The sequence below is a fragment of the Heptranchias perlo genome, chromosome 4 (genome assembly GCF_035084215.1).
Source record: "Heptranchias perlo isolate sHepPer1 chromosome 4, sHepPer1.hap1, whole genome shotgun sequence".
Taxonomy (NCBI): domain Eukaryota; kingdom Metazoa; phylum Chordata; class Chondrichthyes; order Hexanchiformes; family Hexanchidae; genus Heptranchias; species Heptranchias perlo.
Genome location: NC_090328.1, coordinates 12,094,046 through 12,166,134, shown reverse-complemented (window position 1 = coordinate 12,166,134; position 72,089 = coordinate 12,094,046).

The window sequence follows — 72,089 nt, the reverse complement described above, 5'->3', positions numbered from 1 at the left end:
CTGTCTCTCTGTCTGATTGCCTTGACAACGGGCAGTTGGAAAGATTATCTGTAATCACCAGGCATTGTTCTCTGACTATATATGCAGTAACCTTCAAGGAATTCCACACTCACCTGACGAAGGAGAAAGCCTCCGAAAGCTTGTGATTTTCAAATAAAACTGTTGGACTATAACCTGGTGTTGTAAGATTCCTTACATTGTTTTACAGTGGCATAAGTTAGATCGGCAGATACTAGGGTGAAAATGGAATTTAGGATTGATCATGTCATCTTAGCCTAAGTGCATCATTTGCACCTTAGCTAGGATAGGCACATCTTACACTCTGTCAGAATGATTTGACTTGACTCCAAATGGATAGAGTGATATTTTATTAACTTCGCACAAGGATCAACACATGCAAGTGTCTAAGCAGTGGTTAACAGTACAGAACACGAGTTATATTACCGTTCCGTTCTGGGTAGAAGTTGTGTCTGCTTCTCGCTCCTCTTCTTCCACATTTAGAAAGCCTCAGCCCACCGCCCAGTTATATCCCAAAAGAACAGAACTGCAACAAAATACATTCAATCAGGTATTTTCCCAAATACTCCCCTTAATTTACCCAATCATATGGACAACATGTACTTGTTCAGAAGAGACATTGCCTTGTGGCCCCCCTTATCTCTCCTTATCCTTAGCACAATGTTTCTCAGTCCCTGCAGTTGATGAATCACCCTATAGGCCTTGAAGATAACGAGAGTTCTAGCTAGCTTCATCATTTCAGTATGTCTGAAGGAGTGGAGAAAATGTTGCAATTCCTCCCTTAGTTTGCAATAACAGGATGCTCATGGCTGTTAGTCATCCTGCAGCTTTAGTAAGTCAATTTAAAAGCAGTCTATTTAGTGACACAGCAATTTCAGCTAAAGCCTTGACTATTTCACCCTTTCGAGCCTGGTGCCCCTAAATACCTTCTAAACCTATAGATCCTTACAACTCCCCTTACTTCCAGTAGAATTTCAGTAGACACACCTTCTCCTCCCTAAGTTCTGACCCTCCCGCAGGTAGATTCACTAGGGTTATGCCCTACTAAACCATCAGAATTTCGAGGTCAAGGACAAAATTTAAATTTGAGGTGTTGGGGACCAGGAGCCAATATGGTCAGCAAGAACTGGAGAAATGGCCAAGTGGGACTTGAAAGAAAGAAAGAAAGAAAGACTTGCATTCATATAGTGCCTTTCAGGACGTCCCAAAGCGCTTTACAACCAATGTTTGCCAGTGCTGGTGGGGAGGGTTTAAACTAATGTGGCAGGGGGATGGGAACCGATGCAGGAAGTCAGTGGGAAATAAAATGGTGACAGAAACAAAAGGCAGTAAGGGAGAGTGTACAGAACATGACCGGACAGATGGTCTGAGAAAGCAGGGCAAAGACCAAGGGAAGTCTAGATTAAACTGCATTTATTTCAATGCAAGAAGTCTGATGGGCAAGGCAGATGAACTCAGGGCATGGATGGGTACATGGGACTGGGATGTTATAGCTATTACTGAAACATGGCTAAGGGAGGGGCAGGACTGGCAGCTCAATGTTCCAGGGTACAGATGCTATAGGAAAGATAGAGCAGGAGGTAAGAGAGGAGGGGGAGTTGCGTTCTTGATTAGGGAGAACATCACGGCAGTAGTGAGAGGGGATATATCCGAGGGTTCGCCCACTGAGTCTATATGGGTAGAACTGAAAAATAAGAAGGGAGAGATCACTTTGATAGGATTGTACTACAGACCCCCAAATAGTCAACGGGAAATTGAGGAGCAAATATGTAAGGAGATTACAGACAGCTGCAAGAAAAATAGGGTGGTAATAGTAGGGGACTTTAACTTTCCCAACATTGACTGGGACAGCCATAGCATTAGGGGCTTGGATGGAGAGAAATTTGTTGAGTGTATTCAGGAGGAATTTCTCATTCAGTATGTGGATGGCCCGACTAGAGAGGGGGCAAAACTTGACCTCCTCTTGGGAAATAAGGAAGGGCAGGTGACAGAAGTGTTGGTGAGGGATCACTTTGGGACAAGTGATCATAATTCCATTAGTTTTAAGATAGCTATGGAGAAGGATAGGTCTGGCCCAAAAGTTAAAATTCTAAATTGGGGAAAGGCCAATTTTGATGGTATTAGACAGGAACTTTCAGAAGTTGATTGGGAGAGTCTGTTGGCAGGCAAAGGGACGTCTGGTAAGTGGGAGGCTTTCAAAAGTGTGTTAACCAGGGTTCAGGGTAAGCACATTCCTTATAAAGTGAAGGGCAAGGCTGGTAGAAGTAGGGAACCTTGGATGACTCGGGAGATTGAGGCACTAGTCAAAAAGAAGAAGGAGGCATATGACATGCATAGGCAGCTGGGATCAAGTGGATCCCTTGAAGAGTATAGAGATTGCCGGAGTAGAGTTAAGAGAGAAATCAGGAGGGCAAAAAGAGGATATGAGATTGCTTTGGCAGATCAGGCAAAGGTGAATCCAAAGAGCTTCTACAAATACATAAAGGGCAAAAGGGTAACTAGGGAGAGAGTAGGGCCTCTTAAGGATCAACAAGGTCATCTATGTGCGGAACCACAAGAAATGGGTGAGATCCTGAATGAATATTTCACATCGGTATTTACGGTTGAGAAAGGCATGGATGTTAGGGAACTTGGGGAAATAAATAGTGATGTCTTGAGGAGTGTACATATTACAGAGAGGGAGGTGCTGGAAGTCTTAACGCGCATCAAGGTAGATAAATCTCCGGGACCTGATGAAATGTATCCCAGGACGTTATGGGAGGTTAGGGAGGAAATTGCGGGTCCCCTAGCAGAGATATTTGAATCATCCACCGCTACAGTTGAGGTGCCTGAAGATTGGAGGGTAGCAAATGTTGTGCCTTTGTTTAAGAAGGGCGGCAGGGAAAAGCCTGGGAACTACAGACCGGTGAGCCTGACATCTGTAGTGGGTAAGTTGTTAGAGGGTATTCTGAGGGACAGGATCTACAGGCATTTGGAGAGGCAGGGACTAATTAGGAACAGTCAGCATGGTTTTGTGAGAGGAAAATCATGTCTCACGAATTTGATTGAGTTTTTTGAAGGGGTAACCAAGAAGATAGATGAGGGCTGTGCAGTAGACGTGGTCTACATGGACTTCAGCAAAGCATTTGACAAGGTACCGCATGGTAGGTTGTTACATAAGGTTAAATCTCACGGGATCCAAGGTGAGGTAGCCAATTGGATACAAAATTGGCTTGACGACAGAAGACAGAGGGTGGTTGTAGAGGGTTGTTTTTCAAACTGGATGCCTGTGTCCAGCGGTGTGCCTCAGGGATCGGTGCTGGGTTCGCTGTTATTTGTTATTTATATTAATGATTTGGATGAGAATTTAGGAGGCATGGTTAGTAAGTTTGCAGATGACACCAAGATTGGTGGCATTGTCGACAGTGAAGAAGGTTAACTGGGATTGCAACGGGATCTTGATCAATTGGGCCAGTGGGCCGATGAATGGCAGATGGAGTTTAATTTAGATAAATGTGAGGTGATGCATTTTGGTAGATCGAATCGGGCCAGGACCTACTCCGTTAATGGTAGGGCGTTGGGGAGAGTTATAGAACAAAGAGATCTAGGAGTACAGATTCATAGCTCCTTGAAAGTGGAGTCACAGGTGGATAGGGTGGTGAAGAAGGCATTCAGCATGCTTGGTTTCATTGGTCAGAACATTGAATGCAGGAGTTGGGATGTCTTGTTGAAGTTGTACAGGGCATTGGTGAGGCCACACTTGGAGTACTGTGTACAGTTCTGGTCACCCTATTATAGAAAGGATATTATTAAACTAGAAAGAGTGCAGAAAAGATTTACTAGGATGCTACCGGGACTTGATGGTTTGACTTACAGGGAGAGGTTAGACAGACTGGGACTTTTTTCCCTGGAGAGTAGGAGGTTAAGGGGTGATCTTATAGAAGTCTATAAAATAATGAGGGGCATAGATAAGGTCAATAGTCAAAATCTTTTCCCAAAGGTAGGGGAGTCTATAACGAGGGGGCATAGATTTAAGGTGAGAGGGGAGAGATACAAAAGGGTCCAGAGGGGCAATTTTTTCACTCAAAGGGTGGTGAGTGTCTGGAACGAGCTGCCAGATGCAGTAGTAGAGGCGGGTACAATTTTGTCTTTTAAAAAGCATTTGGACAGTTACATGGGTAAGATGGGTATAGAGGGATATGGGCCAAGTGCAGGCAATTGGGACTAGCTTAGTGGTATAAACTGGGCGACATGGACATGTTGGGCCGAAGGGCCTGTTTCCATGTTGTAACTTCTATGATTCTATGATTCTATATAAGTGCTTTTGAAGTGTAGTCATTGTTGTAATGTAGGACTTGGTGCAGGATAGGGTACGGGCAGCAGAATTTTGGATGAGGTGAATCCATGGAGGCTGGAGGATCGGGACTGGTCAGGACAGCATTGGAGGTGATGACGGTATGGGTGAGTGTTTCAGCAGCTAAGATAGGAATGGAGGCAGGGGATGTTACGGAGATGGTCTTTGTAATGGAGAGCATTTGGGAATGGAAGCTCAGCTCAGGTGTCAAACAGGTTGCTAAGCCCGGCTCATCCTGAGCCAGTGGCTGGGGAGGGGGGTAGAATCAGTGGCAAGAGAGCGGAGTTGGTGGCAGAGGTGGCAGATGCTGGGATCTGATAGACAGGCCCTGAAATTCCATGGGAGTTCTCCCGTTCACCCACCATAACCTCAGCAGGAGACCAGCAGAAGCCCTCCTGGAGAAATGGTGTAAATGGTCGTTTTAAGCCCTTTACACCATTTCTCTACGGTTTGCCCTGATCTCTCACCAAAGTTATGCCAGTTGGTCCGTGGATCCCTTGTGGAAGTTTAGGGCCTGCATATCAGATCCCAGCATCCTAGCCAGAACCAGAGCCTGACGGGTTGTCTCTCTATCCATACAAATTAAAAACTAAACATGATCAATTTTACCTTAAGATTTTGGCCGAGAGGAATTTAATTGGGTGCTTTGCAAGACTGTTTATCAGCTGCAAAACTTCTTTTTAATTATTATTGTGGATAGCTTTATATCCTGCCACATATTTCAAATCATTTATGATGTCCTTTCACAATGCTGTGCTGTTCATCTCAGCTAATGCAAAGGGGAGGGAGGAAGTATCAATGAGATCAAGGAAAAGTGGAAGAGAGTGAACTCCTAGTTTATCATAGGAAGCATAGCAACAGGAGTAGGCCATTCAGCCCAGGGAAACTGTTCTGTGTGAAAATGTAATAAACTGAGAGTTTCTTTCCTCATGAATTTTGAGGCCGACTAATTATCTCATTTATGCTTTGTTGACAATTTAAAAAAAAGATAAATGCTTATGCCTATGCAAGGATGATCCTAATTGTTAACACCTGTAAGGCAGAGAGAGAGACACAGAGACAGACAACGGGCAGTGGTCTGCTTCAACCTCCTCAACCTGTCACCCTCCTCCCCTCTGCCTCTTGGTCTTTCTTCCTATCCACAGAGAGTCTTTCCTCATTCTAGTTTGATTACTTTTTTTTAAAAAAAACAAGTAAGTTGACTTTTGAAAGCAAATATTGCCTCTTTAAAGGAAACAGGAAGGAAGAGTAAAAGGTGAGGGGAGGAGTAAAACAGGTTGAGGATAAGGGGACCTCATGCCTCACATTACCTGCCCTTGAGAGTGGGGTGCGAGGGCGAGTGGATGTAGGGTTATGGATAAGGTGAATAATGCTCGAGCATGGTGGGGGAGAGGGTGTGGGGGAAGCTGATGCAGGGGTTGAATGGGTAATTTGAAAGGGAAGAGGTAAGATGAGTGTTGCGAGTGAGAGTGTGGTGGGAAATCAATGGGAAGATGAAGCGATTGGAGTTGCGGATAGGACCGTGGTAGCAGAAAAAGCATGAGTGATTGGGAGGGGGCCAATGTTGAGGACCAACTTTTCCTCGCAATCCTCACCCCAAATGCAGCCTGCAGACACTGTTGGCTCTTTTCCCTGTCACACCACGTCATAACCCCCACCACATCACCTGACACCCAATAGGAAAGAAGAAAAACAGATTGAGAGCGAAGGGGAAAAAGAAGTCGGAGAGACAGAAGCAGAAGAATGATATCGGGGCTAAAAGGGTTAAATTATGAGGACAGGTTGCATAGACTAGGCTTATATTCCCTTGAATGTAAGAGTTTAAGGAGTGATCTAATTGGGGTGTTTAAGATGATTAAAGGATTTGATAGTGTAGATAGAGAGAAACTATGTTCTCTGATGGGGAGAGTCCAGAACAAGGGGGCATAACCTTAAAATTAGAGCGAGGCCATTCAGGGGTGATGTTGGGAAGCACTTCTTCACACAAAGGGTAGTGGAAATCTGGAACTCTCTCCCCCAAAAAGCTGTTGAGGCTGGGGGTCAATTGAACATTTCAAAACTGAGATTGATAGACTTTTATTAGCAAGGGTATTAAGGGTTACAGAACCAAGGAGGGTAAATGGAGTTAAAATACAGAAAAACTGCGATCTAATTGAATGGCGGAACAGGCTCAGAGGGGCTGAATGGCCTACTCCTGTTCCAATATTCCTAAGATCAGAGAAACAGCAACGCAAAACCAACAGAGGCAGGTAAGAGAGACCATATTCTCTGTGCGACACCATGAGAGATGATTAGTATGCCTCTGGAACCTATCACAAGTGCTACAATAATTTGGAATTTTTCTCTTGAACCCATGTTGTAAACACACTGGCTCTAAAATTCTGTGGTGATTCTCCCACTGTAACTCTGGGGGGAGACCATCGAAACCCCTCACAAAAAGATGGCAGACACCTGGCACGACTGGGTTCTGTCAACCGTCTTCCTTTTCTTTCTAAGATTCTGCCGGTCTCCCAATGGGAAACCAGGAGAATCTCTGTGGAATTTCAGGGCCACAATAATAAATATTTACTCCTGCACAGATCTTTATTTTCTTGTTGGTTCGGCCCCATGAAAATCCAAGCGGACACCATTGCAATCCAAATGCACAATGGAAATACCTGATTCCAAGCACGAAGCAAACTTCAACAAAACCAAGAACTTGACCCTTAGTAGAGTTGATGCTGCGATATAAGCACACTTTATTACATAGGATTACATAGTCTTTACAGCCATTCGACCCAACTGGTGTTTATGCTCCACACGAACCTCCTCCCTCCCGACTTCATCGAACCCTATCAGCATATTCTTCTGTTCCTTTCTCCCTCGTGTACTTATCTGGCTTCCCCTTAAATGAATCTACGCTATTCACCTCAACTACTGCTTGTGATAGCAAATTTCACATTCTAACCACTCTCTGGGGAAAGAAGTTTCTCCTGAATTCCTTATTGGATTTATTAGTGACTATGTTATATTTATGGCCGCTAGTTTTGGATTTCCACACAAGCAGAAACATTATTCAGCTTGTCTATGTTGATCAGACTGCACACATGGGAAGGTGCATTACAAATGACTACCAAATCCATCACTGGGACTTCCTAACATAGATGATGTTATTACGTAACATTGATAATGCTAAAACTTCACTTCGGAGGAGAATTGCAGCCCCCATGGACAGGAATTCTACAATCCAATTAATTAATCGGGCAGAACAAGCAATTATAAAGGCCTTTCCTGAAGAATTCATAACAGGATTGAAGACTGATGCTGAAGTGAGCTACATAAATTAAAGCGCCCTTAAGTAAACATGAGACGTTTGTAGTTGACTATATTTATTATTCATGTTGTTTCATTATGTATGTATTGTGCTGGGAACCTAGTCAGCTGTTAATTCATCTCATACTGCCCGAGTCTCTGATAAATAGGGAATTAAAAAGTATATATATCTATTATTCATTCTTGAGTGAGCATTGCTGGCAAAGCCACATTTATTGCCTGTCCCTAATTGCCCTGAGAAGGTAAGCCTGCCTCTTGAGCTGTTGCAGTCTGTGCGGTGAAGGTGCTCTCGCGATGGTGTTAGGTAGGGAATTCCAGGATTTTGACCCAGCGATGATGAGGGAAAAGGCGAAATATGTCCATGTCCCGGTAATGCGTGACTTGGAAGGGAACTTGGAGGTGATGGTGTTTCCACATCTTTGATGCTCTTGTCCTTCTCAGGGCTAGAGGTCTCAGGGGCTGAAAGGTTGCTGCCAAAATAAGTTTGGTAAGCTGCTGGCCCTGCGCTCTTCCTGGTTTATCATCCTCTTCCTCTGATATTTGAACACTTAATATGGCTGACAAGTCAGTGTAGTATTTACATAGAATTGCATAGAATTTACAGCACAGAAACAGGTCATTCAACTCAACAGGTCCATGCCGGTGTTTATGCTCCACATGAGCCTCCTCCTACTCCTCTTCATCTAATCCTATCAGTATAATCTTCTATTCCATTCTCCCTCGTGTACTTATCTAGCTTCCCCTAAAATGCATCTAAGCTATTCTTTTTTAAAAATTTGTTCATGGGATGTGGGCGTCGCTGGCGAGGCCGGCATTTATTGCCCATCCCTAATTGCCCTTGAGAAGGTGGTGGTGAGCCGCCTTCTTGAACCGCTGCAGTCTGTGTGGTGAAGGTTCTCCCACAGTGCTGTTAGGCAGGGAGTTCCAGGATTTTGACCCAGTGACGATGAAGGAACGGCGATATATTTCCAAGTCGGGATGGTGTGTGACTTGGAGGGGAACGTGCAGGTGGTGTTGTTCCCATGCGCCTGTTGCCCTTGTCCTTCTAGGTGGTAGAGGTCGAGGGTTTGGGAGGTGCTATCGTCTCAACTACTCCTTGTGGTAGTAAGTTCCACATTCTAACCGTTTTCTGGGTAAAGGAGTTTCTCCTGAATTCCTTATTGGATTTATTAGTGACTATCTTATATTTATGACCCTCTAGTTTTGGACTCCCCCACAAGTGAAAGCATCTGTACTGAGAAATGCTGCATTGTCAGAGGTGCTGTCTTTTGGATGAGAAATTAAACTAAAGCCCTGTCTACCTGTTCAAGTGGAAGTGAAACACCTTAAGGCACTGGTGTCCTGACCAACATTCATCCCTCAAATAACAGCACCAAAAAACCAGACGAACCTGTCATTCATTTTATTTGTTGTTTGTGGGGCCTTGCTATGTGCAAATTGGCTGTCACGTTTACCTACATGACAAGATGTGTGTATTTCAAAAGTAATCAGTTGGCTGGATAACATTTTGGGACATTCTGAGGATTTGATTAAATGTTATTTAAATGCAAGTTCTTTCTTTCTGTTTTTCCTCCTTAACTGAATTGATGAAATATGCTGAACCCAAAGCTTTGACATATTCATCTAAAAGACAAAAGCAAAGGTTTCTTATGTGCGCTGTTTCTAGCAAAACTGTAAAAACCATCCATAAAGATCAAGGTACAAACAGTGCCCGAAGGAAATCTTCCCTCCTCCACTGAGAAACACTCAAGAGAATGAAAACCCATGAATGCTAGGAATTTAAAATAAGTACAGGAAATGTCCAATGTTCATGGTATCTCCTGTTTTCATGTCAGAAACACTAATAGGCTCTTCTACTACATCACAGGCAAAAAGTGATCCCACTACCATTACCCTCAGACCTCTGTACCAATCTCTGGTATGTTACTAATACAAATGCCTGTCTTAACACTGAGTTGGTAATAATACAAACATTGTGGCAGCTGCCTATCGTCTCAATGTTGGTCTATTATATAGTTACAGTATTCAGAGAATCTTCTTGTTTTTTGGTTACAGAACGCATTGACAATGTCACAGAGATGTGTAAAAGCCACTATGAATGCAGTCCATAGTCATTACTGTGCTGGGCATTCGATTGATTGCGTGAGAACTCACCACAAACTCCGTTCCCTAGCCCATTGACTCCATCCCTCTCCCTGGGCACTGTCGGAGGCTGAAATAGTTTGCAGCCTTGGCCCTGAGATGAGCTTCTGACTCCATATCCTCTCCACCACCAAGATCTCCTATTTCCACCTCCTTAACATCGCCTGTCTCCCCCCCCGCCTCAGCTCATTTGCTACTGAAACCCTCATCCATGTCTTTGTTACCTCTAACTCGACTATTTCAATGCTCTCCTGGCCGGCCTCCCATCTTCCACCCTCTGTAAACTTGAGCTCATCCAAAACTCTGTTGCCCGTATCCTAACTCGCACCAAGTCCCGTTCACCCATCACCTCTGCACTCACTGACTGACCTACATTGGCTCCCGGTCCGGCAATGCCTCGATTTTAAAATTCTCATCTTTGTGTTCAAATCTCTCCCTGGCTTTGCCCCTCTTTATCTCTGTAACCTCCTCCAACCCTCCAACCCTCCGAGATCTCTGCACTCCTCCAATTCTGGCCTCTTGCGCATCCCCGATTTTAATCGTTCCACCATTGGCGGCCGCGCCTTCAGCTGCCTGGGCCCAAAGCTCTGGAATTCCCTCCCTAAACCTTTCCGCTTATCCACCTCTCTCTCCTCCTTGAAGACACTCCTTAAAACCTACTTCTTTGGCCCACCTTTCCTAATATCTCTTTATGTGTCTTGTGTCAAATTTTGTTTGATAATCGCTCCTGTGAAGCTACTTGGGACGCTTTTACTACATTAAAGGTGCTATATCAATGCAAGTTGTTGTTGTTGTTGTAGTAGTAGTAGTAGTAGTAGTAGTAGTAGTAGTAGTAGTGGTAGTAGTAGTAGTAGTAGTAGGGCTTCCTGAGCTCTAAAGAAGAAGTTAATGTATTTGAGATGTGGGAAGTTCATAGACTGAAGATGGGCAGGTAGCTACAATGTCCTAATTGGCTCTTGAGAATGTTCTTGTGGTCAGGAAAGCAAGGGTCTGTCTAAGTGAATGGGCAAAAGTAAGGTAGATGGAGTTCAATGCTGGGAAGTGTGGAGACATCCACTTTGGATCAGGGAAAAACAAATCGTGGCGTGCACAGGTACAAAAAGTAGTTAGCCTTTATCCCAAGGGGGTTTGAATGCAAAATTGAGGAAGTGATGTACAGAGCCCTGGACAGGCCTCATCTGTGGTATTGCATTCAGTTTTGGGCACTGAATCTCAGGAAAGATATATTAGCCTTCAAGGGGCACAGCGCAGATTCACCAAAAATGATAGAAAACATAGAAACACAGAAAATAGGAGCAGGAGTAGGCCATTCGGCCCTTCGAGCCTGCTCCGCCATTCAAATGATCATGGCTGGTCCTCTATCTCAATACCATATATCTGCTCTCTCCCCGTACCTCTTGATGCTGTTTGTGCCTAGAAATCTATCTAGCTCCTTCTTAAATATATTCAGTGACTTGGCCTCCACAGCCTTCTGTGATAAAGAATTCCACAGGTTCACCACCCTCTGAGTGAAGAAATTTCTCCTCATCTCAGTCCTAAACGTCCTACCCCGTATCCTGAGACTGTGACCCCTCGTTCTAGACCCCCCCAGCCAGGGGAAACATCCTCCTTGCATCCAGTCTGTCTAGCCCTGTCGGAATTTTATATGTTTCAATGAGATCCCCTCTCATTCTTCTAAACTCGAGTGAATACAGGCTGAGTCGCCCTAATCTCTCCTCATACGACAATCCTGCCATCCCAGGAATCAGTCTGGTGAACCTTCACTGCACTCCCTCTATGGCAAGTATATCCTTTCTTAGGTAAGGAGACCAAAACTGCACACAATACTCCAGGTGTGGTCTCACCACAGCCCTGTATAACTGCAGTAAGACATCCTTGCTCCTGTACTCAAATCCTCTTGCAATGAAGGCCAACATACCATTTGCCTTCCTAACTGCTTGCTGCACCTGCATGTTTGCTTTCAGCGACTGATGTACAAGGACACCCAGGTCCTTTGCACATCAACATTTCCCAATCTATCAATATTTAAATAATACTCTGCCTTTCTGGTTTTCCTTCCGAAGTGTATAACGTCACATTTATTCACATTATACTGCATCTGCCATGTATTTGCCCACTCACTCAACTTGTCTAAATTGCCGTGAAGCCTTCTTGCATCCTCCTCACAACTCACAATCCCACCTAGTTTTGTGTCATCAGCAAACTTGGTAATATTACATTTGGTTCCCTCATCCAATTCATTGATATATATTATGAATAGCTGGGGCCCAAGCACCGATCCCTGCGGTACCCCACTAGTCACTGCCTGCCACCCTGAAAAAGACCCATTTATTCCTACTCTTTGTTTCCTGTCTGCAAACCAATTTTTAATCCATGCCAATATATTACCCCCAATCCCATGTGCTTTAATTTTGCACACTAACCTCTTATGTGGGACTTTATCAAAGGCCATCTGAAAATCCAAATACACCACATCCACTGGTTCTCCCTTATCTATTCTACCAGTTACATCCTCAAAAAACTCCAGTAGGTTTGTCAAACACGATTTCCCTTTCAATAATCCATGTTGACTTTGTCTAATCCTGTTGATATTTTCTAAATGTCTTGTTATCACATCCTTTATAATAGACTCTAGCATTTTCCCTGCTATTGATGTTAGGCTAACTGATCTGTAGTTCCCTCTTTTCTCTCTCCCTCCCTTTTTAAATAGTGGGGTTACATTTGCCATCCTCCAATCTGCAAGAACTGTTCCATAATCTATAGAACTTTGGAAGATGACAATAAATTTGGAAGATGACAACGATGACGTTATTTCCATGGCTACCTCTTTTAGTACTCTGGGATGCAGATAATCAGATCTTGGGGATTTATCGACTTTCAGGCCCATTAATTTCTCCAGCACTTTTTTTTTACTACTACTAATTTCCTTTAATTCCTCCTTCTCACTCGACCCTTGGTTCCCTAGCATTTCTGGGAAGTTATTTGTGTCCTCTTCCGTGAAGACAGAACCAAAGTATTTGTTTAATTGCTCTTCCATTTCCTTGTTCCCCATTATAAATTCTCCCATTTCTGACTGTAAGGGACCTTTATTTGTCTTCACTAATCTTTTTCTTTTTACATACTTGTAGAAGCTTTTATGTTCCATGCAAGTTTACTCTCATACTCTCTTTTTCCCCTCTTAATCAGTCTCTTGGTCCTTTTTTGCTGAATTCTAAACTGCCCCCAGTCCTCAGGCTTGCTACTTTTTCTGGCAACTTTATATAACTCCTCTTTGGATCTAATACTATCCTTAATTTCTTTCATTGGCCATGATTGGGCTGCTTTTCCTTTTGTGTTTTTGCGCCAAAAAGGAATGCATAACTGTTGCAATTCATGCATTCATTCCTTAAATGTTAGCCATTGCCTATCCACCGTCATGCCTTTTAATGAAACTTCCCAATCTATCATAGCCAACTTACTCCTCATACCTTCGTAGTTTCCTTTGTTTAGATTTAGGACCCTAGTTTCGGATTGGACTACTTCTCTTTCCATCTTAATGAAGAATTCTATCATGTCATGGTCACTCTTCCCTAAAGGACCCCGCACAATAAGATTATTAATTAACCCCTTCTCATTGCACAATACCCAATCTAGGATAGCCTGTTCCCTGGTTGGCTCCTCAACCTAGCGGTCTAAAAAATCATCTCGTACACACTCCAGGAATTCATCCTCCACAGTATTATTGCTAATTTGGTTTGGCCAGTCTATATGTAGATTAAAGTCAGCCATGATTATTGTAGGACCCTTGTTACATGCATCTCTAATTTCCTGTTTAATCCCATCCCCTACATTACCACTACTGTTTGGAGGCCTATAGACAACTCCCACCAGTGTTTTCTGCCCCTTGGTGCTTCTTAACTCCACCCAGACTGATTCTGCATCTTGATTTTCTGAGCCAATATCGTTTCTCACTATTGCTTTGATTTCATCTTTTACTAACTACACCACCCCATCTCCTTTTCCTTTTTGCCTGTCCTTCCTAAATATCGAATACCCTTAGATATTCAGCTCCCAGCCTTGGTCACCCTGCAGCCATGTCTCCATAATCACAATTATATCATATCCATTTACATCTACTTGCGCTGTTAATTTGTCTACCTTACTACGAATGCTTCGTGCATTCAGATACAGTGCCTTTAGATCTGTCTTTTTAACATTTTTAGACATCTTAACATTTTTTTGTACTATGACCCTATTTGTCTTATTACCATTTTTTCTTACCCGGACCCTATTTGTTAGTGCACTCTTTTGTTTGTACGCTCTGTCCCTTCCTGACACAATCTGGTTATCCTTACCCCAATTGCTTTCCTGCACTGCTTCCTTGTCTTTTCTCTTTAGCATTCTAGATTTCTCTCCACTGGGACCCTCCTCCCCCTTATTTAGTTTAAAGCCCTATCTACCTCCCTAGTTATTCTATTCGCTAGAACTCTGGTCCCAGCATGGTTCAGGTGTAGTCCGTCCCAACGGAACAGATCTCTTTCCCCAGTACTGGTACCAGTGCCCCACGAATCGAAAACCACTTCTCCAACACCAATCTTTGAGCCACGCATTCATCTCCCTGATCCTATTGACCCTATGCCAATTTGCTCATGGCTCAGGTATTATTACCTTTGTGGTTCTGTTTTTTAATTTAGTCCCTAGCTGCTCAAACTCTCTCAGCAGAACCTTTGTTGTTGGTACTTTGATGGACCACGACAACTGGATCCTCCCCCTCCCACTACAAGTTCTTCTCCAGCCCGGAGGAAATGTCCTTAACCCTGGCATTGGGTAGGCAACATAGCCTTCAGGACTCATGCTCCTGGCTGCAGAGAACAGTGTCTATCCACCTAACTATACTGTCGCCTACTACAACCACCTTCCTTTTTACTCCCTCCCACTTGAACGGCTTCCTATATCATGTGCCGTGGTCAGTTTGCTTGTCTTCCCCACAGTCCCCTCACTTGTCCACAAGGGTTACAAGAACCTCGTATCTATTGGACAAGTGCAGGGACTGAGGCTCCTGCAATACTACCTCCTGGATCCCCGTACCTGCCTCACTCGCAGTCACACCCTACTGTCCCTGACCATGTATCAATTCTAAAGTATTTAATCTAAGGGGTGTGGCTGCCTCCTGGAGCAAAAGGTCCAGGTAGCTTTCTCCCTCCCTGATGTCTCGCAAGGTCCGCAGCTTGGACTCCAGCTCCTCAACACGGAGCCGAAGTTCCTCGAGCTGCAGACACTTACTGCAGATGTAGTCGCCCTGGACAAAAATGTCCACAAGCTCCCACATATTGCAGCAGCAACACATCTCCTGTTCTCCCATAATGTTATTTATTTAATTAATTAATTTAATGTTAATCAAATTATTTACCTCGTTTAATTTATTAGATTAATTAAATTAAGTTTAGTTTTTAAAATTTAGTTATATGCTATATGTTAACTTAAAACTTAGCCCACAGTCACTACCAATCACTTACCTGCCTCACCTGTGACGTCGCACTGCAGTTTTCTCTTGTTACAGATATGCTGCTGCTTTTATCCCAGTTCTCGGTCTGCTGCTGCTCAGGTCCGCCGCCGCTCTACAGAAAAAGTTCGTAAAAGCAAGGCAAAGCAAAGGACCACCTCCTTCCATGACTTCCCCCCCAACTCTCACCCTTACCAAACTCTCAAGTTGCTCACTCTGTGCCCACTGCACTCAGTGCTGGTTGCACTCACATGCCCCTGTATTTCTACTATTTGTGACTCAGATGAGTCAGCCCTCCTCTGCTATTGTTTCAGGAACCAGTTTGATCTAGCTAACTAATTAACTAACTACAGCAGCTACAGATGGCAGGGCCTAAAGGTGTTAAACTATGAGGACAGGTTGCATAAACTTGGCTTGTATTCTCATGTGTTGAGTTGGTTGAGTGGTGATCTAATCGAGGTGTTTAAAATGTTAGAGGGATTCGATTGGGTAGATGCAGAGATTCTCTGATGGGGGAGTTTCAGAACAAAAGGGCATAATGTTAATGTTAGAGCCAGTCCATTTAGGAGTGAAATCAGGAAGCATTTTTCCACACAAAGAGTGGTAGAAATATCGAACTTTCTCCCCCAAAAGGCTGTGGATGCTGGGGGCAATTGAAATTTTCAAGACTGAGATCGATAGATTTTTGTTCAGGAAGGGTGTGGAGCAAAGGCAGGTAAATGGGGTTGAGGTGCAGATCAGCCATGATCTAATTGAATGGCGGAACTGGCTTATAGAATCATAGAAACATGGAAAGTTACGGCGCAGAGGGAGGCTATTCGGCCCATCATGTCTGTGCTGGCCGAAAAAGAGCTATCCAGCTTAATCCCACTTTCCAACACTTAGTCCGTAGCCCTGTAGGTTACAGCACTTCAAGTGCACATCCAAGTACTTTTTAGGTGAGTTGAGGGTTTCTGCCTCGACCACCCTTTCAGGCAGTGGGTTCCAGACCCCCACCACCCTCTGGGTGAAAATATTTCTCTTCAGCTCCCCTCTAATCCTTCTACCAATTAATTAATTAATTTAAATCCATGCCCCCTGGTCACTGACCCCTCTGCTAAGCGAAATAGGTCCTCCCTATCCACTCTATCTGGTTACGTCATAATTTTATATGACTTAATTAAATCTCCCCTCAGCCGCCTTTGTTCCAAAGAAAACCACCCCAGCCTATCCGATCTTTTCTCATGGCTAAAATTCTCCAGCCCTGGCAACATCCTCGTAAATCTCCTCTGTACCCTCTTTAGTGCAATCACATTTTTCCTGTAATGTGGTGACCAGAACTGTACGTAGTACTCAAGCTGTGGCCTAACCAATGTTTTATACAGTTCTAGCATAGCCTCCCTGCTCTTATAGTCTATGCCTCGGCTAATAAAGGAAAGTATCCTGTATGCCTTTTTAACCTCCTTATCTACCTGTTCTGCTACCTTCAGGGACCTGTGGACATGCACTCCAAGGTCCCTTTGTTCCTCTACACCTCTCAGTATCCTCCCATTTATTGTGTACTCCCTTGCCTTGTTTGCTCTCCCCAAATGCATTACCTCACAATTCTCTGGATTGAATTCCATTTGCCACTTTTCTGCCCACTTGACCAGTCCATTGATGTCTTCCTGCAGTCTACATTCTAGCCAAATTTAACGGCAGGGTCTCATTATAATTTTTTCCTTCCTTTTTCCGCCCGGCATCCGGCGAAATTGACAGGCTGGCTGAAGAACCAGTGGCAGGAGGCCGCAGCCGGGGACCCTTGCGGACAGTCCCCGGCAATCGGGAGGGAGCGAGAGGTCGGGTCTTGGTGGTGGGGGTGGGGGACACAAAGAGAGCAGCGGGAGAGAGGGAGCGAGAGATCGGGTCTGGTTTTACAGCACTGCTGCTCCTCCTGGCCCACAAGCAGTGCTGTAAAAAGCACTTACCTTCCTGAGCCGGCAGTTGCTGCCTCCATTTCACTGCCTGGTTTCCCAGCCAGCAATTGTTACATTCAAATCAAGCTCTCAATTGCACTGTGGGAGCCTGACTTAAATATGATAATGAGGAGTCCCGCCTCTCGAGGGTGGGACACTTGCACACCACGCTACCTACCCTCGTAAAAACGGCAATGGGCGCATAAGCGTCAGGTTAGGGACGCGTTCCCCGTTTTAATATTTTTAACCCTCTCCTGCCCGTCGTGGGGGGGTTAATTTCGAGGCCAGTGATTCCATTTTTACAACACAACACAAACATGAAGCACAATCAAGAACGTTTCTGGAAGTCTACAGACAGGTTCAGTTGACGTCCTGACCTAAAAGCTTAAAAGCCTCGACCATTCCACCAGCTCACCAAAACTTGTGGTCCAAGTAAATACATGGCCCCTGAATGTTTATGCCATACAAAATGGGTCATGAATGTCCAAGACAATAAATGTACCTCTGTAACTCTCTTGTACGATTGCAATAATCCAACCTCAGGCCATGATCCATCCTAATATAACGATGGTCTTTTGCTATGCAATGAATCAGATGCTCCATGAATAATGATGTAAATGTTTAACATTAGCACCTCAGACGTAAGGCAAGCATGACATCCTAAGCACCACCATCTACCCTACATTGTCATCAGAGCTTGCTTCCAAACTAACTCGCACCAAGTCCCGTTCACCCATCACCCCTGTGCTCACTGACCTACATTGGCTCCTGGTCCAGCAATGACGTGATTTGAAAATTCTCATCCTCGTGTTGAAATCCCTCCATGGTCTCACTCTTCCCTCTCCCTGTATTCTCCAGCCCCGTAACCCTTCGAGAACTCTGCGTTCCTTCAACTCTGGCCTCTTGCGCATCCCCTACTTCCTTCGCCTCACTATTGGCGGCCGCGCCTTCATCTGTCTAGACCCTAAGCCCTGGAATTCCCTCCCTAAACCTCTCCGCCTCTCTACCTCTCTCTCTCCTCCTTTAAGACACTCCTTAAAACCTACCTCTTTGACCAAGCCTTTGGTCATCCACCTGATGTCTCCTTCTTTGGCTCGGTCTCAAATTTTGTCTGATTACGCTCCTGTGAAGCGCCTTGGGACGTTTTACTACATTAAAGGTGCTATATAAATGCAGATTGTTGTTGTTTTATATAGGACATGTATATTTTATTAACATTGCAGCAAAAAAAAGTCACCCCCTATCACCTTGGCATCATTATTTCTGTAATTTTAAGTACTGAGATCTTTAAAAATATAGATGTACCGCAGAATAAAACCCCATGGAGATGCGAGATGGAAGGGGTTAAATCTTTTACTGCCGCAACACAAAAAGCGAAAAATGTCATACCCTGGACTCTTTAAACTGTGTCTGTCACAGGTTTCTTTAGCACAAAAAGAAAATTGATTATGCTTCATACCAAGGAACGCTTGTTAAATCAGCCATGAGTAATTGAAGCTGCACTTCTTAGCACTGCACAGCCATATTTTGCAATGCATTTGATAAAATTATAGAAAGTGTCTGTTTTGAGCCATAGATCATTGTGTAGTAATGGTAGATGGACACAAAAAAAAGAAAATAATTTAAAGCCAAACAATTATCTATGATTACAGCAGGCAGAGCAAGCTATCTACAAACTATAAGCTTCGACTCTTTTGAAAGCACATCAGTAAAAAGAAATGACAGCAGCTCCCAACAGAATCCTTGCAATTTACTGTAGGAACAATCCTGTTAGGTTGTATTATAGATCGACTCTAGTTATAGCAGTGACTTGGACTGACTTTTGGTTGCAGGCACAAAATGGATGCAGACTGCTCCAGTTCAAGCAAATCCTATTAAGGAGTCAAAGGTCAAATGCCTTAGCCACTTGACTTCCTTCAAAGGAAAATTCAAGAAGGTCAGGTAATTGGATTTGAGTTAGGAAAAAGAAAACTGTGATACAGTGCAAAAACTGCTCAGTGTACTTGATGCAAAGGAGGACTAACCTGTGAATAGTGTGGCTGCTTTTGACATAATCGCCACATCTAATCACAACCTGCATTATTCACCAATAAATTGCATCTACATTAATCACTATGTCCTGGGGAATATTTATCCCTCAACCAATATGAAAAAAAACAAATGGATTATCCAGTCATTATCTCAATGTTGTTTGTGGGATTTTTTTTTTTATTCGTTCATGGGATGTGGGCGTCTCTGGCGAGGCCAGCATTTATTGCCCATCCCTAATTGCCCTTGAGAAGGTGGCGGTGAGCCGCCATCTTGCTGTGCACAAATTAGCTGCCGCCTTTCCTACATTACAACAATAGCAACTTTCATTTATATAGTGCCTTTAACGGAGTAAAACAACCCGAGGCACTGCACAGGAGTGTAATTACAACACTGACTACACTTCAAAAAGTGCTCCATTAACTGTTAAGTGCTTTAGGACGTCATGAGGTCATGAAAGGCATTATAAAAAATGCAATTTCTTTCTTTCTTCCTTTCTCTTGGCTCAGTTGGCTGACTCTTGTCTTTGGGTTTGAGCCCCGTAGCTGAACTTGAGCCCACATGGGGTCGAAGTTCATGCGACCACCTAAACTGGGCTGGAGACAGGAAGAACATGAGGCAGCTCAGCCATCAGAAGGGGCAGGAAATCCAATGGCTCCCCCGCTGGGCCGAGCCGGTCAGAGTGAGTAAAAAGGGAGAGGAGGTGATCCGATTCCCGGGGAGGTCGGCATTGGGTGGGGGGTGGGGGGAGGGGGACGCCCACATCCCATGATTTTTATGGGGCCTTTTCCTGGCCCCATAAAAATCATTTAAAACTCACCTGTGAGGTTTTTTGAAGTGACCTCCAGCTGGCCCTTCAAGAGCCGCTCAACGCCAAGTAGTGATGGTTGGAATGTGCAAAGCGCATAGGATCCTAGTTTGCATGGGCCAATGAGGTACCTACCTGTTTCCAGCTGCCGCCTGGATCGGCCATTTTGAGGGCCCCACCAAAATGGCGCTGGCTGAAGCAGCCGCAGAAATTGGGCCATATATGCCGCGTCACCAATTTTCATCATGCTACTGCCCTGTTCCCGACGGGCGGTGAAGACAAAAATTGGACCCCATTGTCATACATGAGAGTCCAATGCAGTACGGAAGGAGTGCTGCATTGCCGGAGATGCCGTCTCTTCAGATGAGATGTTAAACCAAGGTCTTCCTCTTCAGGTGGGCATCAAACATCCTTCGGCACTATTCAAAGGAGACAAGGGGAGTTAAGCCATGTGCAAATTCTCACACTCGTGCACTGCCATGTAGGTCCAGGCAACCTATCTATATCCATGTTTGAGTTCAACTTGTTCTTCTCCCCTCTGAGATCCCAGATAGTCATAGACTAGAATCATAGAATCGTTACAGCACAGAAGAAGGCCATTTGGCCCGTTGAGTCCGTGCTGGATCTCTGCAAGAGCAATCCAGCTAGTCCCTCTCCCCTGCCCTTTCCTCATAGCTCTGCACATTTTTTCCCTTCAAGTACTTATCCAATTCCATTTTGTAAGCCATGATTGAATCTGCCTCCACCACCCCCTCAGGCAGTGCATTCCAGATCATAACCACCCACGGCGTAAAAAAGTTTTTCCTTATATCGCCTTTGGTTCTTTTGCCAATCACCTTAAAGGGATAGAACATAAGAACATAAGAAATAGGAGCAGGAGTAGGCCATACGGCCCCTCGAGCCTGCTCCGCCATTCAATCAGATCATGGCTGATCTTCAACCTCAACTCCACTTTCCTGCCCGATCCCCATATCCCTTGATTCCCCTGGAGTCCAAAAATGTATCTATCTCAGCCTTGAATATACTCGATGACTCAGCACCCACAGCCCTCTGGGGTAGAGAATTCCAAAGATTTACAACCCTCTGAGTGAAGAAATTCCTCTCAGTCTTAAATGAGACTATGCCCTCTAGTTCTAGAATCTCCAGTCAGGGGAAACGACCTCTCAGCATCTACCCTGTCAAGCCCCCTCAGAATCTTATATGTTTCAATGAGATCACCTCTCATTCTTCTAAACTCCAGAGAGTATAGGCCCATTCTACTCAATCTCTCCTCATTGGACAACCCTCTCATCCCAGGAATTAATCTAGTGAACCTTTGTTGCACCGCCTCTAAGGCAAGTATATCCTTCCTTAGATAAGGGACCAAACTGTAGGCAATACTTCAGGTGGGGTCTCACAAAAGCCCTATACAATTGCAGTAGGACTTCCTTACTCTTGTATTCCAACCCCCTTGCAATAAATGCTAACATGCCATTTGCTTTCCTAATTGCCTGCCGTACCTGCATGCTAACTTTTTGCGTTTCTTGCACCAGACTTTAAATAATGCGACGTTTCCTTCTGAAGCGCAAAATCTCCAGAGCGCAGAGGTGCAAAAAAGAGAAGGACCTACTCTCATTTATAAGCACCTTATCACGTCTCAAAGGACTTTGCATAGAATGACTAAACGCATTGACTGTTGTAATCTAGGCAAACATGGCAGCCATTCTGCCCCAGCAACACCTCCAGAAGTCTGTTGTTTCTTGATAGGAGCAGTTGAGGAACGCTGCCTTGTATTCCCTTGAGTATAGGAGATTGAGGGGTGATGTGATCGAAGCATTTTATTTGGGTGGTCAAGCATTTGTACCAAGTCCCCCTTTGTGCTCAGGTTTCAGAATCAAGAATCAGCGCAGAACCAATTCTGAGCCAACCCCCACCAGCCCCCACCCCCGGCCCCCCAGTCAAACATCCAGGTACCTCAGCACCCCTGTGAATCACCGCGGGTCAATTTATAATCAATTAAATTTGCAGGGCTGTGGGGGAAAGAGCGGGGGGGGGGGGGGGGGGGGGGTGAGAATGCGGGTGGGTGAGTGGGACTAATCGGATAGTTCTTTCAAAGAGCCGGCACAGGCAGGAAGGGCCGAATGGCCTCCTCCCGTGCTGTAAGATTCTACGATTAGCGCCGCGCAGTTACCATGCGCGGCGGGTCTGGAGGATCCGTGGCTCGAGCTTGACAGCAGCGGAAGGAGTGTTCATTCGGCTGACGGAGGGACGGTATACGAGATTACTTGCCCGGACTGGACGCTCGGTCCTCTGCAGTTTAACGGAAGCAGTCTCTGATGAAATGTCATTTTCCTATCCTGCAGCTGGTTCGATCTGTTCAAAATTACAGTCATTTGACAGCCAGTTAAATCAGCGCTCCGTGCCGGAGTGCGAGATGTAAAACTTCACAATTGCTATAACATCATCCAATTATCTGAAAAAAGAATTGGCCCATCTGCAATTTTATCTCAAACGTTGTTTAACGAAACTTGGTACAAGGTGATAGTCACGCATTTTGGAGGCTAGGAGCTGGGAACTGGAAAGATTCTTCACTTAGCCTCAGCTACCAGCACTTTCCACTGCTCACAGTTCTTTCACTTACCAGCGAGAAGTGACGTTCAGGGGCAAAGTGATAAAATATCAATTTCCTTTCTTTTCTCGCTGGTTAATTCTCTCTTTATTTTTTTCTCAATCCGTTCTCGGGTTGTGGGTGTCGCCGACAAGAGCTGGCATTTCTTGCCCGTCCCTAGTTGCCCTGAGAAAGTGACAGTGCAGTCCTGGTGGTGTTGGTGCTCCCGCAACAGAGTTAGTTAGGGAATTCCAGGATTCTGACCCAGCGACGATGAAGGGTATGGTGATGTATGTCCAAGGGAAGACCTCATGGAGCTTTTCAAAATCGTGAGGGGTTTAGATAGAGAAAGTAGGGAGAAACTGTTTTCTCTGGCAAATGGGTCGGTAACCAAAGGTCACAGATTTAAAATAATTGGCAAAAGAACTAGAGGAGAAATTAGGAGAATTTTTTTCAGATCTGGAACGCATTACCTGAAAGGATGGTGGAAGCAGATTCCATCGGAACTTTCAAAAGGCAATTGGACATGTATTTGAAGAGGACTAATTTGCAGGGTTATGGGGTAAAAACTGGGGTGTGGGATTAAATTGGACAGCTCCTTCAAAGAGCTAGCACTGGCATGACAGGCCGAGTGGCCTCCTTCTGAGCTGTAACATTCTATGGGATTCTATGATTCTAAGTCAGGATGGTGTGTGGCTTGGAGGGGAACTTGGAAGTGATGGTGTTATCGTGACATTGCTGCTTTTGTTCTGCTCGAAGGCCGAGGTGGTGGGAAAGGGAGGTACTGTCGTAGTAGCGTCGCTGCATTGCATCCTGTAGATCATCTATACTGCATCCCAGTGTGCTGGTGGTGGAGGGGGCTGGATATTGAGCCGAGTGGCAAGGGCACCAATCAAGTGAACTGCTCCGTCATGGACGGTGTTGACCTACTTGAATGTTGTCATGGTTAATCCAAACGAATGGTCTGCATTTCATCACATTTCTGAGTTGAGCCATGTAGATAGTGGAGATGCTTTGAGGGGTCATGAGGTGAGCCACTCATCAGAGAGAGCTCAACCTCTGCCCTGCTCTTGCAGCCAGGGTGTTGATATAGTTGGTCCAATTCAGCTGCTGGTCAGTGATGATCCCCAAGATGATGGGAGACTTGGTGACTGTAGTGTCCTTAGAATCATGGAATCGTAGAAAGTTATGGCACAGAAGGAGGCCATTCAGCCCATCGTGTCCGTGCCGGCTGAAAAAGAGCTATCCAGCTTAATCCCACTTTCCAGCACTTGGTCCGTAGCCCTGTAGGTTACGGCACTTCAAGGGCACATCCAAGTACTTTTTAAATGAGTTGAGGGTTTCTGCCTCTAGCACCCTTTCCACCTGAGTTCCAGACCCCCCACCACCCTCTGGGTGAAAAAATGTTTCCTCAGCTCCCCTCTAATCCTTCTATCAATTACTTTAAATCTATGCCCCCTGGTCACTGACACCTCTGCTAAGGGAAATAGGTCCTCCCTATCCACTCTATCTAGGCCCGTCATAATTTTATATACATCAATTATATCTCCCCTCAGCCTCCTTTGTTCCAAAGAGAACAACTCCAGCCTATCCAATCTTTTCTCATAGCTAAAATCTTCCAGCCCTGACAACATCTTGGTAAATCTTCTCTGTACCTTCTCTAGTACAATCACGTCGTTCCTGTAATGTGGTGACCAGAACTGTACGCAGTACTCTTTCCTTAGTTATCCTCTTGCTCTTTATGTATTTATAAAACATCTTTGGGTTTTCCTTGATTTTACTTGCCAGTATTTTTTCATGCCCTCCTTTTGCTTTCCTAATTTCCTTTTTAATTTAACCCCTGCACTTTCTATACTCCTCTAGGCTTACTGCAATATTGAGCTCTCGGTATCTGACATAAGCTTCCCTTTTTTGCCATATCTTACCCTGTGTGCTCCTTGTCATCCAGGGGGCTCTAGATTTGGCAGTCCCACCCTTTTTCTTTGTGGGAACATATTTGTTCTGAACCCTCACTATCTCCCCCTTGAATGCCTCCCACTGCACAGACACTAATTTACCTTCAAGTAGCTGTTTTCAGTCCACTTTTGCTAAATCACTTCTCAGCTTAGTTAAATTGGCCTTTCCCCAGTTGAAAACTTTAACTCCTGTTCTATCTTTGTCCTTTTCCATAACTATGCTAAATCTAACTGAATTATAATCACTACCACCAAAATGCTCTCCCACTGATACTCCTTCCACCTGCCCAGCCTCATTTCCTATAACTAAATCCAGAATTGCCCCCTCTCTTGTTGGGCTTTCTACGTACTGGCTAAAAAAGTTCTCCTGAATGCAATTTAAGAATCTTGCGCCCTCTATATCCTTCACACTGTTTGTGTCCCAGTTAATATTAGGATAGTTGAAATCCCCTACTATAACTGCCCTACTGTTTTTGCACTTCTCAGAAATTTGCCTGCATATTTGCTCTTGTATCTCTCTCTGACTGTTTGGGGGTCTATAGTATACTCCCAGCAGTGTGATTGCCTCTTTTTTGTTCTTTAGCTCAACCCATATGGTCTCATTTGATGATCCTTCTAACATATCATCCCTCCTCACAGCCGTAATTGTTTCTTCAACCAATATTACCCCCATTCTTTTTTAATCCCCCTCTCTATCACAACTGAAAATCCTGTAACTAGGAACGTTGAGCTGCCATTCCTGCCCATCTTTAAGCTGTGTTTCTGTAATAGCTAAGATATCATACTGACACGTGTCTATCTGTGCCCTTATTCACTATACTCCTTGCATTGAGGTATATACCATTAAGCACTGGCAAACTTTTTTGTTGTCTATTTTCTAACCTTTGTTTCCTCTGCCTTCCAAACTCACTTACTAATTTTTTGTCTTCCGTTTCCAGCTCTGCTTCTCTCCCTTCTAAACCTAAGCTCATGTTCCGATCCCCCTGCCAAGCTAGTTTAAATCCTTCCCAATAGCACTAGCAAACCTCCCTGTGAGGATATTGGTCCCGGCCCTGTTGAGGTGCAACCCGTCCGGCTTGTACAGGCTCCACCTCCCCCAGAACCGGTCCCAATGCCCCAGGAATCTAAAGCACTCCCTCCTCCACCATCTCTCCAGTCACACATTCATCTGCTCTATCCTCCTATTTCTATACTCACTGGCGTGTGGCACCGGGAGTAATCCGGAGATTACAACCTTTGAGGTCCTGCTTTTTCATTTCTTTCCTAGCTGCTTAAAATCTGCCAACAGGACCTCATCCCTCTCTCTGCCAATGCCACTGGTACCTATATGGACCATGAACTTTGGCTGTTCACCCTCCCCCCCACCACAGAATGTTCTTGAAGGAGATGACTGGGCTTTCTCTTGCGTGAGATGGTCATTACCTGGCACGTATGCGGCACAAACGTTATCTGCCAGTTGCCAGCTCACGCCTAATGTTATCCAGGTCCTGCTACAGGCTGATAGCCAAGTTCCGCACCCATGAGGACGGCCTCAACCGGGATCTTGGGTTCATGTCATGCTACACGTTACCCCACCAGCGAACAAATGTTATCTGTTTTTAATATAACGGGTCAGTTGCTGTCTTTTCTATGTTTCTACCTCTCTATCTCTGTTTTTTTTTGGTTTTTTTTGGTGATTTGTATATTCGGAGACTTTGCAGGTAACACCTGTCTGTCTGCACACTGATTGCCTTGGCAACGGGCAGTTGAAAAAACTGTCTGTAATCACCAAGCATTGTTCTGTGATTTATAAATGCGATTTCATTTCGAGGATTTCATTTCCAACAACGTTCACCTGAGGAAGGAGGAAGCCTCTGAAAGCTTGTGAATTTAAAATAAAATTGTTGGACTATAACTTGGTGTTGTAAAATTGTTTACAATTGTCAACCCCAGTCCATCACCGGCATCTCCACATCACTGCTACAGGCTGGTAGAGGTTGCTTCATTATCGGAGGAGTTTTGAATGGAGCTGCACATTATGGAATCATCAGCAAACACTTCTGAGCATGGCTTCATTCACAGCTATGACTCCAGTCACTGGCAGGTTTTCCCTTTGATCTCCAATGATTTCAGTTTTGCTAGGGCTCTTTTGGTGCCACCCTCAGCCGAATGCTGCCTTGATGTCAAGGGCAGTCACTCTCACCTCCTGTGGCATTGAGATCTCGCGTCCATGGGTCTGTATCAAGGCTATGTTGAGGTCTGGATTTATTGGTGGGATTTGAATCCACGTCCTCTTGACTGGTAGTCCAGTACCATATCTCCTGATTTTTTATTTCCATTGACTACATTATCGCAAAAAGTCAAAATGACACCCAATTAGTGTTGTAAAGACAATGGCCCTATCATCGAGGACAGCTACCTTTTGTTACAGCAGAGGCTATTTGCCATTCTGCTGGTCACTCAATTCCACCATAGTACACATGGTGATTTCCTCCATGCACTTTTTTTTAGTGCAGTAGTAAGTCCTACCCTGTGTTAATATAACCCAGTCATTAACCTGTCTGAAACAAAAGTAAGCTCAATGGAAGCTCAAGGAATAGCACCTCATCTTTCGATCAGGAACTTTACAGCCTTTTGGCCGAAACATTGATTTCAACAACTTCAGATCATAACCACCGCTCCCATTTTCTCGGTCAGCAGGTGCTGGTAATGGCTCTGCTGTAACTATTTACACCTCCTCTGGCCCCATCTTTTGTTTCTTTACTTGTCCCATTACCATCCCCTTTCTGCCTCGCACCATCATCCCACTTGTCATTTAAGCACTCCTGCCCTCCACCTTATCACTGACCTTCCCTTTGTTCTTTCCTCCCCTCCTCCCCCTCTTCTTTCCCTGCCTATAAACTGCAAAATCTCTAACTTCTTCCAGTTATGATGAAAGATCATCGACCTGAAACGTTAACTCTGCTTCTCCCTCCACAAATGCTGCCTGACCTGCTGAATGTTTCCAGCATTTTCTGTTTTTATTTTATATTTGAAACAAAAGTACGATGTCTTATGTTGGCAACATTTACAGTATATCTAGGCCATAGCAACTTATCATTGATTCGCGATCTAATAGACTTAAAAACTCTTTGACATTACTAAGTGTGGTGAATATTAGTCGTTTCCTGCTCCTCCTCTTAGCACTTGGTTCTGTGTGAACGATTTCAGTGAGATATCAGTGAAGTTTGCGCTTGAAAATTTGAACTGAATGTTTTGCCTGCTGTTCTATCATTTAAGGATCTGCTATATCATAAACAGTTGTCCACAAAAAGTAATTTTCAATATTGCGGTGCTTTGAGACGTTTTTGCTGTGATAAGGTGGCATCTCAATGCAAATATTATTATTATGCCGCAGATTTTGTATCAAATTTCAACACAAGGTTTGCACGAAAACTGCAGCAAGATTCAGTTTAATAGAAGGCAGTGTGAGACCATCTGGAGAAAGTAATCTCTTGTTGTTTCAGTTTTTCACAGGCTGCCATGTCACCACAACTAGTGCAAAGCGATGTTCTCTCGAAAGCTCTCAGGTTGCCTGAGAACCTGTCAAACTTTATTTTTAAATGGTTTCATTTTAACAAGCAGCTCTCTATCCTGTTGACTCTTTCCTAACCTCAAAAAAAAATTCAGTGGCATTTGGGTGCAGGAGTGAACAGCTGTGAGAGTGTGCGTTAATAGATTGGCACAGAGCTCCACTTTCTCTGTCTAGACAAGACAGTATTATAACTGAGTGCCACCAGCTCGCTCTGTTCTAAAGCTGGTGCCTCCATGACCTCACCCCTCCCTATCTCCGTAACCTCCTCTGACCCTACAACCCTCCGTTCCTCCAATTCTGGCCTCTTGCGCATCCCCGATTTTCATCGCTCCACCATTGGCGGCCGTGCCTTCAGCTGCCTGGGCCCTAAGCTCTTGAATTCCCTCTCTAAACCTCTCCACCTCCCTACCTCTCTCTCTTCCTTTAAGATGCTCCTTAAAACCTACCTCTTTGACCAAGCTCTTGGTCACCTGTCCTCATGTGTGGCTTGGTGTCAAATTTTGTTTGATAATGTTCCTGTGAAACGCCTTGGGACATTTTACTACGTTAAATCAAGGGATATGGGGATAGGGCAGGCAAGTGGAGTTGAGGTAGAAGATCAACCATGAACTTATTGAATGGCGGAGCAGGCTCGATGGGCCAGATGGCTTACTCATGCTCCTATTTCCAATATTTTTATGTTTTTAAAGATGCTATATAAACGTGTTGTTGCTGTGCTGCTGTTGTTGTTGTTGTTGTTGTTGTTGTTGTTGTGTCTATGTTGCTGGGACATGAAGTCCTTCTTAATGATTCTGGCAATACCCATTGGAGCTGGTTATTAATAATGGGTGCAAAATGTAAAATGGTGGTAATTCTGCACTCTCAGTAATGGCTATTGCTTCTTAAATGAAATCGGCCCATATGCTAACAACTAATACGAGATTGCATTAGTCTAAAACAAATATTTAGTGTTGCCTTTGAGTTCTATCAGGTGTTCGACCAATCCTCTACCGCAATTGGATGCCTTTCCTTAATTGCCGAGTTGCAACTTTCAGCTCTCCGGAATTTTCCAAAGCATTTGGAGAAAGCATTTCAAGTGGGCAAAATTTACCAGGCTGGGGTTGGGTGAAGAACATGGCATTTCAGCAGTACGGTAAGGGAGAGGATTGTGGGCTTGAGCAGCACCAAGGGGTAAATATCTTTTGTGGCACTGGGGGATGGTATTGCAGTTTGGCAGCTTTGAGGAGAATAGTCATGGACAGTGACAGTGTTGTGATGGGGATTCTGGGATTTTACATAGAATTACATTTCATAGAGTTTACAGCACAGAAACAAGCTCTTTGGGTCTGTGCTGGTGTTTATGCTCCCCACGGACCTTCTCCCACCCTACTTCAACGAACCCTATCAACATATCCTTCTATTCCTTTCTCCCTCATGTACTTATCTAGCTTCCCATTAAAGGCACCTAGACTATTCACCTCAACTACTCCATCTCGGCCTCCTCACGATATCACCACCAGCACAGAAGCCAGTCTTCAGCCAATTCGATTCACTCCACGTGATATCAAGAAACGGCTGTGTGCACTGGATACAGCAAAGGCAATGGGCCTCGACAACATCCCAGCTGTAGTGCTGAAGACATGTGCTCCAGAACTAGCCGCGCCTCTAGCCAAGCTGTTCCAGTTCAGCTACAACACTGGCATCTACCTGACAATGTGGAAAATTGCCCAGGTATGCTCTGTCCACAAAAAGCAGGACAAATTCAATCCGGCCAATTACCGCCCCATCAGTCTACTCTCAATCATCAGCAAAGTGATGGAAGGTGTCATCGACAGTGCTATCAAGCGGCACTTACTCACCAATAACCTGCTCACCGATGCTCAGTTTGGGTTCTGCCAGGACCACTCAGCTCCAGGCCTCATTACAGCCTTGGTCCAAACATGGACAAAAGAGCTGAATTCCAGAGGTGAGGTGAGAGTGATTGCCCTTGACATCAAGGCAGCATTTGACCGAGTGTGGCACCAAGGAGCCCTAGTAAAATTGAAGTCAATGGGAATCAGGGGGAAAAATCTCCAGTGGCTGGAGTCATACCTAGCACAAAGGAAGATGGTAGTGGTTTTTAGAGGCCAATCATCTCAGCCCCAGGACATTGCTGCAGGAGTTCCTCAGCGCAGTGTCCGAGGCCCAACCAACTTCAGCTGCTTCATCAATGACCTTCCCTCCTTCATAAGGTCGGAAATGGGGATGTTCCCTGATGATTGCACAGTGTTCAGTTCCATTTGCAACCCCTCAGATAATGAAGCAGTCCATGCCTGCATGCAGCAAGACCTGGACAACATCCAGGCTTGAGCTGAAAAGTGACAGGTAACATTTGCGTAAGACAAGTGCCAGGCAATGACTATCTCCAACAAGAGAGAGTCTAACCACCTCCCCTTGACATTCAACGGCATTATCATCACCGAATCCCCCACCATTAACATCCTGAGGGTCACCATTGACCAGAAACTTAACTGGACCAGCCACATAAATACTGTGGCTACGAGAGCAGGTCAGAGGCTGGGTATTCTGCGGCGAGTGACTCACCTCCTGACTCCCCAAAGCCTTTCCACCATCTACAAGGCACAAGTCAGGAGTGTGATGGAATACTCTCCACTTGCTTGGATGAGTGCAGCTCCAACAACACTCAAGAAGCTCGACACCATCCAGGACAAAGCAGCCCGGTTGATTGGCACCCCATCCACCACCCTAAACATTCACTCCCTTCATCACCGGCGCACTGTGGCTGCAGTGTGTACCATCCACAGGATGCACTGCAGCAACTCGCCAAGGCTTCTTCGACAGCACCTTCCAAACCCGTGACCTCTACCACCTAGAATGACACGGGCAGCAGGCACATGGGAACAACACCACCTGCACGTTCCCCTCCAAGTCACACACCATCCCGACTTGGAAATATATCGCCGTTCCTTCATCGTCGCTGGGTCAAAATCCTGGAACTCCCTTCCTAACAGCACTGTGGGAGAACCGTCACCACACGGACTTCAGCGGTTCAAGAAGGCGGCTCACCACCGCCTTCTCAAGGGCAATTAGGGATGGGCAATAAATGCTGACCTCGCCAGCGACGCCCACATCCCATGAACAAATATTTTTTAAAAGTTCCACATTCTAACCACTCTCTGCATAAAGAAGTTTCTCCTGAACTCCTTATTGGGTTTATAAGGGATCATCTTATATTTATGGTCCCTAGTTTTAGATTCCCACACAAGTGGAAACATCGGGCTCGATTTTAGCAGGCCTGCGGGTTCCCAACGGGTGGTCCTCCGGGAGCGTGGAAAACGCGGACGGCTAATTGCGTGCGTCCCCCGCGCGATCGCGGGATAATTGAACTGGTTAAGCCCTGCTTCCGGGTTCTCCGCTCCCCAGCTGCGTGCCGGCCGGCTGCACATGCGCAGTACCGTCGACGCGATGTAGGAGCTCCACTTAAAGGGGCAGTCTCCCAAAGCCCCTCCTGCTGCAATCAGTAGGCTGGTGATGATGGCTCACCCGAGGGGAAAGGCTGCGCCACGTTTTTCAGACCTTGCGCTGCAGCTGATGCTGGAGGGCGTGAGGAGGAGGAGGGACACGCTCTTCCCTGCGGATGGACGCAAGTTCCCTGCCGCCGCCACCAGGAAGGCATGGGCAGAGGTGGCGGCGGAGGTCAGCAGCAGGGCCAACACCCCCAGGACATGGGAGCAGTGCCGCAAGCGGTTCAATGACCTCACTAGGTCCGGCAAGGTGAGTACACCAACGCACCCTCCCACAACCCGTCCCCACCATCACGCCAAACAGATCACAACCCCTCCTGCAGAGCCACCACAGCGCTCCCGCAGCAATCCTCACAGCCACTCACTCACCATCCTCGCCGTGCCCGCAAGTACCCACCGTCCCAGTCCCCACCCGAACACTACCACACACCCCAATCCCTATGCAATGGGATGGGCATGTGGCACACGCATCCTCCCATCCATCTGCCCCACGCTCAACCCACCCACACCGATGCTCGATGCGTCTCACTATGCAATACGCACCCACTCACGCATCTGTGTTTTGCCTTGACAGGAGAAGGGGAGCAAGAACAACAGGGAAAGGACCCGCACCGGAGGTGGCCCGCCGCACCTGTTAGACCTCACCGACGCAGAGGTGGAGGCGCTCGACCTCGCCTGCACGCGACATTGCCTGTCGGTCGCTGATGGCGAGTCTGTCGCTGCAGAAACGGCCGGTAAGGGAAAGCTGACACTCAACACCCATGATCGCGAGTGACCGTATCATCACCTGCCATCAGGCGCACCGTAACGTTGGTGCACATGCCTCATAGTGCCCTCTGTTCTCTTGCAGGGCCGTCTGCGAGCGCTGTGTGCGAGGAGGGTGATTCCTCAGAGGACATGGCGGTCTCTGAGGGTGCATCGTCACATCTGAGCCAACCATCCACCAGCGCAGAGACACGCACCTCGGTGGGTCCCCCTCGCCAACTAGTTGGGGTAGCACTTGGTGATTCACCGCGCACGAGTGAGCATGAGCAGACCCTGGTGGCAGGGGCAGCCGCGGAGGGTCCGCGTCGGTGGGAGCACTCATCTCCAGGCTCTGCTCAGCCGGACCCAGATGCTGAACCCAGGGGGCCACCAGTGAAAAGGAGAGTCGTCGAGGGGCACCAGCTAATTGCTGAGGTACTGGGAGAGGTGCCGCGCGCATTGTCCATAATTGCGCATGCGATGGAGGAGTCCAACTCCTGCATGAGGGCATTGGTGGCGCAGGTACAGGAGGGTACCGGCGACACAGTGTCGCGGGTAGGTGCGGGAGTGTCTGCGGTGGAGGACAGGCTGGCCTCCCTCGAGCGTCACGCACAGCTCCACATCGAGTCCGTGCAGGCCCTGACAACGGCTGTACGGATTCAGGGTGAGCAACATTCCGCCGCCATAAACAGGCTGACGGATACACTAGGGGTGGCCTTGCAAGGCCTCACACATGCCATCCAAACTGCCGTCCAGCAGGGTGGAAGGGGTGATGTGGGCCGAGGCCAAGAGAGGGATGATGGTGACCGGGGACATGGAAGCGGGGACGCTTCTCAAGGCGCCCCCACGTCCCACCCGTTGCCCCCCTCTCAACCAGTACCCGCAATGGTGCCTCCTCTCCAGGTGGCCGAGTCTGCCCCTGCCCCGGTGCAGGAGGAGCAGTCTATGGAGGTGCCCTCACGGGCACCGAAACCCAGGGGCCGTCCGCCCAAAGCATCTACCCGGTCAGGGCGAGAACAGGAGCAACCTGCCACTACCTCTGCTGGAGCCACAGGGGTAGCACCACGTAGGGGTACCCGCAAAAGAAATCCAAAGGCGTTATAATCACAAAGGGAATGCACCAGGGTGTCTATTAATTTGTACACTTTTTGTTTATATTATCTCACATTGTACATATTAAATACTATATTCTCACCACTCCTGCCACCTCTCGTCCATTCTTCCGCGGCCTGTGCAATAGGTGCGTTCCGTGCAGGCCATCATGACAGCGAATACCTGCTGTCGCCCATTGGGCACACTGCTGTGGGTGCAGGAGTACTGGCAACAGTCTTCAGTGGAGGGGGCTGGTATGGCCCCTCGCATGTGCAGGTGAGGAGATGCGAGCGCCTCGCACTGTCTGACTCTGGGAGAACCGTTGACGTATGAGTGCCTCCCGGTGAGCCGTGGTTCGGCGCATGGGTCGTCCACCATCCTCTGGCGCGTCCGCGTCCTCCTCCTCCTCCTCCTCCTCCTCCTCCTCCTCATCGCCGTCCTCAATGTGGGTGGCGGGTGTGGATGGGGCCTCCTCCAGCGGTACCCCTCTCTGTAGTGCCATGTTATGCAGGGCACAGCAGAAAACTATGATTCGTCCCACTCTGAATGGTGTGTATTGGAGCGCTCCCCCAGAACGATCAAGGCACCTGAAGCGCATCTTGAGCAGCCCTATGGTCTGCTCAATTGTAGACCTGGTAGCAGTGTGGCTGTCATTGTACCGACGCTCCAGCTCGGTGATGGGGTTCCTCAGAGGCGTCATGAGCCACGTGTGTAGGGGATACCCCTTGTCGCCAAGGAGCCAGCCGTTGCCGGCGTTGGGTGCCTGGAGGATGGGCGGGACGGTGGACTCCCTGAGGACAAAGGCATCGTGGCAGCTGCCGGGGTATCTGGCGCACACGTGTCGGAATCTCTGGTGGTGGTCACAGATGAGCTGGGCGTTCATGGAGTGATACCCCTTCCTGTTGATGAACAGCCCTGGCTCATGCGGAGGTGCCCGTATTGCGATGTGGGTGCAGTCGATTACACCATGTACCCGTGGGAAGCCAGCCATGGCATGGAATCCAACCGCCCTCTCCATCTGGCTGTGCTCGTCCATGGCGAAGTTGATGTAGGTCGAGGCCCTGCGGAACAACCCATCGGTGACCTGCCTTATGCACTTGTGTGCAGACGACTGACAGACCCCGGTGATGTCCCCGGTGGCACCCTGGAAGGATCCGGATGCAAAGAAGTTGAGGGCAGTGGTGACTTTGATGGCGACAGGTAAGAAGATGCTGCTTGGTCCATCAGGGAGCAGCTTGTCGTTAAGGAGGCTGCAGATGTCGGCGACTACCTGGCGATTGACTCTGAGCCGACGTATGCACTGCTCCTCGGAGAGGTCCATGAAGCTGAGCCTCGGTCTGTACACCCTGTGCGGAGGGTAGTGCCTCCTGCGACGCATCTCTCTCTGCGGTTGCCCTCCCTCCTGCTGTGCAGGTGGGTGTGCCACAGCACCGTGTTGGGGGGCTCCACGTCTCCGAGGCGGACGGCGTGGACTGCGAGGCTGCTGGGGCTGGTCATGCTGTTCGTCCTCCGAGGATGTCAATGCACCACCCATCTGGCAGGTGTTGGTCTGAGGGGTTGTGCAGGGTAGGTAGGTGGTTCCTCGCACTGGGGCTGCGGTTTCACGTCGGTCTGTCCTCTGGCTTGGCGGGGGGTGGTGGAGGGCAGGGGTTGCCCTACGTGACGCGGTGGCCTCCTGCGTGGGTGAGGGCTCTCCCACCCGCTGTGGAGTGCACCTTGGCAGCTGCCACAGGCTGCTGGCTGGAACACGACCGGTTGAAGGGAGACTGTTTCCCCCAGTGTGTGAAACACACTGCGTTGAAGCTAAAATCCCACACTTCCTGTTTTGACAGCTGCTTCAGCTCATTTAATGACCTCAACAAGCAAGGTAAGTACACTCAAGTGGAACCCCGCTGGCTTTAATTGCCTGCGGGATTCCCACCAGCGGGGCCTGCGCACGCAGCCCCGCACGTCAGCGCGGCACCCGGAAGTGGCCGGGATCTCGGCACGATCCAGTCACGTGACTGGATATCGGGATTTTCGGGGCCCCCCCGCTGGAAACCCGCAGGAAACCCGACGCTAAAATCGAGCCCATCATCTCTACTTCTACCTTATTGAACCCTTTTGTAATTTTAAAGACTGCTATCAGGTCACCCCTCAGCCTTCTCTTTCCCAGAGAAAAGAGCCCCAGCCTGTTCAGTCTGTCCTGATAGTTGTAACAGGTTTGACAGTTTGGGGTGAGAGTCCTAGAGCTTTGCAGCATTATGTGAGGACCTTACAAAACCTGGTGGGGATTTTGAGGTTTAGCAGCATAGGATAGAAGGAGATCCAGAGGGATGGCAACATTAAAATGCTGGTCCTGAGGTTTGATGGTACTCCAGTGGGGGATCCTGGGATATGATAGCACTGATGGGGGATCTGATGTTTAATAGCATGTGGGTGATCTTTGGGTTTTGGCAGCCTTGAGAATATAGTCCTCTGGTTTGACAGCACAGTGGTATGTGTCCTGAGGTTTGTCATGACTGGGGAGAAGATCTTTGGTGTTGGGGCCACCAGGAGAGCTTCCAGTGACGTGGCCATACTGCAGACGAGGAAATCCAGGTTATGACAGAACTGGAAGTGGTATGTCAGATTTGGCAGCACTGGCAGAGGGTGGGGGTGGGGGGGTGGCAGGTCCAGGGACCTGGTAACCCTGAGTGGGGAGGAATTTAATTTGGAGAGATATTTATGAGCTATCCCCACTGAGACTGAAATGTCCTTGATTGGCTCCTGGAAAATAAGTAAATTAACGTTTTAGGATATTAACAATAAATAAAGACATGGCTGGTTTAATAAATATAACTTACATATATATATATAATCCATTGTATATATGTATATATATTGCTTTTGGTGTCAAAAATTACATCATACAAATCTCAAAAGGTTCAAGCTTTAATCTGCTCCCATGTGGGTGCTGGGGTGTGGAAGTGGGGGAGGGGTGTATATCTCCAGTGAAACAATTTGCTAAATAATGTCTTAAAATTTAACTGCCCAGAGATATTGAAGCAAGTTCCCAGGAAATAAATCTGTTTCCCTTACCCACTGTGTGAACAATTCTTATATGAACAATGATGGTATTGGAATTCTCAATATAGACAAAATGAAAGCAAAACTGTTCAACTCTTCGGTACCTGTGTATCTCTCTCCCCCACCCCACATCTCTGCATCTCTCTCCGAATCTCTCACTCTCTTTGTCTCTCTCTCTATCCCTTCCTATATCTCTCTCTATATCTCTGTATATCTTTCTCTCGACTCTCTTTATGAAGTAAGAAAAAGGGGGTATACTTTTTCCTTTGTCGCAATGCCTGCAGGTCTTTGGTCCTGAGCCCCGGACCCTGGGCGATTTCCCTGGTTAGTTCTTCTTACTGGCAAGGTAGTTCTCTTACCGGCACAGACACGATGGACTGAATGGCCTCCTACTGTGCTGTACCTGCAATGAAATCTGGGTTGGTTGCTTTCATAAGTCCTTGCTTGTGGTTTTCTAGCCATTTTCCTCACTTTTCATTCATACATTCCCCACTTTTCTAGTCTGATTTGTTGCAGTTTTATATTTAAGCCAACCAACAAAGCATGATGCCAAGGCTTCATATCAGGTCATAATGCCAGGATAACACAGGAAATGTCACGCCAGAGTGTAACACAGGAAATATCACGCCAGAGTGTAACACAGGAAATATCATGCCAGAATGTAACACAGGAAATGTCACACCAGAGTAGCACAGGAAATTTCACACCAGAGTGTAACACAGGAAATATCACGATGTGGAGATGCCGGTGATGGACTGGGGTTGACAATTGTAAACAATTTTACAACACCAAGTTATAGTCCAGCAATTTTATTTGAAATTCACAAGCTTTCGGAGGCTTCCCCCTTCGTCAGGTGAACGATGTGAAATGAAATCCTCGAAATGAAATCGCATTTATAATTCACAGAACAATGCTTGGTGAGTACAGACAGTTTTTTCAACTGCCCGTTGCCAAGGCAATCAGTGTGCAGACAGACAGGTGTTACCTGCCAGGTCTCACAGAATATACAAATCACCAAAAAAAACAACAAACAAAAAAAAAACAGAGATAGAGAGGTAGAAACATAGAAAAGACAGCAACTGACCCGTTATATTAAAAACAGATAACATTTGTTTGCTGGTGGGGTAACGTGTAGCGTGACATGAACCCAAGATCCCGGTTGAGGCCGTCCTCATGGGTGCGGAACTTGGCTATCAATTTCTGCTCGACGATTTTGCATTGTCATGTGTCTCGAAGGCCGCCTTGGAGAACGCTTACCCGAAGGTCGGTGGATGAATGTCCATGACTGCTGAAGTGTTCCCCGACTGGGAGGGAACCCTCCTGTTTGGCGATTGTTGCGCGGTGTCCGTTCATCCGTTGTCGCAGCGTCTGCATGGTCTCGCCAATGTACCATGCTCTGGGGCATCCTTTCCTGCAACGTATGAGGTAGACAACGTTGGCCGAGTCACAGGAGTATGAACCATGCACCTGGTGGGTGGTGTCCTCTCGTGTGATGGTGGTATCTGTGTCAATGATCTGGCATGTCTTGCAGAGGTTACCGTGGCAGGGTTGTGTGGTGTCGTGGACGCTGTTCTCTTGAAAGCTCGGTAATTTGCTGTGAACGATGGTCTGTTTGAGGTTGGGTGGCTGTTTAAAGGCGAGTAGTGGAGGTGTGGGGATGGCCATAGCGAGGTGTTTGTCCTCATTGATGACATGTTGAAGGCTGCGGAGAACATGGCGTAGTTTCTCCGCTCCGGGGAAGTACTGGACGACAAAGGGTACTCTGTTGGTTGCATCCCGTGTTAGTCTCCTGAGGAGGTCTATGCGATTTTTTGCTGTGGCCCGTCGGAACTGTCGATCGATGAGTCGAGCGTCATATCCCGTTCTTACTAGGGCGTCTTTCAGCGTCTGTAGGTGTCCATCGCGTTCCTCCTCGTCTGAGCAGACCCTGTGTATTCGCAGGGCCTGTCCATAGGGGATGGCCTCTTTGACGTGGTTAGGGTGGAAGCTGGAAAAGTGGAGCATCGTGAGGTTGTCCGTGGGCTTACGGTAGAGTGAGGTGCTGAGGTGCCCGTCTTTGATGGAGATTCGTGTGTCCAAGAAAGAAACTGATTCTGAGGAGTAGTCCATGGTGAGCTTGATGGTGGGATGGAACTTGTTGATGTTATCGTGTAGTCTCTTTAGTGATTCCTTGCCGTGGGTCCATAGAAAGAAAATGTCGTCGATGTATCTGGTGTATAGTGTTGGTTTCCTCCACTACTCGCCTTTAAACAGCCACCCAACCTCAAACAGACCATCGTTCGCAGCAAATTACCTAGCTTTCAAGAGAACAGCGTCCACGACACCACACAACCCTGCCACGGTAACCTCTGCAAGACATGCCAGATCATTGACACAGATACCACCATCACACGAGAGGACACCACCCACCAGGTGCATGGTTCATACTCCTGTGATTCGGCCAACGTTGTCTACCTCATACGTTGCAGGAAAGGATGCCCCAGAGCATGGTACATTGGCGAGACCATGCAGACGCTGCGACAACGGATGAACGGACACCGCGCAACAATCGCCGAACAGGAGGGTTCCCTCCCAGTCGGGGAACACTTCAGCAGTCATGGACATTCATCCACCGACCTTCGGGTAAGCGTTCTCCAAGGCGGCCTTCGAGACACACGACAACGCAAAATCGTCGAGCAGAAATTGATAGCCAAATTCCGCACCCATGAGGACGGCCTCAACCGGGATCTTGGGTTCATGTCACGCTACACGTTACCCCACCAGCGAACAAATGTTATCTGTTTTTAATATAACGGGTCAGTTGCGGTCTTTTCTATGTTTCTACCTCTCTATCTCTGTTTTTTTTTGTTTGTTGTTTTTTTTTTTTGGTGATTTGTATATTCTGTGAGACCTGGCAGGTAACACCTGTCTGTCTGCACACTGATTGCCTTGGCAACGGGCAGTTGAAAAAACTGTCTATACTCACCAAGCATTGTTCTGTGAATTATAAATGCGATTTCATTTAGAGGAAATATCACGCCAGAGTGTAACACAGGAAATATCACGCCAGAGTGTAACACAGGAAATGTCACACCAGAGTAGCACAGGAAATATCATGCCAGAGTGTAACACAGGAAATATCATGCCAGAATGTAACACAGGAAATGTCACACCAGAGTAGCACAGGAAATTTCACACCAGAGTGTAACACAGGAAATGTCACGCCAGAGTGTAACACAGGAAATATCACACCAGAGTGTAACACAGGAAATATCACGCCAGAGTGTAACACAGGAAATGTCACACCAGAGTAGCACAGGAAATATCACGCCAGAGTGTAACACAGGAAATGTCACACCAGAGTAGCACAGGAAATGTCACGCCAGAGTGTAACACAGGAAATATCACGCCAGAGTGTAACACAGGAAATATCACGCCAGAGTAGCACAGGAAATGTCACACCAGAGTAGCACAGGAAATGTCACGCCAGAGTGTAACACAGGAAATATCACGCCAGAGTGTAACACAGGAAATATCACGCCAGAGTAGCACAGGAAATGTCACACCAGAGTAGCACAGGAAATGTCACGCCAGAGTGTAACTCAGGAAATATCATGCCAGAATGTAACACAGGAAATGTCACACCAGAGTAGCACAGGAAATTTCACACCAGAGTGTAACACAGGAAATGTCATGCCAGAATGTAACACAGGAAATGTCACGCCAGAATGTAACACAAGAAATGTCACGCCAGAATGTAACACAGGAAATGTCACACCAGAGTGTAACACAGGAAATGTCATGCCAGAATGTAACACAGGAAATGTCACGCCAGAATGTAACACAGGAAATGTCACGCCAGAATGTAACACAGGAAATGTCACGCCAGAATGTAACACAGGAAATGTCACGCCAGAGTGTAACACAGGAAATGTCATGCCAGAATGTAACACAGGAAATGTCACGCCAGAATGTAACACAGGAAATGTCACGCTAGAGTGTAACACAGGAAATGCCACAAACGTGACATGCAGGAAGTGTGCGCATAATATAAGATAGATAGGTAGATATATGTATCTGTTCAATGTAGAGCTTGTTGGTTTGTTCCCACTTTCCTTCCTTTCTGATTTATTTTTATTTTTTCTACAATATGTAACTAGTAGTTGCTCGCAGTGGACCTAGAAACACTAAAGCCATTGGGGTGCCATTTTGTCGTGTGATATTAATGACAGAAATCTTTTGTCCACTAGTTGCAATAGTGACTACACTTCAAAAAGTACTTCATTGGCTTTAAAGCACTTTGGGACATCCTGAGGTCATGAAAGGCGCTGTAAAAGTTTGTTCTTTCGTTCTTTCTAATGGGGTAAATTTTCGTCTTCACCACCTGGGCAGTAATCTGGCGAAGCCATTCGTTCTAGAGCCCACCTGATTCTCATTCCGGTGATTTCAGTGGAGTGTAAACGAGTCGGGTTCTGAAAACGAAATGAACACTGAGATTTACCCCAATGTGCTTGCTGCATTTCAACCCAAGGGTTAAAAATCCCTAGCGACTTCTGAAAGGCTTTGTTCTATTCGAAGAACTGTGATCTGTAAAGGTTCAGACATGACATGCGGCAAGTGGATCATAGAATCACGCAGCACAGAAGGAGGCCATTCGGCCCATCGTGCCCGTGCCGGTTGGGAGGAAAAAGGTGACTTCGGACCTGTGGTTTCCAAAGCTCTCCACCAACGGGGGTTTTCCTCATGTCATGTCTGGGTCTGTTACGGGCTAATAAGAGTCGATTTTTATTAGCGCTGAAGTCAATGGAAATAAAAATGGGGAGAGATGTAAAATGGGCTGCCGATTATCACCTGTTTTACGCTATCACTCAGAGTCAAAATCTACCGCAGATTGATTGACATGATTAGTTAACAGCTCCATTATCATTGTATCACGCAACTAGCAGGATGGTAGAAGGCGAACTAGATGAGCCTCGGCCTTTTCTCGTCTAGCAATTCCTACGTTCCGTTATATTTAGTTTCAGTATAACGCAGAAGTGTTCTTCGCAGACAGATAGAAACTATACATAACACAGTGACTCATGTGTGGCACCAGATAATTGCCATGAGAACTATACCCTGAGGTGCTTTTTTTTCAGCGACAGTCCAACCTGCTGGTTACTGCTAATATGAACATAAGGAAATAAGGTCAGATGTGTCAGCTTGTTTTACTTTCTCTGAGGATTATCAGAGTAGGCTGCAGCTGCCAATCAACTGTGGCACATTATATACAGGGCACCCATATGACACTGACAGACGCTGATGTCTCGAGCACGAGCAGATTACCCGAGGACGTTTGGAATGCATATGTCACGGGGTCAGCAAATCCGAAATATCAAGGAACCTAGCACGGACAACTTGCTAATGGGCCTGTCACCCCAGTAAACACACCCAGCGACAACAGCAATTATGAATAGAAACGGAAAACCCTGGCAATGTACAGCAGGTCATTCAGCATCTGAAAGACAAATGTGACCCTCCGCGCCTTTTGAAATCGTTAATTATATAGCTCCCCCTCCGATGGCCTAGTTGGTTAAGGATGTAACTGGGCCATGTTCTAGGTTTAATTCCAGTTTAGTCTGGTCTGGCCTCAATTTTACGACTCTTCCTCTTGTGTTCAAGTCATTTCATGGCCTCGCCCCTCCCTACCTCTGTAACCTCCTCCAGCCTTACAGCTTTGTGTTTCTCCAACTTTGGCCTCTTGCGCATCCTTCGCCCCACCATTGGCGGCCGTGCCTTCAGCCGCCTAGGCCCTAAGCTCTGGAATTGCCTCCCCAATCCTCTTCACCTCTCCACCTCTCTCTCCTCCTTTAAGATGCTCCTTGAAACCTACCTCTTTGACCAAGTGTTTGGTCACCTGTCCTAATGTTGTTGTTGTTGCTGCTGTTGTTGTTGTTTTCGTCGTCGTCGTCGTTGAGCGAGCCTGAAATCATCTGGGGAATCTGTGCTACAAAGGACCCTGTGTCCTTGGAAAGGGAATAGAAAAGATTACCAATTCTGATGGCCACCTGGTGAGCTCAGGCTGTAAAGTGCGCATGTGTAGACATTACGGCCCTGGAAATGCACTGTGGTGGGGGTGGGTGGGGGGCGCGACCTCTGCAGTTATGCTGGGATTGGGAATGCCGCTGAACCCTGCAGACCCCCCCCAAAGTTCATGGGGTCAGGGAGCGGGACCTCCACTGGGGGGGTTGGTGGGGGCTGTGGGCGCCTTCGGCTGCGTTGATGCGCATCCATGGTGTCCCTTCCCTTCTTCCCCCCGCCCACCGCCCCCCTCCACCCCCTGTTGAAGGTGCCAGGAACTCTGTCAGAAGCTGGCTGGTCCAGAAGAAGGGGGAGAATGCTGGATTAGCCCTCTACCCACCCCACCCCACCCCACCCCCAGAAACCTGTGTCAAAGGGACCGCATTAAAACAAAAATTAAAAATTGCATTCTGCCCTGATTTTCAGGAGTTTCCCACCCCAAACCCAGCCTGGTCTCCAATGACCCCCCTCAGAGGGCCCCACTTCCGTTGGTTTTGGTGAGTTTTACCTGGTGGTGACGAACCGGATTCTTTCCCCTCAGTCTGGTTCAGCAAGAACTGATTCGAGTACACCGTAAAGTTCAAACAACTTTAATAGCAGATCTTAGTCTGTAGCTTCAATTCAGATTCCTGAGAGAATCCGAACGATTCTAACAGAATAAGGAGACAAAGACAAAGACAAAAACTCATACCTTTATACAAATCCATAGAGGTTGGAACATCATTAACACAAGAGTCAACACCAATCATAAGCCGGGCACAGGTTGCCATGCGGGGTTACATTATTTCCGGCCAATCATAGACAATCCATGTGCTGACCATGTTGCTATTAGACATCAAAGGGGATAACTTCCTCACTTTCCAACTTGGAATGTTCTTCCCTGTTCCTTCTATTCCTTATCTCCCAACCTGGAATGTCTTTCAACTTTGGCTAAGCTCGTTCCCTATATTGATCTGCCATAAACATGGAGACATTCAGACCAGTCCTTGACTCACATTAAAGACCTATCATTGATAAGACAATGCAGGCCTGCTGACTAAGCAAACATATGGCCCAGCAGGAGGGCCAGGCCACCTGTACCAATCTCAGTTACTAACTAATTAACCTTTTCTAACCATTTTGCATTCTGCTTCTTTGCCACATAGGCATTTTAATATTTTACTAAAAACTGACCACGTAGGGATTCTCATTCCCCCCTTTTATCATTTAATGATAACCAACCCTTGTTCACTCATCAGTTCTGCCTAAGCAGAGTCTCATACACGAATTTGTTCCATTGCCGCCTTACAGCAGATTTTAACGCAAGCAACGATCAGGCCAAAAGTAAGTATTGCTACAATTAGAATAACTAATCCATGCATCAAGTACGATCCCCATAAGCCACTGAGGAGCCATTCTAACCAACCTTCTCCCAGGGTTTGGTGTAATTTTGTTACGGCTTTCTGTATATGCTCAGCCAGATTAGTTATATTTTCTGAGTTATCTGGTATGTAGGTGCAGCATTCTGATCCAATCAGTGCACAGGTTCCCCCTTTTGCGGCTAACAGGTAGTCTAAAGCCATGCGATTCTGCAAGGCCATTGTCCGAATGGCTATCATTTCTGCATTTGTATCCTTCAGTGCCACTGCGGTGTCATTAGCTACTTCTTCTAATATCGAAGCCACCTGCCGAATTTCCTTAATTGTCCTGGCTACCCCATACCCAGGGAACAAAATAGCGAAATATCGCTCCGTTTCTGTAATTTCCCTTTTAGACCTATATTGGTAATGATCCGCTAGGGAAGGCAAGTGATGAACATGGGGTACTACATATCCTAAATAACAGGACCCGATCCAGTTCTGAGGCAACCATGGGTATGCCTTATGGCCGCATATGAAATACGTACCATTATATGCAGTTAAATTTCCCTTTTTAGCCATATATATAAGAGGCTGAGAGTCAAGGTGATTCCACAGCAACCCACTGGTTTTATTAAGCGTTGGGGCCCATTGGCCCTGGAACATGCCCTGGGTAGTCAGGTTGACTATGGGCGGTAGCCAATAGTGGGTGGTGCTGCAATCACTATGTCCCATAAAAGGGCCATTATTTGGGGCATTCTTATTCCAACATACCGTCCCGTTTGGTCTAGACGTATTGGTCAAGAGCAAGAACGGGGGCTTATGGGCTTGATTGTAATTAGGCTGGTACCATCCTCTAAACTCATTAAGACTATACCCCGCTGATGCCCATTCTATTGTTTCCGGGGTTCCTATCGCATTTCCCGAATTGTTTCGTCTAATGACCCATTCCGCAGATTCATGGGACATAAAGGGAATCGGCTTTAAAGGGATACCTCCCTTGGAATGGATAGGAATGTGAGAACACACCCAACAGCTAGAGATACCCTGCCGTTTGGCATACACATAACTCATGTACAGGAAGGTGTTAACGTGCAGTTCGCGCTTTTGGAGTTGGAGATCTCTCTTTCGTCTCTGTAGCAGAGAACCCTCTAATCTTGGATAGTTAAAAATCTCTATGGGGGCTAACCCATTACGCTTTCTCCCTTGGTTAAATCTCAGGTACCGATCGTACCTCTGTGTATCTCTCTCTTGTTCACACAACTCAGAGGTCTTTTCCCCTTCACGTTTACAAACATAATCATATTTGCACTCAGTCCAATAACAAGGTATTCCTCCATGCGATATTCCAAACTCTATCGAGCGGTGGGGCTGCCTCAGGAGCCCGGCACATCCATCTATCCGGGTGATGTTCCACCTTCCGAATCCGTCTGGGTCATTATCGTTGCATCGAAGTACGTCTCCTTTGCATAAGTGGTGTATGCGCTTAGGCTGGTCCCGTCGACATGTTCTCTCTTTGGTTACTCCCAGGGTCAGCAAGAGTTCAAGGCAGAAGATCCAAGGGAAGACTTTCATAACTGGTCACGATACCTATATAGGGAAGATTTCTTAGAAGAAAAGAAAAGTTAGCATTTTAAGTTTGAGACGTGGGACTGATAGTTTTACAGTGGTGGAGGTGAACCCACGCACTCTTCCCCTCTACCTTCACAGCGGTAGGGGTGGTGAGTAGAACCTGATAGGGCCCCTCCCAACGAGGTTCCAGTCCTTTCCTTGCCCAATTCCTGATTAACACGTACGTTCCCGGTTCAATTTTAGATGGACTGGCGATAGGAGGAAGTTCGATGTAGGCAGCTCGTACCCGAGAGTGGAGGCTTCTCAATGCCTTAGTTAATGACAAAATATAGTTAGTCATTTCTGTCGTCATGTGGTGAAAGTGGACAGTTTTCGGAACGTTTTGATTCCACGGGGTCTTGAGGGGTCTCCCGTATATAATTTCAGCAGGACTTAACCGTGCTACCCCAGCCGGAGTAGTACGTATCTGAAATAAGGCTATAGGAAGAAGTTTAAGCCAAGTAGTACCAGTCTCTGCCTAGTTTAGCCAGTTTATTTTTCAAAGTCTGATTAGCTCGTTCGACCAACCCAGCGGCCTGTGGCCTGTAGGCACAGTGTAACTGTTGTTTAATGCCCATTTGGGTGCAGAATTCCTTGTTCACCTGACCCACAAAATGAGGGCCGTTATCTGAACTCAATTGATTTGGGATTCCGTATCTAGGGATGATCTCTTTCATCAGAACTTTTAGAACAGTGGAGGCTTTGTTATCTGTTGTCGGATAGGCCTCTATCCATTTACTAAATACATCAACAATAACTAGGACATATTTATAACCCTGACATCTTTCCAACTCAATGTAGTCCATCTGGAGGGTCTCAAAGGGACCTTCCGGCAAAGGGGTCTTTCCCCATTCGCAAGGCACTCCCTTCCCAGGGTTGTATTGTTGACAAATGAGTCAGCGACTGCTGATGCTCTGAGCTAGGGCTTGCAACCTAGGATGCCACCAAGTGGCCAGCAGCGTACCACTAACAGCTTTGGCACCACAATGAGTTGCAAAGTGTACACATTCAATAACCCATACTGCTAATTTATCTGACATACAGGTCTGCCCCACAGGGGTAACCCATAATTTAGATACACAGTCATAAGTACAACCAAGTTGTTTCCACAATTGTTTATCACAGTCAGGAGCGTCCTCCTGTAATTTAATGACGTCTTGGATGGTTGGCATTGGCTTTTCAGAGGGAGACTTGCTCTGTTTTGAGCTTTTAGTCTGACTCATCATTCTAGGGACAACCACCCTCTGTGTCTGGGACACTTCCTTAGCTTCCTGATCAGCATATCTATTCCCTATATCTACTGGGGTCTGTCCTGTCGTGTGGGCGGGGCATTTTATAACCGAGATTTGTCTTGGTAGCATAAGGGCTTGTAACAAATCTGAAACTAACTTCTGATGGGAAATCTGCGTACCTACAGAAGTCAGAAACCCTCTGTTTTTCCATAACTGTCCAAAGTCGTGAACTACCCCGAAAGCATATCTCGAATCTGTACAGACATTAACCCTTTGGTCTTTCCCGAGGACACAAGCTCTTATCAATGCAAACAGCTCCGCTTGCTGGGCAGAATATGGAAACTCAAAAGCAGCAGATTCGACAGTTTTACCGTCCTGGTCCACTATTGCATATCCAGAAAGTTTCTCTCCAAAGGAACCAATAGAGGCACTCCCATCCACGTACATAGTTATGTCCGGATCTTTTATTGGGACATCAGATAGATCATCTCTGACAGAAGTGTCTTCCTTAATTAAAGATAAACAATCATGTCCTGGATCAGTCTGTTCCATGGGTGGTTCTGTGAGAAAACATGCTGGGTTGATAGTAGTACAATGTTTAAATCGCAGTCTAGGATTATTAAGCAGATATATCTCATACTTATTCTGTCGAGCCATGGTAAGATGTTGAGTCTGCAACTGTCCTAATAATGCAGTTACCGAGTGTGAACTGTATACAGTGATGTCCTGTTGTAAAGTCAGATTAGCCGCCGACTGTAGGCTATTGTAAATGGCCGTTAAAATCTGAGTACAAACTGGATGTCCTAATGCTACTGGATCTAACTTCGAAGAGTAGTACACCACCGGTCTATGCTTGTCGCCATGTTTTTGAGTCAAAACAGCAGTCGAGCAATCAGCGAGGATAGTACAGTACAACTGAAATGGTCTGTCATACAAGGGTCTCCCCAATGCGGGTGCTTGTGACAAAGCTTCCTTTAATCTCTCAAATGCTCCCAAGGCATCAGAATCTAGTTGAAATTCACCCTCTATGCTGGTGTATGGCGTTAATAATTTAGTGTCCAAAGCAATGTTAGGGATCCACTGTCTGCAATAGTTTACCATTCCCATCCACTGCCGTACCTCCTTTGCAGTGCGAGGCACAGGGAATTGACAGATTGGTTCAATCCTGCTTCTTTCTAGGCTCCGCTCGGTTGCTGAGAGCATAACTCCAAGAAACTTAACCCTCTGTTGGCCCACCAGTACTTTCGACTGGGATACTATGTACCCTAGCGAGGATAAGTGATTTAGCAATTGGGCAGTGTCTTTTCGGTTACTCTGCTCATCAGGGCTGGCTATCAACAGATCATCCACATACTGGACTAGCGCAGACCCTTGTTTCAAAGTCAATGTCTGTAATTGTTCCTGTAAGCATCTAGAAAATAACGTTGGGGAGTTAACAAAGCCTTGTGGCAGTCGGGTCCAAGTATATTGCTGTCCCTTGTAAGTGAAGGCAAAAAGATACTGACTTGATGGGTCTAGCGGTAAGGCGAAAAAGGCGTGTTGAAGATCGACTACTGCAAAGACTTTGGCTGTTGCAGGAACTTGAGCCAGAATATGAGCTGGATTGGGCACTAGTGCATGCAGTGGCTGTACAATGGCATTGATTGATCGCAAATCCTGTACTAATCTGTACTGGTCTGGCTTGCCTGGCTTTGGAACTGCCAGTATCGGCGTGTTACACGGGGACTGACATTTAATCAAAATCCCTTGTTTTAACAACCCAGCGATCAATTTGTCAATGCTTGGTATCGCCTGTTGCTTTAGTTGATATTGTCGAATAGAGGGTAATACAACATTTTCCTGCAGGGCAATATGAATAGGAATCATTTTAACGCATCCTACCTGTGTGGGATCCTCCGCCCACACTTGCGGATTAACATATTCTGGTTTTTCATTGCCCACATGGTGGCGCAATTGTGCCCTGTTAACCCTTGGTGTCTGGTAAAACAGAATAGTCCGACCGCATGACAGGGTCTGTTTCTGTCGATTATTTGAATCAGCTTGTTCGACTGTCTGTTTTATCATGGGTCCTAAATCTTTCGCATGGTACGGGTAATTCACCTCCCAGGTGATATGTGGGGCTCCCTTTATTTCAAAGGGTCCTGGGTCCCATCCTATTGTTTTTGCAGCACCCTGAGTGATGTAACCTGTAACAGGTGCTTCCTTCCACAACTCTGAGGGGATCTCAACATACTCTGCTCTCCCTTCTGGTCCTGTAACCATAGCCCGGCGAATAACCTCCCATTCCGTTCCTATATAGCTTCGGTAAAAGTCCTCCAATTCCTTATTTCTCCCACTCATATCGTAGGCCAAGGTTACATGAAGGGAACCCTCATCTTCGAAGTCTAGAGACCACCATTGTGGGGTGATGGAAACATAACACTGCATTTTGGGAGCCCATGGTTTCACAATCAGTCCTTCGTCCCCGCATTCAATGCTCAGGCGGAATGCACATAGCAAGTCTCGAGCCATGAGGTTACAGTCTAGTCCACTTGTAATTACAAATTGGTGTTTCACTGACTCATTTCCAAATTGTACTTCCACTGGTTCAGATATCGGGTATTGGCTCACTTGTCCCTGAAAACCAGACAGACTCTGTTTTTCCCCGGACTCAGGGAGATTGAGCTCCGATCGGACAGATGACATGGTTGCTCCGGTGTCTACCAAGAATGTATGTGGGTTTCCTTTAATCATCAGTGACAAAACGGGCTCCTGCTCTGACTGGATCCCGTTTACCACAAGGTTAGCTAGTCAATACTGGGGGAACGGATTGTTTTGGGAAAAGTCCGTATATCTTCCTCGTCCTCGATTCCCTTGCCAACCTCCTCTTCGCTGCCCTTGCATATGGCCCCCTCTTCCCTGTCTACGGGAGGGACATTCCTTGCTCCAGTGGCCTAGCTGACCACAATTGAAACAGGCATCTGACCCTGTTTGTCTCCCTCCTCCTCTTCTCCCTTCAAAATTACGTCTCGGAGGAACGTAGGGTGGGCCATAGTTAGGGGCGGTTGGTCCGTTAGGGTGTGTATCGTACCCATACCCTTCTCCGTTAACCCATCCTGGAACACAATACTGAGGCTCTATCTGATATCCTGTTCTGTCTGAGGTGCGTTTCGGCCCTTCCTTTTTCACCACATACTCAGTTTTAACTCTAACATGGGCCTGACCTTCCTGGTGCTTATTATCCATCCAGTAGTATTTTACTGCCCTATTCATCTGGCTGGAAGTATTCTCTGACCAGTCCATATTATTAGTCCTAATTGCTTGAGAAACCGGAATCGGTAGGCAGTTCAGTAGCATAGCGCAGTACTGTGGTGAGTCTCTTCCCTCACGGTACGCTGTGTCTCCTGATTGATTCCGGTATACTTCCGAGAATCTTTCCAAATATTCATCTGCTCCTTCTCCCTTTTTAGGCCTGGTGTCTAAGATCTTAGTTATGTCAATTGGTTTTTGTAGAGTAGCACTAAGGGCACCCAAAAGACGCTCCTGGCGCTCAACATCATTGTTTGGTATCTGTGCTACCAATGCGACATGAGTCCGGACATTCAATTGGTCCAGGAATTTGGTATGTTCAGCATGGGTTAAAACTTGCTGTATTAGCGACCATAAGTCCCTTGATTCTGCATTATAGACAGAAACGGTAGTCTTAAGGAATTCTATAAATGCGGTAGGTGACTTTCTCCTATCCGGCACCCCAGTTAGAATGGCCATTATCTCGTTAGGTTTCCATGGACAGTACACATCTATCGTTCGGGAGTTGCCGGCTACTCCAACATTGTCTGGGTTTGGGTCAAAAGTAGGATTAGGCATCGGCCTCATTGGTAACTGACGAGGGGTCGGCTCATCCCTAGCTAGTGTCTCAGTAGTACGTTCTAAGTTTAGTGATGGCAAGTCGTCTCCTGACTCTTCAGTTTCTGCGTCTCTAAGTCCCTGACTGTCCAATCTCTGATCTCTCTGCTGACTTAAACTAAGTGGGCTGACTGAGAATTTAAATGTTGGAGCCAATAATTCCCTAGTTTTACTTCTAGTACGGGAAGCAACCGGGGAGACAGTTTGAGGCATTATCACAGGGGTTTGAACAGTCTGTACCGTAGGCACTGAAGAATAGATATTACTGTACTCAGGAGGGGCACTAGGACCCTGGGGAGCTACACCGGACCTACAATTCCACTCATCCAAATCATCATCGTCTCCCCCAGCCAAGGCAAGGCCAATCATTGGATTACATAATCCACTTTTCTCAACCAGTTTGGGCTCGCCCGAAGTCTTTTCAGACCTCTTTTTAGAGCACTTTTCATGAGCACATTCTCCTTTTAGGACCTCTACGGACTTGACCACCCCTCCTTCAGTGAGTCCTATCCCTAACTTCAACGCATTATCCTGCCAACTTGCTAATAACGAAGCTTCTTTCAGTTCTTGACAGTACTGTCTCCATAAAGCAATTAAATCTTTGGTTACTTTATTTCCGTTATTTTTCCAAATTAATTCCTGTGCTTTTATGGCAGTATCTAGGTCTTTAATTCCTCCCAATGGCCATTGACCATTCCCCAGTTTTTTATTCAACCCGCCTGACAATTGTCTAAATTGTTTTGCCTTGTCCGGATATTTTTCACACAAAGTCTGTAAGGCACTCCCTGGTTCTGCAGAGGTATCCAGACAACTACCCATTCTATGTCCCGTTTTCCTTTACTCTTAGTCAACTAATTAATACAACCGTATTTGAACAGAATTCAAAGATGGACCTGACTCCTTGTGCCTCACAATCCCAAGTGCCTTTGGTCTCTACGCCCACTTCAGGGTCCTGACCTTCGCGTGGGGGATCTCCCCTCTTAACAACCAGTCGAAGGCTGCGCGTTGAGACAGGCACTTCCTCCCTTAGTTGATCAGCACAAGCAATCAGTTCCTGTTTATACCCACTCACCAGGAACTCGAACTCTAACTCTCAGTGATAATTTTAATCACTGACTCAAGATTCTGGTTTATACCCAATCACCAAGAACTCGAACTCTAACTCTCAGTGATAATTTTAATCACTGACTCAAGATTCTGGTTTATAACCAATCACCAAAAACTCGAACTCTAACTCTCAGTGATAATTTTAATCACTGACTCAAGATTCTGGTTTATAACCAATCACCAAGAACTCGAACTCTAACTCTCAGTGATAATTTTAATCACGGACTCAAGATTCTAGTTCGATCACTGACCCGAAGTTCTAGTTTGATCACTGACCTACCGCTTACAAGTTATTCCCTCAGTCCCTGTACTGACCCTCAGTGATATTCAACCATTGACCTCTTTCTGCTATTTCTGTGTATTCGCCAGACTGACCTGAATCTCGTAAGGACGCCACACGAGTGTTAGCGATTGGACGATTCGTCGTCAGACTTAACAGATTTAGGAAAGCCGATATAGTAAAGAAAAGTTTACTCACACCGGGCGCGCCCTTCCCGTCCTCTGTGTCCAAGACAAGCCGCCTCTTACTCCGCGAACTCTCGGTGAACGACCGTTGAAATCCCCATACGGGCCACCAAATGACGAACCGGATTCTTTCCCCTCAGTCTGGTTCAGCAAGAACTGATTCGAGTACACCGTAAAGTTCAAACAACTTTAATAGCAGATCTTAGTCTGTAGCTTCAATTCAGATTCCTGAGAGAATTCGAACGATTCTAACAGAATAAGGAGACAAAGACAAAGACAAAAACTCATACCTTTATACAAATCCATAGAGGTTGGAACATCATTAACACAAGAGTCAACACCAATCATAAGCCGGGCACAGGTTGCCATGCGAGGTTACATTATTTCCGGCCAATCATAGACAATCCATGTGCTGACCATGTTGCTATTAGACATCAAAGGGGATACTTCCTCACTTTCCAACTTGGAATGTTCTTCCCTGTTCCTTCTATTCCTTATCTCCCAACCTGGAATGTCTTTCAACTTTGGCTAAGCTCGTTCCCTATATTGATCTGCCATAAACATGGAGACATTCAGACCAGTCCTTGACTCACATCAAAGACCTATCATTGATAAGACAATGCAAACCTGCTGACTAAGCAAACATATGGCCCAGCAGGAGGGCCAGGCCACTTGTATCAATCTCAGTTACTAACTAATTAACCCTTTCTAACCATTTTGCATTCTGCTTCTTTGCCACATAGGCATTTTAATATTTTACTAAAAACTGACCACGTAGGGATTCTCAGTGGGACGAGGCATGCTTGGTGAACCTGCTGTACCTGCGGGGTTTCTAAACCAGGCGCCCACTGAGGGCCGAGGAGCAGGACGTCTCAATGCGAGAAGTCCTCAGCCCCTCAGCCCAGCAGCCCCCTCCCTCCCAACTCCTTACTCGACGGCCTTGTAGAAACGGGCGGAGGCTACAACCCTCCAAGGCCATGCCAGAAATTGAGGGTTCAAGGCCCGATCTCAGCCAAGTTGGCGTCGGTCCCAGTGAATTCCCACCGAACTAACAGCGGGAGTCTGCTGGAACGACCGTGGATTTATATGGACTCGGAGAAGGCTGTGATGCTGCTACGAAGAATTAGCCTGCCAGCCCTCACAAACCTAAGCCCACGGGATAAAAATGACCGTTTGGGCGCAAGAACTGGAAGGTGACCAATGGTCGTGTAGGAGTCCATGCTGTCAAGAGGAGAGAGGAGAGGAAACTGTGATAAAAAAAAAATCTAATTGTGATGGATTCTGTGGTCATTGCCAGATTAGGTACAATCTGCTTGGCCCTGTGGTTTTTGTCTTGTAAGATTCATTTGCAATGTGATATATTCCTTTTAAGATGGTAATGAATTTGCTTAGCTGCATACTAATCACAGATGCTGGTGTTAAATGAATCAAATGCACCTCAGAGTGTGCAGCATAAAACATATTGTCCTGTATGATTAACTGCAGCTATTCTCATTATAAGGTTTTCGGTTGGAGTGCAGTCCTTGTATCACTCACCAGCCATTTACTAAGGGCAAGGGTCCCACAAGCATCTTGTTTATTGGTAGGTCCACTCACACAGGGATCCGCCCCGCCCCTCTCCCCGGAGCATCCCGGAATCAGTAATGAAAGATTAATCCCTCGTACACTGCTGCGAGCAACTCCAGGAGAGGAATTAAACGTTAATTTACATTGTGCGTCTTTTACTTTTTCATTTCCCTCGAACGTTTTTGTTTACTCGTTATATAAAAAAAAATATTGGAGACAGGGGGAAGAAAGAGCCCGTTTGACCGGGCCGGGCGCGAGGTCATGTGATGAAACCTCCAGGAATACGCCCGACCATTGTTGGCAACCCTTGCGCCTATCAGGAAAATCACAATCTTGCTGCTCACGATTTTCCGTCGATTAATTTTGACAGGTGGAAAATTATAGGCAGCGCATGACCGTATTTCCCATGAGGTGAGGCGCCTCACGGAGGCGCGGACCTCCAAAAGTTACCCCTTATTTCTCCCGTCCCCGCAGAGATTATATTTTAAACTAGTCCCATGGGTGTATAAAATCCATATTGTGCCAGAGAATAAGTCCTGTATGACACATTACATAGAATTACATGGAATGGAAACAGGCCATTCGGCCCTACAGCTGTATGCCAGCGTTTATGCTCCACACGAGCCTCCACCCATCCTACTTCATCCAAACCTACTAGCATATCCTTCTAATGAAAACATTAAAGAGAAAAGCCCTGTAAACATTACTGTCGGAGGCTGGAAAAACCCTAAATGGGAACATAGGAACAGCAGGAGGCCATTCAGCCCCTCGAGCCTGTTCTGCTATCGAATTAGATCATGGCTGATCTGTATCTTGACTACCCACCTTGGATCTATATCCCTTAATATCCTTTGCCTAACAAAAATCTATCGATCTCCGTTTTGAAATTTTCAATTGACCGTCCCACCTCAGCAGCTTTTTGGGGAGGAGAGAGTTCTAGGTTTGCACTACCTTTTATGTGAAGAAATGATTCCTGACATCACCCCTGAACAGCCTAGCTCTAATTTTAAGATTACGCTAACTAGAACAGCGATCGGCATCCCAAGGCACTTTTGAAAACACTGATACTGTAAAGTAGATCCTGCCATCAGTTTGTAAAAAATTAACTATTGTTCAGGTAGAAGCAATGAATTAAAGAAATTTATAGTTGAAGGAACAATTAGGATTCGGTTTCAGTCTTTGGCAGTGAGCAGCTGTTTAACTTTAGTTGTATTTCTGACTGTCTTCCCTTGCGAGGTTAATAAATTCATTTTTTCCAAATTCTAGGACTTTAAGTGTAATTAATTCTGAAGGGCTCTTGAAGGCCTATCAAATCTCGTTGCCCTTCTTCTCCGAAACCCAAGTAGTCTTTATTTAATTATGACCTGACATGATTACACTGTCAGTACCCAAGTACCGGGAGAGTACAGACTTCATCGGTGTGTATATCTTTGTAGATTTTACTGCTTTTTTTTTAGCATCCAAATGTCCGATTAAATTAAAAAAAAGCCGTCATCAGTTTGGGCAAAAACGTATCTGTGAAATGGATTCTCTTCTCCCTCTCGCAAAATAGGTTTGGATAAAGAAAGGCCCATTTCGTCTCCTCTTTGCAGAATGCCAGTCTTCCCAATCACAGTCTTTTAATGCCCACCCAGATAGGCAGACAGGACCTCCAACAATGAAGCATTAAAGAGCTGGTCACATGTCCTGGCGCAGGGTTTTAATCCGTAACCTTCTGATCTCCAGAGGTGAGCATGCTGCCAATGACACTCAGCTCGCTCAATTCACATATCGCCCTCGCGCAGGCCTAGAAACTACCGTTGACAATATTAACGAGTGAACATTTAACATATTCGTGGTATCATAGTAGGTACAGCACGGAAGGAGGCCATTCGGCCCATCGTGCCTGCGCCGGCTCTTTGAAAGAGCTTTCCAATTCGTCCCATTCCTCTGCTCTTTCCCCATAGCCCTGTAAATTTTTTCCCTTCACGTATTCAGCTAATTCCATTTTGAAAGTTACTACTTAATCTGCCTCCATCACCTTTTTCGGCAGCACATTCCAGATCATTACAGATCGCTGTGTAAAAAAAATGTTTCCTCATGTCGCCTCTGGCTCTTTTGCCGATCACCTTAAATCTGTGTCCTCTGGGTGCCGACCCTTCTGCCACTGGAAACGTTCCCTCTGTCCACTGTCCTAACGCAGGCCTTAACCCATTTCATAGAGTCATAGAATCTTACAGCACAGAAGGAGGCTATTCGGCCCATCGTGCCTGTGCCGGCTCTTTGAAAGAGCTATCCAATTAATCCCACTCCCCCTGCTCTTTCCCCATAGCCCTGAAAAATTCTCCTTTTCAAGCCCATATTGTACTTTTGAATGTTACTATTGAATCTGCTTAAAAAAGCAAATAACAAGGATGATTACAGACTACAACCAATCACTGGATGGTCACTGGACATAGAAACATAGAAAATAGGAGCAGGAATAGGCCATTCGGCCCTTCGAGCCTGCTCCACCACTCAATATGATCATGGCTGATCCTCTATCTCAATACCATATTCCCGCTCTCTCCCCATTCCCCCGAATGCCTTTTGTGTCTGGAAATCTGTCTAGCTCCTTCTTAAATATATTCAGTGACTTGGCCTCCACAGCCTTCTGTGGTAGAGAATTCCACAGGTTCACCACCCTCTGAGTGAAGACTGATGGGCCAGCCGCCTTTTAATTAATGAGTTTTTTATATCAAAATATAACCGGATTTTGCGTAAATGAAAAAGAAAAAAGTTCCAAACGTTGGAAATAAAAGTGTTGGAAACATTGATCAGCGGTGATTCTGCGATCCAGTGCTCCCGGTGGGGAGCAGCATCTGGAAGAGTGTCTGCTGAGAAATCACTGATGAATGTTCGGCAGCCATAGGGCTCGATGTGACATTCAAAACACACTGGCATTCATTCTGACCAGCTAAGGTGCCAATGTAAGATAGACGCGTTCATGTAGCGCCTTTCACAACCTCAGTTTAACTGATGGGAGCTCATTGCACGTTTACAAACAGAATACGCCAAGTTCAGACTACAGTATACAAACCCATAGAACTGTCATTCCTTCTGTAGTGACTTATCTGTTGTATCTACTGGGACTGTGGAAACAGTCACTATATTACAACAGTGACTACACTTCAAAAGTACCCCATTTCTGTAAAGGACTTTGGGACGTCCCGAGGTCGTGAAAGGCTCTATATAAATGCAGCACCTCCCAAACCCGCGACCTCTACCACCTAGAAGGACAAGAGCAGCAGGCACATGGGAACACCACCACCTGCACGTTCCCCTCCAAGTCACACACCATTCCGACTTGGAAATATATCGCCGTTCCTTCATCGTCGCTGGGTCAAAATCCTGGAACTCCCTTCCTAACAGCACTGTGGGAGAACCGTCACCACATGGACTGCAGTGGTTCAAGAAGGCGGCTCACCACCACCTTCTCAAGGGCAATTAGGGATGGGCAATAAATGCCGGCCTTGCCAGCGATGCCCACATCCCATGAACGAATGAAAAAAAAGTCCTTTCTTCTCTTTCTTCTTTCTAATGGGGTAAATTTTCATCTTCACCACCCTGATGAACATCCAGTAATCTCGGCTGATGTGGAGATTCGCATTTACAATGAGAAATGAACATGCGTTTTTTTTTTTGCGGACATTAATACAAGTAACTTCTTTTCATTTCGCACAAGAAAGGCACAGATGCAAATGTGACTCTGCGCGATATGTAATCTGTCATTTATTATTTTAGAACGATGGGAGATCCTAACGGAATTGGACAGCCATTTCACATTCTCTCAGAAATATGTGGCTGTGCTCTAAATTACTCCACAGCGCAACAGATGTGGCCAAGTATTACATTTGAGCTGTTAACATAGCAATGTGCCTCGTAGCTTCATACTGTTGCAGCTTTATAACACCATCATAACAAGTCTGAATGATTTCTGCCTTGAACCAAAAGCTACTCAGTTTTGTCATTCATTAGAATCAGTGGCTTTCGAGGTCCAAAGTAATGTGGTGTGGTATCAACAAGGATTATATTGTCAGCATTACCTCTCCTGTTAGTCCCAAATATGCATTCCTAAATTGACTGATGAACAGTGGCTGCGTTCAGTCCTACTTGACAGAAAAAAAAACTTGCATTTATATAGCGCCTTTCACAACCTCAGGGCGCCCCAAAGCGCTTTACAGCCAATGAAGTACTTTTTGAAGTGTAGTCACTGTTGTAATATCCTAACAACCCTCTGTGTTAAAAAAAATATTTTAACTGTTCTCTGTTCCTTTGGTGTTGATGTTAAATTTATGCCCTTTAGTTACTGATCAGTGGAAGTAGTTTTTCCCTATTTACCTTATCAAAACCCTGCAGAATTTTGAACACCTCCATCCGACCTCCTCTTCACCTTTTCTACTCTGATGAAAAAGAGCCCCAATTTCTCCCGCCTCACCTCATAACTAAAGCCTCTCATCCTTGGTATTATCTTGGTGAATCTTCTCCATCCTCTCTCCATGCCTTTCACATCCTTTCAACAGTAGGGCACATTGGGATGGATCTTTCCCGTTCCTTCACTTTGTATAAGAACAAAAGAACACTTGGAGAAGCAAGGATTAATCAGGGATAGTCAACATGGCTTTGTCAAGGGAAGATCATGTCTGACTAATTTGATTTAATTTTTTGAGGGGGTGACTTGGCGTGTGGATGAGGGTAACGCAGTGGATGTGGTATACATGGATTTCAGTAAGGCCTTCGATAAAGTCCCGCACAGGAGACTGGTCAAGAAGGTACGAGCCCATGGAATCCAGGGTGCCTTGGCACTTTGGATACAAAACTGGCTTAGTGGCAGAAGGTTGTTTTTGTGACTGGAAGCCTGTGGCCAGTGGGGTATCATAGGGATCGGTGCTGGGTCCCTTGCTGTTTGTGGTCTACATTAATGACTTGGATATGAATGTAAAAGGTATGATCAGTAAGTTCGCTGATGATACAAAAATTGGTAGGGTGGTAAATAGCGAGGAGGATAGCCTCAGTCTGCAGGACGATATAGATGGGTTGGTCAGATGGGCGGAACAGTGGCAAATGGAATTTAACCCGGAAAAGTGCGAGGTGATGCACTTTGGAGGGACTAACAAGGCAAGGGAATACACAATGTATGGGAGGACCCTAGGCAAGACAGAGGGTCAGAGGGATCTTGGTGTGCAAGTTCACAGATCCCAGAAGGCGGCGGAACAGGTAGATAAGGTGGTAAAGAAGGCATATGGGATACTTGCCTTTATTAGCCGAGGCATAGAATATAAGAGCAAGGAGGTTATGATGGAGCTGTATAAAACACTGGTTAGGCCACAGCTGGAGTACTGTGTGCAGTTCTGGTCGCCACACTACAGGAAGGATGTGATCGCTTTGGAGAGGGTGCAGAGGAGATTCACCAGGATGTTACCAGGGCTGGAGCGCTTCAGCTATGAAGAGAGACTGGGAAGATTGGGTTTGTTTTCCTTGGAGCAGAGGAGGCTGAGGGGGGACATGATTGAGGTGTACAAAATTATGAGGGGCACAGATAGGACGGATACTAAGGAGCTTTTTCCCTTCGTTGAGGGTTCTATAACAAGGGGACATAGATTCAAGGTAAAAGGCGGGAGATTTAGAGGGGATTTGAGAAAGAACTTTTTCACCCAGAGGGTGGTTGGAGTCTGGAACTCACTGCCTGAAAGGGTTGTGGAGGCAGGAACCCTCACAACATTTAAGAAGCATTTGGATGAGCACTTGAAATGCCATAGCATACAAGGCTACGGACCAAATGCTGGAATATGGGATTAGAGTAGACAGGGCTTGATGGCCGGCGCGGACATGATGGGCCGAAGGGCCTCTATCCGTGCTGTATAACTCTATGACTCTACGACTAAGAAATAGGAGCAGGAGTAGGCCAATCGGCCCCGCGAGCCTGCGCCGCCATTCAATAAGATCATGGCTGATCTGATCCCAACCACAAATCTAAAGAACACAAGAAGTAGGAGCAGGACCCGGCCACTCAGCCCCTGGGCCCTCTCTGCATCTCCCGGATGTGGTCCTGGGAGAGAGAATCGGGTGTGGTTGGGGGAGGAGGGAAGACCACACACCCTGATTTTCCATCCATTAATTTAACTGGATAGAAAACTGCGGTTCCCTTGCAGATGATCGCTGCCCACTTCTCAAATCAGGTCCAGGTTGTTAAGAATCAGGAGTAGGAAAGGAAGCCACGCAGAGCATTTGTACACAAGGACAACAGGCTTGTCGAATGAGTTACCGAGGAGGTCCATATCACCTTAATAATGCGAATGGATTCAGCTGTCAACTAAGACGTAATATTTGTATTTGCTATTTGTGGCAAAATCGTAAACTTGGGACAGAAAATCCACGGCCCTTCTAGTAAACTCCCCCTGTAAGTGGAGTGAGATTATGTCAGAAGGAGCGGGAAATGAGGCTGGAGCTTGGATGCACGGTTTTCCACCTCTCCCTGCCGGTTTCTGTGAGGGCCTAGTTTGGAGGCTGAGCCTCTGCCCACCGCATACAAGGGCACTGGCGTCAGAGGGCGGGTAGCTGGCCTGGAGAATTCGGTACACCCGGTGAAACTAAGTGTACCATCCTAACATAGGAGCATAGGAACAGGAGGAGGCCATTCAGCCCCTCGAGCCTGTTCTGCCATTCAATGAGATCATGGCTTATCTGTATCGTAACTCCGTCTACCTGCCTTGACTCCATATCCCTTAATAACTGTGGCTAGCAAAAACCTATCAATCTCAGATTTAAAATGATTAGTTGAGCTAGCGTCTGCTGCTTTTTGTGAGATAAAGTTCTACACTTCTACCACCCTTTGCATGAAGAAGTGTTTCCTAACTTCTCTCCTGAATGACCTGGCTCTGATTTTAAGGTTACGTCCTAGACTCCCCCAACAGCGGAAAATGTTTCTCTCTATCCACCCTATCAATTCCTTTCAAAATTCTAAAAAACCTCAATCAAATCACCCTTCTATATTCCAGGGGATACAAACCTAGTTTAATCTAACCCTTGGAGCCCTGGTAACATTCTGGTTAATCTCGCTGCACTCCTTCCAAGGCCAATATATCCTTTCTAAGGGGCGGTGCCCAGAACTCTACACAGTACACCAGATGTGGTTTAACCAGGGCTTTGCATAGCTGTAGCAAAACTTGCTCCCCTTTATATTCTAGCCCTCTTGTTATAAAGGCTAACATTCCATTAGTCTTTTTGCAGTACTGAGGGAGTGCTGCACTGTCGGAGGTGCCGTCCTTCAGATGAGACGTTAAACCGAGGCCCCGTCTGCCCTCTCAGGTGGACGTAAAAGATCCCACGGCCACTATTTCGAAGAAGAGCCGGGGAGTTTTCTCTCAAACAGCACCACTAAAAACAAGATTATCTGGTCATTATCACATGACTGCTGGTGGGAGCTTGCTGTGCGCAAATTGGCTGCCGCATTTCCTACATTACATCAGTGACTACACTTCAAAAGTACTTCATCGGCTGTAAAGCGCTTTGGGACGTCCTGAGGTCGTGAAAGGCAGTGTATAAATACAAGTCTTTCTTTTTCCTTTAAGATGAGAGTGGAAGGAAATTGTTCCGGAGACATGGCGAGAAAGCTGGATTGAGATCAATCAAGACAAGGAGAGCAGAAAATGACCTGTTGGGAGCACTGGCCTACTTGTTTTTTATATCCCTGGTTTCTTGTGTTATTCAAACAAATATGCCTGAGGCCTGAATCAAACTGCCCGTGCATCTTTAGCTCACTACGATATACCGAGGTGATGCAACATGAAGCAGATGTTCCATTGGATGGAGGAGAAGTTTATTCACAGAGCAACTGACGGGGCTGCTTTTCCCTACACGTAGAAATGTGCACAGTCAGTTCTTTTTCTCATGTGTTGCTGAGGTGAGCAGATGTTCGCTGCTTATGTGGATGGATTACTGGGGAACTGTATTACTAAAGAAAGAAAGAAAGACTTGCATTTATATAACGCCTTTCACGACCTCAAGACGTCCCACAGCGCTTTACAGCAAATGAAGTACTTTTGAAGTGTAGTCACTGTTGTAATGTGGGAAATATGGCAGCTGATTTGTGCACAGCAAGATCCCACAAAGAGCAATGTGATAATGACCAGGTCATCTGTTTTTAGTGATGTTGGTTGAGGGATAAATATCAGCCAGGGCTCCCTTGTTCTTTTTTGAAATAGTGCCATGGAATCTTTTACGTCCACTTGATAGGGCAGACGGGGCCTCGGTTTAACATCTTATCCGAAAGACGGCACCTCTGACAGTGCAGCTCTCCCTCAGTACTGAACTGGAATGTCAGCGTAGATTTTGTGCTCAAGTCTCTGGAGAGCGACTTGAACCCACAAAGGTCTGACTCAGCGGTGAGAAGTGCTACCGTTGAGCCATGGATGTCACCTAACAATGCAACAAACAGGGAGAATGAGTCATCAAAATTCCCTGCCCCAAAAGGCTGTGGAGGCTGGGGTCAATTGGAGCTTTCAAAACTGAGACTGCTAGATTTTTGTAAGGGAAGGGAATCAAGGGATATGGAGCTAAGGCGGGTCAATGGAGTTGAGGGACAGGTCAGCCGTGATCTAATTGAATGGCGGAGAAGGCTCGAGGCGCTGAATGTACCTCTCCATTGTTCCTAAATCCTCAGCTGGTAATATTTCCCTATGATGAGCTCTTCCATGTTCCCAAATGTGGCTCCGCTGCCCAAATGATGGGAATTGTAAACAATTTTACAACACCAAGTTATAGTCCAGCAATTTTATTTGAAATCTACAAGCTTTCGGAGGCTTCCTCCTTCCTCAGGTAAATGTTCAGGAGCTCCTCGAAGCCTACGCATTTATACATATAGAACAATACATGGTGTTTACAGAATGCCCCTGCAACTGCCCGTTGCCAAGGCAATCACCGTGTTCAGACAGAGAGGTGTCACCTGCAGAACCCCCGAATACACATTCAACAAAAAAACAAACAGGAAAAAAAAACAGAGAGAGGCAGAAACATCCGGAAGGCAGAGAAAGCCAGCAAATGACCCATTATATTAAAAACAGATAACATTTGTTCGCTGGTGGGGTAACGTGTAGCGTGACATGAACCCAAGATCCCGGTTGAGGCCGTCCTCATGGGTGCGGAACTTGGCTATCAATTTCTGCTCGACGATTTTGCGTTGTCGTGTGTCTCGAAGGCCGCCTTGGAGTACGCTTACCCGAAGGTCGGTGGATGAATGTCCATGACTGCTGAAGTGTTCCCCGACTGGGAGGGAACCCTCCTGTTTGATGGGAGTCATTGTGATGCCTAATGTGAGAAACAAATATTTGCTGAAGCTTCATTCATTTTAATGTGTTCGTACTTGATTCACGAATGTCACCCTATGTAGCGCCTGTATACAGTTGGTCAATCTGGGTAGCAAAGCTGTATCCGATGCTTAGGGCAGTTTGACACTTCTTCTGATCGCAGACACACTAAAGGTTCAGCGCAAAGACAGGGCCTGACGATGGATTAAATTGAACGGCAACGCTTATTTAAAGTGCAAAACTTGGCAGAGTCTATGCACAACGCACTGCAGAAGAAGATAATGATGATTTATGTGGCTGATAGGATGATTTACAGTCCTGTGGGTTTCCAGCAGATGTTTGCCAAGTATATGCCTTGATATGCTGAGAGTGTAGATTTATCCAGTAAAGAAAACACACTGTCAGCTTGTATATTTTATACTGAGCTTCAAATCCCAGAGACTAGTAAGACTTGGGTGTAGAGGCTCTGACTGGCTGTGAGGACGATGTGTGAGTGCAGGCCTTGAATTGGAAGTGATGGCCAGCTGATCAGCCATATCTATATCACTGCATCACAAAATCTAGGCTGACACTCCCAGTGCAGTACTGAGAGAGTGCTGCACTGTCGGAGATGCCGCATTCCGGATGAGACCTTAAACCGAGGCCCCGTCTGCCCTCTCAGGTGGACGTAAAAGATTCCATGGCCACTATTTCGAAGAAGAGCGGAGGAGCTCTCCCTGGTGTCCTGGTCAATATTTATCCCTCACTAAAACTGATTATCTGGTCATTATCACATTGCTGTTTGTGGGACCTTGCTGTGCACAAGTTGGCTGCCACGTTTCCTATATTACAACAGTGACTACACCTCAAAAGTACTTCATTGCCTGTAAAGTGCTTTGGGACATCCTGAGGTCATGAAAGGCGCTACATGAATGCAACTGTTTCTTTCCTTCTTTCCTTCTTCCTTTCGCTCTTCTCTTTCTCTCTTATCTCAGAAACCAGGCATCTGCTTCAGATAAGTGTGGGCTACTGAGGCTACTGTGGGTATGTTTTCCTGTGTGTATATATAGATAAAGATAAATTGTTTAGCCAAGCTGAGACTGATTCATAGTGATAGTGTAATGAAAGAAAATATTCCCCTTTGATAGCTTCACGGTTGAGAGTAAATTAACATCAATTCAGACTAAACAAGAATAAGACCCACTTCCAATTGTTTCTAAGTTGAAAGCACCAGTGCCTAGAAATTAGTTTGCCTGCCAATGCGAACTGAGCTGAGGGAAGGATGGACGGCTCTTTCTCTGCCTTTACCAATATAGCGGGCAGCGCAATTCCAGTGCCTAATGAGCGCGGGTCCCTCAAACGCCACATTGGATGCTTAGGCGCCCGTTTTTGCGCCTGAAAAATGGGCGCAGGCACCACCGAATTCCTAGTCCAACTGTTTTTGTGCGAAAAGGTTCAACAAGCACACTCTAAGCATGATAAGCAGTTAGCAAGCCCTTAACGTGATTGGTTTTTCCTCTCCATTTACATATGAGCATTTTATGAACAGAAGGAAATCACCTTGAAAAAGTTCTAAGGGAATTTTTTTTAAAATTAATTCTTGGGATAATGGGAGTTGCTGGCAAGGCCAGCATTTATTGTCCGTCCCTAGTTGCCCTTGAGAAGGTGGTGGTGGGCCTTCTTCTTCAACAACTCCATTATAAGAAAGAAGGAAGAAAGACTTGCATTTATATCATGCCTTTCGCAACCTCAGGAAGTCCCAAAATGCTTTACAGCCAATGTAGTACTTTTGAAGTGTAGCCACTGTTGTAATACAGGAAACACGGCAGCCAATTTTCACACAGCACTTCCATAGGGATTCGGAAAGAAAACAACTCAGATGACTTCAGGGACAAGTCCAAGTGTTACAAAGGTTGAGTGATGGAACTATCAATGGACCAAAGAGAACTGAGGAGAATAAACAAATGATAAGATGGCTCAAGAAATCAAGCAGAGAACGAAAGATCTCGATCAAATTGAAACCAGGTTAAAATTGAGAATCCAAAGGGATAATGAGGTTACTCAGAGCCATAACTGCTAGAAATGATAGAGCCTTCTCCCTCAACAACTCCATTATAAGAAAGAAGGAAGAACTTGCATTTATATAGCGCCTTTCACGAGCTCAGGACATCCCAAAGCACTTTACAGCCAATTAAGTACTTTTTTAAAAATTGTAGTCACTGTTGTAATGTGGGAAACAAGGCAGCCAGTTTGCGCACAACAAGGTCCCACAAACAGCAATGTGATAGTGACCAGATCATCTGTTTTCATGATTTTGGTTGAGGCATAATTATTGGCCAGGACACTGGGGAGAACTCCTTTGTTCTTCTTCAAAATAATGCCATGGGATCTTTTACGTCCACCTGAGAGGGCAGATGGAGGTCTCGAGTTAACGTCTCATCCAAAAGACGGCACCTCCGACAGTGCAGCACTCATTCAGTACTGCACTGAAGTGTCAGCCTAGATATTGTGCTCAAGTCTCTGGAGTGTGAATTGAACCCACAGCCTTCTGACTCCATGGAGCGAGTGCTACCCACTGAGCCACGGCTAAAATGAATGCAGAATAATGTGGTCACGTAATTCCCAGGAGCGATGATAAGTAGATGAATTAGCAGTTTAAGCAGGCGCGGGCTCAATGGGCCGAATGGTCGGTAACCTTTCTATGATTCTAAAGCAGAATTATTAGAAAATAAAGTACATTGTACTAGATTAAGATTATTTTCGATAAGGAGCCAAGACTAAAGTCAGTGGTCTAATTGTAGTAGACTCAGCTCCCCAGCGTAGAGGCTCACACAGTGTCAAATGTAGTCAGAGAATTGGGTGCTCAGATCAGTGCATTCTTGAGTAATGAGTGAGCTGAATACTTACCTGATTCTCCGATCTGTGTTCTTGCTGAGTGACGCACCAAGCTGGGAGCAGAATCTTCAAAAAAAATTACGGAATTGATCGGGAGTTCTGAGTGCTTTTAAATATTTTCCTTGGATTCTTTTTTTTAAAACTGGGACACCTAAACCAAGAGCCGAGCCCTCGCACAATGCCTGGCAAAGTCACCCTTCCACTTAAAGGGTCAGCTGATTATAACTCTGCTGTCAATAATGAAGCTTCGACTGGGACCAGTGAAGAACACTTGTTGCAGACAGACTTCTGAAGTAAATTAAATTGACAATAACAAGCTGCTGTCATCTACCGGAGAGTGCAAAAATTACATCGAATGACAAAAGAATTTACAGCACAGAAACAGGCCATTCGGCCCAACATGTCTATGCCGGTGTTTATGTTCCAGATGAGCCCTCCTCCCACCTTACTTCATCTCACCCTGTCAACATATCCCTCTTTTCCTGTCCCCCTCACGTAATTATTTAGCTTCCACCATAAATGCATCTTAAATGAGGAACGTAAGTATTCATGTAGTTGAGGCTTAAACCTGATAACTGTGAGATGGTGCATCAGTCTCCCTAAAAAGTCATGAAAAATGGGTTGTCCCGATGACCATCTGGTATCCCCACCTGGAAATGAAGATATTAAATTGCTTCTTTATTGGACTATAAGGAATTAAAATAAACCAGTAGCACACGGTGTTGCTATAGCTTGTTTGATGAATATAGTTTTTTTTGTATACAACATGACAATGGAGTTGAGAAAGGGGCTTCAGAAAGTCGCTCCGCAGAGTCCCTTCTTGGCCAAAGCCTACACCGTAACAAGAAAGAGAAAAAGAACTTGCATTGATATAGCAATTTTTAACCACCTCAGGACATCCCAAAGTGCTTTACAGCCAATTAAGTACTCTTGAAGTTTTGTCGCTGTAGTAATGTAGGAAATGCAACAGCCAATTTGCGCACAGCAAGATCCCACAAACAGCAAAGAGATAATAACCAGATAATCTGTTTCAGTGATGTTAGTTGAGAGATAAATATTGGCCAGGACACCGGGGAGAAATGTTGGCATTACAATTTACAATTGACAACTTGACCCAAAAGCGTGACAAAAATTGTGACAGTAGCGAGTTTGATTTGTAAAATTACTTTTTTTTCTTTTCAAACCAGAACCTCCCTGCCAGTACCATTGGATGCCCAATGAATGCCCAGTAGTTGCCCAGTGAGTGCCCAGTGGATGCCCAGTGGATGCCCAGTGAGTGCCCAGTGAATGCCCAGTGAATGCCCAGTGGATGCCCAGTGGATACTCAGTAGTTGCCCAGTGGATGCCCAGTAGATGCCCAGTAGTTGCCCAGTGAGTGCCTGGTGGATGCCCAGTGAGTGCCCAGTGAATGCCCAGTGGATGCCCAGTAGTTGCCCAGTGAATGCCCAGTGGATGCCCAGTAGTTGTCCAGTGGATGCCCAGTGGATGCCCAGTAGTTGCCCAGTGGATGCCCAGTAGATGCCCAGTGGATGCCCAGTAGTTGCCCAGTGGATGCCCAGTAGTTGCCCAGTGGATGCCCAGTAGATGTCCAGTGGATGCCTAATGGATGTCCAGTGGAAGGAACTAATGTTCTCTGTAGGTTGAAGAGCATTGACATCATTTTCTTTCTTTAACATGACCCCTTAATCACCCCCTCACAGACCCAGGAGTTTATTTTCCTTAATAGCTCAACACATTCGCATGGAATTCTTCTGTATGCTAATTCAATAAGTCATTTGTACGGAATGAATAAACAAGTGTAGCAAAATAACACACAAAGAAACTTTGCTGCAAACCAGCACAATACCGGAAGAAATCACACCCCCTACTTGGCAGGACATAATTCCGAACACCTCTAATTAATCTCTCTTAACCTTCTCTGCTCGAAGGAGAACAATTCCAGCTTCCCTAGTCTCTCCATGTAACTGAAGTCCCTCATCCCTGGAACCATTCTCATAAATCTCCCCTGTACCCTCTCCAAGACCTTGACATTTGCTCTTATTCTTGCAGAAAACCAACCCCACCATCTTCCCATCACAGCATCCAGTTGTTTCTTGAACGACCTCTTCCTGGCAACCCTTATCCAGCTGTTGATGATGCTCCGTATGAAGAAATACTTCCCAGGTTCTCTGCTACATCTACCCTTAAGTGTCAAGCAGCCTCTGAAGCTACGACCACTCAGACTTTCAGACGAGCCCTGTATATCTAATCTCTTAATGTTCAATGTTACTGTAAGCTATATTGGAAACAGGAACAATGTATTAAAAGATAATGTTACTATCCGTGTAATGAGATCTGAATGTGGAGCTGGTGCTCTTATCTGGCCCAACCAATAATAAATGGCAAAAAGGACACTACAGTAAAATAATGTGAAACATTAAAACATCTCATTTCTATCTATATTAGTGTAATGCAATATAAAAATCTGTTTACAGTTATTTGAATTAATATTAGTAACTGGGACTAGGAGATTAAAAAAAGTTTATCTCCTATTCCCAGTTACTTTCCACCCAGCCAGATAATCATTACACATCTATTATATCCTATCTGTGGCAACAAGCTGTAGAATTTCAATTTCCTCCTCTCCTTCGGGTAGATATGCCTAGAAGGTGGGATAAATTATACATGAGCATTTATAAAGTAACTTGACATTTGTATAAAGATCAGTGATGTCACTGGAGGCCATAACTAAATGTTCGCAATTGAGCTGAGGTACGGAAAAGGTTACCAAAGTTAATTATGTTTTCCTTTGAACCAGTGAAAATCTTAAGTAGACCTGAGGAGACGGACTTTAGTCTCTGGAAGATAATGGGTGGGGGTGGGGGGGGGAAATTCCCCTTGTTGCTTCTGGTTGCATGGAATAAAAGGGGCAGTGGCAACACGGATACGAAATTGGCTAAGTGACAGGAAACAGAGAGTAGTGGTGAACGGTTGTTTTTCGGATTGGAAGCAGAATTCCAGAATCTTTCTGTGGTGCCCACTCTTGAACAGAAGGATATTTCAAAGCACTTCACAGGGTGATGGGGAGCGCCAATCAGGGGGAAATGGGAATATAGAAACAAATTTGGACGCGCAGGACAGCGGGGGAGGATGGGGGGGGGTGTGAGGGGAGGGGTGAGGAGTAACAAAGCAAGGTATTGGACACAGCAAAGGCTATGGGCTCTGACAACCACCCTGCTATAGTGCTGATGACCTGTTCTCGAGAACTAGCCGCACCTCTAGCCAAGCTGTTCCAGTACAGCTACAACACTGATACATACCCGAGAATGTGGAAAGTTGCCCAGGGATGTCTTGACCAAGAGAAGCGGTACAAATCCCACTCGGCCAATTACCAATCATCAGTAAAGTGAGCCTACTCCCAATCATCAGTAAAGTGATGGAAGGAGCAGTCAACAGTGCTATCAAGCGGCACTTGCTCACCAATAACCTTCTCACCGATGCTCAGTTTCGGTTCCGCCAGTACCACCAGTACCTCCAGACCTCATTACAGCTTTGGTCCAAACATGGACACAAGAGCTTAATTCCAGAGGTGAGGTGAGAGTGACTGCCCATAACATCAATGCAGCATTTGACCGGGTGTAGCACCAAAGAGCCCTCGTAAAAGTGAAGTCAATGCGGACCAGGGGGAAAACATTACAGTGGCTTCAGTCACACCTGGCACAAAGGAAGATGGCTGTGGTCATTGGAGGCCAATCCTCTCAGCCCCAGGCCATCGCTGCATGTGTTCCTCAGGGCAGTGTCCTAAGCCCAACTATCTTCAGCTACTTCATCAATGACCTTCCCTCCATCATAAGGTTAGAAGTGGGGCTGTTCACTGATGATTGCACAGTGTTCAGCTCCATTCAAAATTCCTCAGATAATGAAGCAGTCCATGCCCGCATGCAACAAGATCTGGACAACATCCAGGCTTGGGCTGAAAAGTGAGAGGTAACATTTGTGCCACAAAAATGCCAGGCAATGACTATTTCCAACAAGAGAGAGTCTAACCACCTCCTCTTAACATTCAACGGCATTACCAACAACAACATGCACTTATGTAGCACCTTTAACGTAGTAAAATGTCCCAAGGTGCTTTGGGCAATTATCATCACCAAGTCCCCCACTATCAACTTCCTGGAGTCGCCATTGACTAGAAACTCAAATGGGCCAGCCACATAAATATTGTGTCAGTAGGTGAAGAGCAGGTCAGAGACTGGGTATTCTACAGAGAGTGGTTCACCTACTGACTCCCCAAAGCCTTTCCACCATCTACAAGGCACAAGTCAGGAGTGTGATGGAATGCTGTCCACTTGCCTGGATGAGTGCAGCTCCAACAAACCTCAAGAAGCTCAACACCATCCAGAACAAAGCAGCCCGCTTGATCAGAAGCCCATCCACCACCTTAAACATCCACTCCCTCGCTCGCACCGTGGCTGCAGTGTGTACTATTTACAGGATGCACTGCAGCAACTCGTCAAGACTTCAAAAGCACCTCCCAAACCCGCCACCTCCACCACCTAGAAGGACAGGGGCAGCAGGGGCATGGGAACAACACCACCTCCAAGTTCCTCTCCAAATCACACACCATCCTGACTTGGACATATAATCGCCCGTTCCTTCATCGTCACTGGGTCAAGATCCTGGAACTCCCTACCTAACAGCAATGTGAGAGAACCTTCACCACACGGACTGCAGTGGTTCAAGAAGAAGGCCCGCTGAGAATCCCTACGTGGTCAGTTTTCGGTAAAATATTAAAATGCCTACGTGGCAAAGAAGCAGAATGCAAAATGGTTAGAAAGGGTTAATTAGTTAGTAACTGAGATTGGTACAGGTAGCCTGGCCTCCTGCTGGGCCATATGTTTGCGTAGTCAGCCACCACCTTCTCAAGGGCAACAAGGGTTGGGCAGCAAATGCCGGCCTTGCCAGTGATGCCCACATCCTGAGAATGATAAAGTGATACCTCCCTCACTCGTCTCGGTGGCTGCAGTGACTGTTCTGCTCATGGTGGTTGTACAGGTCATGTTCCTCTGCATCTTCCGTTGTTCGAAGCTACTTCTTATGCAAACCTCTATAAATCACTGGGTAGATCTCAGCTAGAGTATTGTGTCCAATTCTGGGCACCACACTTTAGGAAGAACATCAAGGCCTTGGAGAGGGTGCAGCGGAGATTTACTAGAATAGTACCAGGGATGAGGAGATACAGGAGAAGCTTAGAACAGAGAAAGTTAAGGGGAGATTTGATAGAGCTGTTCAAAATTCTGAGGGGTTTTGATAGAGTTGATAGGGAGAAACTGTTTCAACTGGCAGGAGGGTCGATAACCAGAGGACACAGATTTAAAATAATTGGCAAAAATGCCAGGGGGGAGATGAAGAGAATTTTTTTTATGCAGTGAATTGTTACAATCCAGAATGCACTGCCTGAAAGGGCGGTGGAAGCAGGTTCAATGGTAACTTTCAAAAGGGAATTGGATAAATACTTGTAAACGAAAAATTTGCAGGGCTATGGGGAGAGAGCAGGGGTAGTGGGACTAATTGGATTGCTCTCTCAAAGAGCCGGCACAGGCACGCTGGGCTGAATGGCCTCCTTCTGTGCTGCATGATTCTATGAAATCCACGGGGAAGTCCTTTTTATTATAGCAAAGTTGTGAGCAAGCAGTGTGCTATTATAACGTTGCCAGCCTTCTTTGGGGCTCGTTGTAAGGCATCCCCTGACTGGTCTGACCAACTGAATCATTGCTCCTGCACCCCAAATTGCTTGGTTCACATGTGGACAACGCAAGATTGTACAGAGGTGTCATCAGCAGCTCGAACCCCCCACATTCTGAGTAACCAACTATCCACTCTTTTTCCCTCAAGGTCAGAGGCACTTCTGATTGCCTTGGAATATAAAAATCATTTGGAACTCTAGGGAAGCATGAACTGAGCGCGTTATTTTATGGTGGCGATCGCATACCACTTAGATGTTGATGGAGTGGTAGCCCTTCCTGTTTGAGCAGGCCTTAGGGCTGTCGGCAAGATGAATGGCTCCATGGGCACAGGCAACGATTCCCGGTCCCGGCAATAGTGAAAAATTGTTGCTGTCTGCCCTGGCTA